The sequence below is a fragment of the Hydra vulgaris genome, chromosome 11 (genome assembly GCF_038396675.1).
Source record: "Hydra vulgaris chromosome 11, alternate assembly HydraT2T_AEP".
NCBI classification, from domain to species: domain Eukaryota; kingdom Metazoa; phylum Cnidaria; class Hydrozoa; order Anthoathecata; family Hydridae; genus Hydra; species Hydra vulgaris.
Window position 1 is genome coordinate 28,446,386 of NC_088930.1, and position 72,089 is coordinate 28,518,474.

The 72,089-nt window shown below is 27.9% G+C and overlaps 4 protein-coding genes and 1 long non-coding RNA gene across 8 annotated transcripts in view; 3 read left to right on the forward strand and 2 right to left on the reverse strand.

Moving 5' to 3' along the window:
• Positions 1–1,667, reverse strand: part of LOC100214951 (sperm-associated antigen 6) — a 62,783-nt gene extending 61,116 nt beyond the window's left edge. The window contains exon 1 of the mRNA XM_065810679.1: positions 1,486–1,667. Within this exon, the coding sequence (XP_065666751.1) occupies positions 1,486–1,513 (28 nt within the window). The 5' untranslated portion in view covers positions 1,514–1,667. The remainder of the gene's footprint in view (positions 1–1,485) is intronic.
• A 21,131-nt stretch (positions 1,668–22,798) lies between these two features.
• Positions 22,799–37,921, forward strand: LOC136087228 (uncharacterized). Its single transcript, XR_010641647.1, has 3 exons — positions 22,799–23,054; positions 37,302–37,370; positions 37,663–37,921. It is a non-coding gene; the product is annotated as an uncharacterized LOC136087228 (long non-coding RNA).
• Positions 37,922–38,119: 198 nt separating this feature from the next.
• Positions 38,120–41,171, forward strand: LOC136087563 (uncharacterized). Of its 2 annotated transcripts, none has more exons than XM_065810680.1 (3): positions 38,120–38,298; positions 38,394–38,929; positions 39,826–41,171. In XM_065810680.1, the coding sequence occupies exons 1-3, from the start codon at positions 38,165–38,167 to the stop codon at positions 40,308–40,310; spliced, it is 1,155 nt and encodes a 384-aa protein (XP_065666752.1). In that variant the 5' UTR covers positions 38,120–38,164; the 3' UTR covers positions 40,311–41,171. The 2 variants fall into 2 exon arrangements, with proteins under 2 accessions (XP_065666752.1, XP_065666753.1); XM_065810681.1 differs by having other exon boundaries at positions 38,121–38,298; positions 38,394–38,875.
• A 3,316-nt stretch (positions 41,172–44,487) lies between these two features.
• Positions 44,488–47,066, reverse strand: LOC136087229 (uncharacterized). Its single transcript, XM_065809702.1, has 2 exons — positions 46,880–47,066; positions 44,488–46,239 (listed from the first exon to the last, which is right to left on the reverse strand). Exons 1-2 carry the CDS (start codon positions 47,008–47,010, stop codon positions 44,562–44,564), a joined length of 1,809 nt encoding a protein of 602 aa, XP_065665774.1. The 5' UTR covers positions 47,011–47,066; the 3' UTR covers positions 44,488–44,561.
• A 4,706-nt stretch (positions 47,067–51,772) lies between these two features.
• The window catches only part of LOC100210270 (thiamin pyrophosphokinase 1), a 21,641-nt gene continuing 1,324 nt past the window's right edge, over positions 51,773–72,089 (forward strand). The window contains exons 1-7 of one of the 3 annotated variants that reach the window (XM_065810683.1): positions 51,773–51,880; positions 52,179–52,253; positions 55,157–55,235; positions 67,070–67,142; positions 67,219–67,314; positions 68,426–68,566; positions 71,530–71,641. In XM_065810683.1, the coding sequence (XP_065666755.1) occupies positions 52,223–52,253; positions 55,157–55,235; positions 67,070–67,142; positions 67,219–67,314; positions 68,426–68,566; positions 71,530–71,641 (532 nt within the window). In that variant the 5' untranslated portion in view covers positions 51,773–51,880; positions 52,179–52,222. Of the gene's footprint in view, positions 51,881–51,903; positions 52,101–52,178; positions 52,254–55,001; positions 55,084–55,156; positions 55,236–67,069; positions 67,143–67,218; positions 67,315–68,425; positions 68,567–71,529; positions 71,642–72,089 lie in introns of those variants that run through there. The other 2 variants (XM_065810682.1, XM_065810684.1) reach the window with 2 other exon arrangements.

A 72,089-nucleotide genomic window follows, 5' to 3' on the forward strand; every position in this document is an offset into this window, starting at 1 on the left:
AATTAGTCATCTAACCAAATAAAAGTTTCAGCTCATAATAAAAGTTATTAAGTATACAAAAAGTAAATTTTATCGAAATCTTTTTGTCAAGCACAATCTTGATAAATTTTTGTTAAATTAATTATGCTATTGTTATTACAAAATAAATCTATTTAATTTCATAAATTTTACTTCTATTCTGATTATTTTATTTACTTAATTAGTATTATTATATTAAATTATTAGTATAACTAGTAAATATTTTCTTGCTGGTTAGAGAAAACTTTTTAAAATATGGTTGCTCTTTTAAAAATTTTACAAATCTTATTATATTACTAGACAAATTATTAGTATTAAAATATTATAAAGTACTAAATTTTCAAATGTTTATGTTTATTTGTGTTAAAATGCTAAAACTTTTAGTACTGTTATATTCTTAAAGTTATCTTAAAAAAATTTTAGTTTTGACTTTAAATTCATCCAGGTTTATAAGATATTATGTCTGATAAAATTTTAACAAAAAAACATATATGAGAAAGTTAATGTATTTTAAATTTATAAAATATAATTTTCCCAGAAAACTTTCTTCGCATTTCTTGATAAGAGGATAACAATTATAATAAGCAAAAAATGCAATCACACATTAAAAAAAAAAAGATAAATACCACAATTATATAGTAAGAACCTTGAAAAGAAAGTTGAAAAAGCATAAAAGCATCTTAAATGAGTTATAAATATTCTATTTATGCACATATTATTATGCAATTTCTTTATAAATAACATTTTTGCTTTATTTATTTTACTGAATTTCCTCAATAAAATGCTATAAAATAAATCACTATTACAATCTTTTAAAGTTTTTACATTGCTCAAAGGTTTTGTACTGGTTTTTAATTTAAAGTTTTTAAGTGTAGTTAAATTAGTTTTTTTTTTCAAGCGTAGTAAACATTTATTTTATATTACCCAGTCTATTAATTTTAAATCATTAAATTAATCTTAAACTGCATAAACCAACCTTCATCAAACAAATTGCATTTGATGTTTAACATCACTTTTTAAACAAAGAATTATTGTGAATGAGTTTTAAAAATTGCATTTACATTGTTATACAATGTATATACGATTTTTTTAATGTTGTATTTTTTATATATTGTAATTAAATATTTATAAAAGCTACCTTCTACTAATACAATTTTGTAACTGTATTAACAAGTACAGTTTCATTATACTTTACAACAATATTGTAAAATATAATGAAGCTGTATATTGTGGTTGTAAATTACAACAACTGTAATAGCTATATTAGCATGACTGCGATTCATTTGAGTAAGTAATTTTAAGAATCACCTTAAAGTCACAAAAAACCTATCAATTTTCATTAGCATGTAAACAAAAACCTTGCTTCAACTCGGTTATTGGTCATCCTTAACAGTTTCAGTAGAAACTTTTGTTTTTTTTAATTTTGGAAAAACTTACTTTGTAAAACAAACAGGTGTAAAAATATACCTTGAAGCACTTGTCTGGTTGTACTCATTATTCCAACAATTGTTATAGTGGCAGTCTTTTTATTTTAACTGTTTGCATGAATATTGTAAAGCAAGCTATGCTATCTATTTTTAATTTTATAAATCTATAAATAATAAATCCTGCATAGCAACCGGCAAAAACAAAGACGCTATTAGGAAAGTAAATAATGAAGGTTAAACAAAGTTATTACACATGGCGGTTTTTATTTATATTAAAATATGCAACTAAATTAAGTTACCCTGTAAATAAATATAATTAGTGAATGTTTGAAAATAGAAAAATTTAATATTAAAAAAATTAATATTCTAAAATAAATTATGCATTATAAATTATTTTGACGGTTGTATAATCTATTTTTTAAATCAAAGTAGACCCCGATCCTAATTTTTAAATTTCTCAATCCAGCATTCTGGATCAATCTAAAAGATATACACAATTATTTACACTATTATTTTTTCCCAATAATGGAGTTGTAGTTAGAAACCTTGCACTCTTAAATTGGGAGTGCGTGGTCATCTTAAATTGGGATTGGGTCATCTTGTTAAGGACACTATTCAAAATTTGGCAGCATTTTATTTATTTATCAGGGCTGACGACACGGGTTTCGAAGGGGAGGGGCATAATAGTCAATTTCTAAATAAAAGTTCTCTATATCTAGAAATTTCTACTTAAAAAAAAAAAAGGTTCTTAAGAAAAAAAGTGGGGAAAGCCCGCGCCCCCCTGGCTCTATATATAATTTATTAACTGAGATACAATTTTTTAAGTTTGTTGGGGTCCCGAAATGCAGATTTTGGAAAGGGTCCCAAACTTTCCTATAAGAAAATGTAAATGTTTCACATGTGCCTGGAAAGAAGAGAGTGCCCAGGACTTTTGTGTTCAAGATAAGTAACAAAAAGACTTATGCATACTCAAATTTTTATTAGGTTAAATTTTGTGTTAAAAATGAGAATTAGATTGAATTAAATTGATTTTTTAAGGAAACCACAGCCCGAACTGAATAGGCCTTATAAAATTATTATTAAAAAAATATTTCTGTAATAAACGAGATCAAAATACATCGAGATCAAAATACATCAAGATCAAAAAACGAGATCAAAATACATTGACAAGTATAAAATTTTATCAAAAATTAACTTTTTGTTTAAAAAGGTTTATTATTACGTCAGTTTTAAACTTACTCCTTACAATAACTTTAAATAGTCGTATCTTTATAAATATTTAAAATCAATACATAGGTTTTGATGATTTTATGATTTTAAGGTGGCCATACACTATAATTCTCAAAATAACTACATTTTTTCTTTAGTCTACCAAATCTTTTACAATATGTTTTAGACAATGAAATTTATAGAGATGATTTAAAAATATTTGAACTACAATTATTTAAAAAAAAAAAAAAAACTTAAAATGGAACCAGGGGGTCGCTTGAAAAAATAAAGGCTCAAAATATAGTGCAGAATATTGGTTAAAATTGGCAATGATTATCTTCAAAATAATTGTATACAGCAATCAATAATGTGGTTATAAATGGGAAATTATAAAAGGAATAGAACACAGTTTAAACAAAAATGTTTAAACTGTGTTCTATTTTTAAAAACTTTCAAAAACATCTTTTCCCCACTGAAACTTAAATGAAATTTTGACGGAATACTAATTGATACATGCTTGATTAAAAAAGCAATCAAGAACATAATATATATGATTAACTGCTCAAAAATATAGAGTTTGGCATACACCAAACTATATATTTTTGTAAATTAATTCAAATATTATATGCAATAGCATATAATATATGAATTAGTTTCTTTTTTAATTTCTACATAAAAAAAAGTATATTGAAATATAGATGTTTATATGTTATATAGAAGATATGTATATTACTGATTTCTTTTTATCAAGTATTATTTTTTGTTGTTGTAATTTTAATCCAAATACTATCTTGTTGCCAGACAGCAGTAGCCATATTTCTGGTATAAATTGGTAATCCAATAGATTTTAAAAGTTCTAATCTTGACTTTGCACCAGCATTAAACTGCTACATTGTTTCTGAAACTGCAATTTCAACTTTGATTGGTCCGCAAAACTTATTTTTAGAACATTTCTACCAAAAAACCCATTCACAGATTCATTTTGATTTTGTGTCAGACCTAGCAAACAGCGATTAAGAAGCTCACTGATTTTAAGATTTGTAAACAGTGGTCTTAAAAGGTCAACAAATGAATTTTGAAGTTGTTTAATACTACATGGAAGTTGTTTAATACTACAAAACTGTGGTTTGTTTCTCCAATATGTACACCAAGTATCAATATGCTTAGAACAGAGAGAATGTTGTTCATCTAAAGATTTTGAATTGTCTTGAATCATATGTTTAAAAATAGCCTACACAGCTTTTTGTATTAAATCCAGATTCCCACTGTTGTTACGGATAGCTTCCCCATAATAATTTTGCATTTTATCAATCATCTTATCTGTAAGCCTAACACGACCTCCAACTGTCTTTCCATCTGACAACCTGAGGCCTTTGTTCTTCCTTTTTAATTCCCTAAAGCCAGTATCCATCCTGAACAGGTCCAACACATTCCTCCTTTTCAATTTCATATCCGTTTACGAAAACTTCATTACATCAATTTCTAACTTTTCCAAAACTGCCAGTGTCTCCGTCTCCAGCAAACCTAACATACTTAAGTGCTCCTACTTGTTGTACGGTATTTATAGGAGATGATAAATCCATACAAGCACAAAATTTTTTAAGACCAGCATGACCAATAGTTGAACTGGCATATACAGAGCGAACATTGACATCAAATGGTTTTTTAGATTTTGAAGGGTGCAATTTGACACGTGAACTAGTTTCAAATGAACTTTCTTTTAAACAGCTTGAGCATTTAAAAATAAGTGTTTCAGCAAGTCCATATTTGTGTGACGACTTTTCTAGAAGACTAAGAGAAGATTTATGACCAAGACTACACAGTAAAACATCTTTAAGTTTTTCATGTAACAACTTTTCGTCAATTAATTTATAACCGCTTGCAACTGAATGGAATCCTTGAGTTACAGGAGATAAACCAAGATGGATAGCAGAGTTTCCTGTAACAGGACTATTACTAATTAAATTTGGATTGGGATTTATTTTATCAGCACTTTTATTTGTCAATGTTTTATAAACTTTGATCGGAGCAACAGGTAAGTTTATTTTTTGAGAATAGAAATTAGAAGATTCAAAAAAACACTATTTCACTACTAGACCGATTAAAACAAGCTGTTTTTGTAAACTGAGTGAAACTGGCTATAAAACTGATAAACTAAACAAATATTGGTTAGAGTCATTGGCTTTTGATATGTTTTTGATATCGAAGTTGAGTAGATCTTTTTCATGTTATTCTTTTAAACAAACCTTATAAATATACTTTAAATACAATAAGAAAGAAATAAGACGCGACAATAGTATCAAAATATAGTAAAATGATATAATTTACAAAAACGATGATTGAAGGTTTAAAGTTTGTATTATTCATATGATATGATCATACAAAATTATATTTTGGCCTGTTTTTAAACATCTTTATGATAAATATGATATTGATAGTGATTTCTGCTCATTAAATTATTAAAAATTCAACTTTTCAAACTAAACTTTTATAGAATTACTTTTAAACTACTAAGAAATCTACTTAACTGTATGTTGTACACTGTTTCGATTAAGAGGTTTTAAGTTGACCTAAAAGGTACTCAAGATGTTTCAAAAGATAACAATACTTTGGGTGTGCATGAGATGTTTTCCATCGAAAACAAAATAAAAAGCGTTTCTTTTTCGGATTTATACGCTTTTTTAAATAATCACTTTGCAGAAGAAATTTTGACTCCGTGGCAGATCCAGCCTTTATTGGTGTTTTAAATACTAACTTTCAAACATAGAGTAAACTCGAAACATATGTTTATACTTGTGTCAAAATAAGGAAGTTTTGTAAAAATATTGGAATGATTGGAGCCTGGGAACAAAAAAGTCCTTTAAATTTTTCCGCCTGCTCTTAAAAGTGAGAGCAACAAGTTCGTAAATTTTTTTTTTGATAATCTCAACTAAATTCATATTAATTTAAAAATTTCAAATTTTAATGTAAAAATCTTTCCGTGTTCAAGAATTATGGCAATATTAAATTTGTAACCCCCTCAAATTGAGGGAAGTTAAAACTTCAAATGGTCGTCATTTTTTAACGCCAAGAAATCATTGCACAAAATTTGAAATTTCTCATTTAAAATGATCATAGTTAAAAATACTTAAAAAAATAATTTATTAACTTGTTGCTCTGACGTTTATGGGCAGAGGAGGAAATTTTTTTGTTTTTTTTGTTTCCAGGCTCCAATCATCCCAATATTTTGCAAAACATCTTTATTTGACATAAACATATAAATGTTTGGAGTTTACCTCATGTCTGAGAGTTTGCTTTCTCAAACACCAAAAATGCAGAATCCGAATCTGTCTTAAGTATATAAATAGTATAAAAAATAAAGTATAAAAATATGCCTTTGTTGTTCTTTTAAGCGTTATTTTGGACCTGATAAGTTCTCTGCATTAAGGCTGTTTAAAAATTTACTTTACATTTAGGTATTAAAATTTAAATAGTTTGCTAAAGATTCATCAAATAACTCCCAGTATTGGGTCAAAATGAGCTTTACAAGACAAAGGTTTCATTAAGAAAACAGGAATATTGTTTGTTTTTGCTGTCTTGATAAAGATGTAAAATGTCATAAATTAGAGAATAACCCAGCTCTACAAAAACTCATTATTCTATATGTGGATGCAGGGTTTATCCTTTAATCTACAAACTATGTAGACTAAAGGATACTGGTCTATGCATACACATAGACCAGTACTAATGCAGCAAATGGGACATACGTCCCATTTGCTGTATTGCATAAGAGAAAAGGAGTCATCAAAAAATCAATTAAATTCTGAGTTTATTGAGGATTTTGATAAAGAGCCTAAGTCCTCAGATGTGAATAATGCATCTTTTTGCACAGATTGCTTCCAAAGGGTAAGTAAAGGTATCAGTCACCCTTGCACAAAATCTGCAATATCTAGTGCAAAATCTACATGAGCTCATTCTTTCTCAAGACTCAAAAACCTCCCAACAAGTTATTTCCTATGTACTAAAGATATATATAAAACATCTGACAATAAAGAATTAAGTGTAGCAACTGGTAATTGTGTATTCATATTTTTCTATCTATCTATATTTATTATTAGTTTTATAATAATAAATATGGATACGTATATATCGAAGTCAAACATTAGTGAATAGAACATTGTCTTAGTAAATATATCTTTTGTAGGTGGCAAAGCTCTTCATGTTACTCTCTACTCTGAAGATGTGTATAAACCTATTTTAGATATATCTTCAGATACATTGTTTACTATAAAAATAAGAAAATGGATCTTCCCATGTCAGCAATGGATTGCATAATGACGGAGATACGTAAAGATCAAACCTAATGCCTCAAAAAGTATTAAGGACAAATCTTTCCAGTTAAATCAATTTTATGAAGTAGTTTCATGCAGTTTTCAACAAACACATAACAATGGAAACTGCAAGGTTTTAGGTACAATTCAGAAAGATGCTGTATTTGTTCCTGAACCGTGGGAACTAATAAAAGAAATTTGTGAACACAGAAAACTTAATCCCTACAATTGCTTTATAAGAATTGATATTGATGAGGGTCAAGGTTCACTGAAAGTCATAATGAACATCTTCAACCCAGAAGAGCTACAAATAGAGAAAAGAAGCATGAAAAATACAGGGGTTAATGCAGTTCTTATTTTGGGTCTTGTACATGGAGTACAAGAAAGTAATTATAATTTAGGGAGGCTTATTAAACTACTTAAGCAGAATGAGCTAAATTACACAGTAGCAGCTGACCTGAAGCTTGTTAATTGTTTCCTGGGCATTTCTGTAAGTTAAACATTATTATACTTTGTGTAATTGTATGCTAATTTATAAAAAGTGATTGCTTTTTATTATTTTATCAGTATTAAACTTAATATTTTAATAAAGTCTTTTTTAATACTAACACTTATAGACAAACGGGGGAAAGTATGCTTGCTGTTATTGTGAAGGAGAAAAAAATGACAGAAATGGAAAGTTGAGGACTTTTCAAAGTTTGACTAATTGGCATCAGAAATTTATTGAGGATAGTGAACTTTATAAGGACGCGAAAAACTATAAAAATGTTGTTCGACCATGCCTAATGGAGCAGTCCGGAGAAACTTTTGTTATTGATATAGTTCCGCCTCCTGAATTACATTTGTTTGAGCAAATTACATTGTTACACAAATAACAGATGTTCTGATGGCTCAACTAAGAGGTTCTTATTCAGTAAAACTGTAACAAGGCACAGTTACAATGGAGGAGGATTTGATGGACCTAATTGTCAAAAGGTACTTCTTGCTTGGATCAACTTATAACTATCGCTCCTCTGTTGATTATACCTTGTATTGAGACTTTAAGGAAATTCAAAAAGGGTACGTAATTAGTTAATTCTTTTTCACCTATAGTTTATACTATATTTATTAGTTTTTGTAAACATATTTCTTTTAAACTTGTTCATTTTAGTGACAGAAGGATGTTTTGGAATGAAGCTTTCCCTTGAATTCAGCAGAGATAGTCATGAATTTGTCTCAGAAATGTGCAACTTGCATCAGTATCTGATAGAGTACACGACACACAAGATTAGTCTATGTTGAAAATTTCACATCTTACAGTCACATCTCATCATGTTTCTAGAAAGAAAAAGCAAACCCTTGGGAATTTACAGTGAGCAAAGCTGTGAAGCTGTTGACAAGAATATTAACAAGACAGTGAAAAGATTTGCAGCTTCGGAGCTGAACAATTGCTATTTAGAAAAGCTTCGTAAAATGGCCGTAACCTACTCTAGAATGAGGATGTGAATAATTTATTATATCCAAATTTATTAGTCTGAGTTCGATCCCCACCACGTCCCTGGTGGTAGCGCGCTTAACTTGTTTCTCCGCGCAGCGACCTTGTTTATCAAAGTTCGTGATTCGGAGTTATAGAGTTGAAGAGAGTTATAACCACAGTTAAGTAGCCTCCTCGCCTGTAGTGGCCTTCTCGGCCTTGGGGAGGTGAATTAACATTAAAAAATATTTATGTAGTAAAAAATATTGCACGGTTGTAAATATAAGAAGAAATCATGAATAAAAAATGTTTGCAAAAATTATTACTTTGTATCAGTGGCGGATCAAGGGGGGCTATAGCCGTGAGCCCCACAATTTTAGGGGGCCCGATTCAAAGTAAATAATTTTTTATTAACTCTGAAAATTAAATCTTTTATTAACTTAAAAGAGCCAAAGTTAAATTTACTAAATTGTCTGAAAACAAAAGCACAAAAATAAAATAACTGTCAACAAAAACGCTGCATTATATATTTTTCCGGTGTTTGACAACGAAGGAGCGCAACTACTTCTACAAAAAAAAAATTACGAGATTGGTAGCAGCGCCTTTTAGCAATAATTGAATGTAACATTTGTTCTAATTGCTACAAAAACAATTCCCTTCGGAAAATTATTAATGACTTGAATAATTATATTGTTATTGAAAATGCATTAACGATTGCAATTCTACAATTCTTTTGTACTTCCGCACAAAAGAGTTCTTGTATGAATGCATTTAATAGCTGAAGCGCTAAATTCGTGAAAGAGAAAAAAAGAACAGTTTAACACTTTTCAGATTATACAGTTATAATTATAATGCTAAAAAAATATGAAAGTGGAGCTTCTAAAAGAAGATTGAAGAAAGAGAGAGAGGAAATGGTAGCTAAACTTCCGATAATGACAAATTTTTTTTCATCAAACCAAACTAATATGCAATTTCCACAAACTGTAGATAATAATAAAAACAATGAAAGAAAAGATGAAAACAATAACACGGAAAATGAGATAGCCTGCCAAGGTCCTTTAAATCATAGTTATAAGAAAGATATAGTTTGGAAGCGAACAATAGCGCATTGTTTTAACTCTTTCATACTGTTTTTTCTCGTTTCCGGACTTCCGAACCTGCACAAAAAGATTGTTGTTGTTAGCGGTTGCCTGTTATTTTTTAAAGTTGTCTTTCTATTTTTATTGAAATTGATTTTTTTTGATATGCCTGGTGAAAATTGTGCAATATTTGGTTGTTCAACTTCAAGAAGACACAAAGGTATCAGCATTTTCAAAGTTCCTACTCCAACTAATGATGCAAATAAGAAATGGAGTAATGAGCTTATTAACGTAATTACTAGAGACAGACTCATCGATGATTCTTTGAAAAAACGAATTGATTCCTTCAACATTTATATTTGCGAGCTTCACTTTACTGAAGATCAATTTTGGGTTTACTCATCTCGAAAAATTTTAAAGGATGGAGCATTGCCAACTCTAAATCTCCCTAAGAAAAGTAATCAATCACAGCGAAGTTCAATATCCATTACAAAACGTGAGGAGTTTTTAGTGACGCAAGAGTTAATTTCTCGAACTACAACGTCATGTTACAAATCTTTTGATGATTTTACAAAACGTATTTTAAAGCTCTCTCTTGATGATTGTTGGAAAATTTCTTTGGATGATAGATTTATAGTAATTACTTGTAATTCTCCAGAACATATTTTACCAAAGTATGAAATTTATGTCGACGAGTTGCTAGACTATTGTGTAAGAATTTTTGGTTGGATGTTACCAATAGATCATCTTTTGTACCTTCAATATAAAGGATCTTTTTTAAATGTTTCTTTATCAAAATTTATAAGTCATATTGAAACTCTTGTTCTTTGTCCTGGTGTTGAAGTAAAAAGTTTAGACTTAATCAATCAAAACTTTAAATTTGAAAAGCATGTTATAACTAAAAAATTTAACTACTTGCTTTTTAAGCAACTTCCTCTTAAACCTAGATTAAATCAAGATGAGTTTTATCGTTCACTTAATTGTAATATTTTAATAAAATCCCAGAGTTGTTGTTATTCATGCCATTCTTTGCAACTTAAAACTAATTATGAAGTAAATAATAAAAATAAAACTTTAAACCAACCTGCAAAGCTGAATGCTCCTCTTAAATTTACCTCCACCGAACGAATTAAATTAAGTTTGCAACAACATCGTTTAAAATGCAAACAGTTGGAAAATCAGATTGAACATATGAAAACAGTTTTGAATATGGAAAGTGAAAAAGTTAATTTAGAACTTGATCAAGACCTTAAAACATTGTACTCTGGTTTTAATCAAAAAAATATTCCAGACTTCATGAAACTATTTTGGAATGAGCAGCAAAAGTAACTGGAGTAACATCGACACAACTTATGCCAATATTTTGGAAAGCAGTGCGTTATCTGGAGAGTATAAATTTGAAAGTCATAGCTGCAACTGCAGATGGTGCATCTCCAAATAGGAAGTTTTTCAAAATGCATAAGAAATTAGATGGTGGCTCAGGGAAAAAAATTATATATCGCACTAAAAACTTATTTAGTAATGATAATAGATTCATCTTTTTCTTTGCAGATGTACCTCATCTAATCAAAACTTCTCGAAACTGTCTAAGTAATTCTGGTTCTGGATGTAAATCACGCTACATGTGGAATAGTGGATTTTTTCTTCTTTGGAATCATATTTCAACATTTTATAATTCTGATTTAGAAAGAGGTTTAAAACTTGTTCCTAAACTAACAAGCGATCATGTAAACTTAACACCATATTCTGTGATGAGGGTACGTCTTGCATCCCAAGTATTGAGCGAAACGGTAGGAAATGTTTTAAAGCAGTTTGGACCACCAGAAGCTGCTGGAACTGCAGAATTTTGTTTAATGATGGATATGTTTTTTGATTGTTTGAATGTAAAGAACAGTGTTGAGCATATAACAAAAAGAAAGCCATTTTTAAAACCTTATGAATCAGTAGATGATTCAAGATTTGCTTGGTTAGATAACTTCCTCTTATACTTTAAATTGTGGAAAGAATCTATAGATCAACGAGAAGGAAGTTTTGATGAGAGCTCAAAATCAAAAATGTTTATTTCTTCTCAAACTTATGAAGGTTTGCAAATTACAGTGCATTCATTTAAAGAAGTTGTTAAATTTTTACTTGAAAATGGTGTTCGATTTGTATTTTCTGAAAGATTCTGCCAAGATGACCTTGAAAACTATTTTGGAAGACAACGTGCAATTGGTCGCAGAAAAGATAATCCATCTATCAAAGATTTTGGCTACAATGACAATACAATCAAGTCACAATTTTCAGTTCGTCCAATTACTGGTAACATTCAATCTACTAACAATAATATCATGGATATTGAAAATAATCCTTTACCGAAAAGAAAAAAAAATAGTTCAAAGTTAATTCAAATTACAAACCAACATTAAGTTCTGCTTTTTCACATTTATTAATTGAAATAAAAAGGTTATTTTCATAACCACAAAGTTTTAAAAGCATTATTTGTCATTATATTTATAATGGTAAGAGTATCTATAAATGAATTAGTATAAAGGCATTGTGTTTTTCTTCAAAAAAATATTTCTAAACAAAATACGATTGGCATATTTTATTAAAATAAATTGGCGGGCTTCCATCAAGTTCAAGTAAGTTAAACTACTGATTTTGGACCCCTTCCTGAGGGTTATTTAAAAGAAAAATTATTTTTTTGAATATTTTAGGGGGCGCGGTTTGACTGTTGTAGGGGACATGGGGGTCAGCTTGCCCCCCACGTCTTTGACTAATTCTGCCATAGGTATAGTAAACATTTAAAATAAACAAGATCAATACTTATAATTTTAATTCACTTGGAATAACATTTGCTTGTTTTCTATTTGCTTGCATAATTATTTATAAGTAAATAAAGGACTGGGACTGGGGACTGTGACCGACGATCGCAGGTGTGATCAAAGTTTGCTTTGAAAAAATATATGTTAAATGAAAGCGATGAAGTACTTCATCACTTGTGTGACTATGTAGTGATGAAATACTTTGTCACTACAGTCATAAGAATATCTTTAACGTAACTAAAATTAATTCATTTCAATAAAATTTTATTTTATTGGCTCAGCCAGTACCGTAGCAACTGAAAATTGCCCCATGCGAGTAAGGTTATTGAGGTGCAAAAAGAAACATTTTTTTTATATAAATAGCTCTTTTTAATTATTAAAAAAATATTTTTATTCTTCCTTATGAAAATCTTTTTAGAAAGATATTGCTATTAAATGTCACAAAATTATTAATAATTTTGATCTTAATAATTTTTGGTTTAAAAAAAATTGATTTTTTTCAATTATTTCTAAAATTTGTATAAAATTCTGGTTCTTTTGAGACCCAGGTTGATATACTTTTTGAGAAAAAAAAAAACTTTTATTAGGGAATTAAGGTATAATCAAGGTTCATGGGGTGTGTAACCTCTTTCAACGAAAACAATGACATTTTATTTTATATATATATATATATATATATATATATATATATATATATATATATATATATATATATATATATATATATACTTACTCTTGCCAACTATAGTGAGCAAAACATGATAAAATATGTTACCTTTCTTTAAGTGTGTTTTTTTTTAGAAAATTTTAGTTTATTTAGTAGTGTTTTTTTAGAAAAAGGAAAAATAATGAAAAAAAGCTGATCCCTGCCCTAACCCAAACCTTTCAATGTGCTAACAACTTACTTGCAGGTTCTCCCTAAATCAGTCTATGCATGTACCCTCGTCTATCCCTTAATCAGTGTAATGTCAGTGTGATATATATATATATATATATATATATATATATATATATATATATATATATATATATATATATATACACACACACACACATATATATATATATATTAAATGATCAGGGTTATGATCAATTACGTATATATATATATATATATATATATATATATATATATATATATATATATATATATATATATATATATATATATATATATATATATATATAAATACGCAATTGATCATAACCCTGAATTTACTATGAGATTTACAACAAAAAGCTAACAAAAAGTTTATTGAAGTACTATTTTAATAAATTAAGTAAATATTAAGTAAAATTTTAAACAGAATTAAAGTAGTTTTATGCCATTAATGTTTTAAAAAGATATGTGGCTATGAAAATAGCCTTTTATGTTCAATATTTATGTCAATTTCCTTCACTTGCTTTCTTTATTTCGCATCGCAATGAACGAGTTTTACAGGTTTTCTTTCTCATCTTATGTTTTTCAATAATATCTTTGGCATAAGAAAATGAACGAACTCTTACAAATAATGTAATTAAGTGCTCTAGCAAATTCTTACTAACTTCAGTTGATTCTGGATCATTGCAAACTTGTTTATAAAGGGATAAAACAATATAATTTGTAGACATGGACTCGATTAGAACTTCAGGATCTAGTTTTAAAAAAACTTGTGTTGTTTTTTTACGAAAAATATTCTCACATGTCAGAAAAAGATCTTGAATTATATTGTTTACTTTCCACAAACCCCCTCTATCTCTAATATTTACAAGTGTCTGAGTATCATCTTCCATAACCCTACAGCGCAGTAAAATTGAAACACACTGTTGGCTATACTTACATACATTTTTACTACTTTTAAATTTAGTATACACTCTCTGAAAAATATATCCAATAAGATATTGTAAACTCTTTCTCTCTATATCAGTTATTTCCTGAGTTGTATTTACAGATTCAATAGTATTTGGTTTTATATCAGAAAGATTGTTTAATATAAGAGAAGACATTTCAGTGAGTAGTGTATTACTCAAAGCTAGATCGCTGAAGTGTGAAGCTAGTAGATTTTCGCTCAACAATCCATAATATTCTTGATAAAATAAATCACTATTGCCTTTAAATTGTTCTATTATTGGTTTTAACTTTTGCCAAAGATTTTCAGCATCATCTAATGAATAACTAAATTTCTCGCATGAGAACTGTTTTCTTATATCAAATGGCAGACACATGTCCATTTGCAATAAACTTGCACATTCTTCAACTATGCTTTTCAGCTTTAGTGGTGACAATGTATTAGACGAGTTCTCCGTATTATACATTTTGGAAGAATCTATTTCAAAACTCTCTAAAATATGCTTCGATGCAATGTGTCTCTTTAAACCTCTAATTGTCTTGTAAACTTTGGGACACTGAATGCATGCATGCTATTCGACATTATCTCTATAAATATCAATATCAGAAACAATAGAATCTATATCTGTAATTAAGTTAATGTCATTGTTCAAAAATCCTCCTTCAACCACGTCAAACAAACGTTCCAAATCACTATTTATCTCGAAATCGCTGTTAAATAATGCCATTTTTTAAACTTGTGCAGGTTTGCCGGGTCGTTGTGCAGTTTTCAAGTTAAAATCGAAAAACAATGGAAACGGTCCGTGTTTCCAGACTATGTATTCTTATGACTATGTTTAAATGAAATTCAAGAAGTTGAAAGTGTTGAATCTACAATGCATAATAATGAGCTTGACTCAGGTACTCCAATTTTTACTATCTTTAATGACACCTCTAACATCTGCTAAACAAACAATTTACTTTTTAGGCAGGTAATATTTTTATTCTATAAATTGTCACTTATTATTTTTTTCTTAGGCTTATTTATCATGATTTTGTTTCATAGATTCCATTCTACGCGAAGACCCTGCTTTATGGCCATAACAATTAAAGGGAAATGAACGTATGAAGTATTTAAACAAGGTGTATGCTTTTTTTCAAAATAAAGACTCTAATTTCGAATCTTCGAAGCGGATGTTCAAAAACCAGTACAGATATTATTCGGTTAAATATTTTCAAAAAGTGATGAATAATGGCGAAAAGTGTGACCGAAAATGGTTAATGTTTTCTGAATCCACTGGATGTGCATTTTGTTATGTTTGCAAGTTGTTTTTAACTGATTACGACAACGTATTTGTCAAAAGTGGCTTTTACAATTAGAAAATAGCTAAACAGATTATTTTCAGCCACGAAAACAGCAAGGAACATATTCAATGTATGATTAAGTGGATAGAATTCATAAAACAAAATACTCATGTCGATGAATATATGGTAAGCCAGATTAAAAGGGAATTTAATTATAGGTCTGCAATCTTAAATAGAATAATAGCGGTTATTCGTTTTTTAGCCGGAAGAGGTTTAGCATTTCGAGGCTATAATGAAGTTATAGGATCGTCAAATAACGGAAATTACTTAGGCATGTTAGAACTGTTGACTCAATTTGATCCAGTTTTAAAGCAACACATTGCCACTATTTGTGAAGAGCTAATTGATCAAAAGGTTTTAACGCACGTTATTACCGAAATAAAAAAAGCAAAATACTGGGGAATTATCGTAGATTCGACTCCTGATATTTCTCACGTGGATCAATTTTCTGTGATATTTTGTTATTATCTAAATGGCCACGTGTATGAACGATTTTTTTTTTTTCTACAAATTAAAAGCCACGACGGTAAATCTTTGATTACTGACATTTTAGATCTACTGGAAAGATATGATATTGATATAACCAATTGTCGTGGACAGGCATACGATAATGCAAGCAATATGTCTGGTAAATTGGTTTACAAGCACGTTTAAAAGAGCGGAGTGAATTAGCTTTTTATATCCCCTGCGCTGGACATTCTTTAAATTTAGTAGGGCAGTGCTGTGTCAGTGAGTGCATCAATTCTATCAACTATTTTGGCGTTCTCCAGAGTTTGTATTCATTTTTTGTAGCTTCAACACATAGATGGGATTTATTGAAAGGAAATCATGCTACACTCAAGCGCCTATCAGATACACGATGATCATGTAGGCATGTAGGTCAGATGCTTCAAATAGTTTAGTAGAAAATTTTGAGGGGATTCATGCAGCGCTATGAAATATACCTGAGAATACAGAAGAAAAATCTGATACTCGTCATGAAGCTTTGTGTTTATTAAATAAGATCACTAAGCTAGAGTTTGCATTCATGGCTGTACTTTGGCATCACATTCTTAAGAGGTTTAATGCAGTTAGCAAATTTCTTTAAAAAGTTAAATTAGATTTGCATACAGCAAGCAGTATGTTACTTTCACTAATTGACTTTGTAAAAAACTTACGAAACGACTTTACGAGATTTGAAAATGAATCAAAAAAACTTAGCTCGTTTATTGAAAAAGACTATTCGGATAAGAACAAAAGAAAGGTAATTAAAAAATTGAGCAACGGAGAAAACCAAGTTGATTCTTTAAGCGTATCCGACAAGTTTCGAGTGAATACATTTTTGTCATTATTGACAAACTTGTGACACAATCAACTATAAGAAGTGATAGTTACAACCACGTAAATAAGTTATTTGGATTTCTATCGAAGCTGTTAACTATTAGTACCATGAAATTGCAAGTTAGCGCGAAAAAAATTTTAGAAGTGTACTCATATGATTTAGAAGATAGTTTCATATTTGAAATAGAACAATTTTTAACATTATTAAAGTTGCAGCCTCCGGGTTTTTTTTCGCATAAAAAAGATAAATCTGAGACTGAAAACACATTGATTCCTCTGCATGTTTTAAATTGGATTGTTGAAACCGATATTATTGATGTATTTCCAAATGTTTATATAGCATATCGCTTGTTTCTATCTATTCCCATAACAAATTGCGAGGCTGAGAGATCATTATCTACTCTTAAAAGAGTTAAGAACATGCATCGATCAACAATGGTCCATAGTCGTTTAAGTAATATAGCAAGATTAACTATTGAGTCAAAATTATTAGAAACTTTGGATTTCAGCGATGTGATTGCAGAGTTTGCGGTGAAGAAAAGCAGAAAAAAATCACTCAACTTAATTCAATAAAATAAATATAAATAAATATCAGTGATAGCGTTAAGAGCAGGCGGAAAAATATAAAGGGTTTTTTGTTCCCAGGCTCCAATCATTCCGATATTTTTACAAAACTTCCTTATTTTGACACAAGTATAAACATATGTTTCAAGTTTACTCTATGTTTCAAAGTTAGTATCTAAAACACCAATAAAGGCTGGATCTGCCACGGAGTCAAAATTTCTTCTACAAAGTGATTATTTAAAAAAGCGTATAAATCCCAAAAAGGAACGCTTTATATTTTGTTTTCGATGGAATACATCTCATACACACCCAAAGTATTGTTATCTTTTGAAACATCTTGAGTACCTTTTAGGTCAACTTAAAACCTCTAAATCGAAGCAATGTGTATAACAAGAGTTTACGTTCTAACCTTATATAGCAAAAAGCCAATCTGTCATGAACATGATTTTACACAATATGAAAGCTTTCAGGAGAAGAAAGGAACTGTATAATACGTCAAATAAGAAAATAAATACACTTTTGTAACCAAAATAAAAAATGGTAACTAAGGAAGAAAAAAAATATATGAAAAATAGGCTCACAAAAATATTACTTGTTGTTGGAGTTTCAAAAAAAAAAATTTACATGCTTCCTCATTGAATAGTTAGACCAAAAGTTAAAGCCAAAAAAAAAAATCATTTTTCCTTTTACTTTTTATAAAAAGATTGTGCCACCTTAATATGACGGAACAAAAATTGGAAGTAGGATTTTATTTAATTATTTTATCTTATTTTATTTGAATCTTTTGCTATTATTTGCTATCCAATGCTTATATATTCAAAGATATAGTTGGGTTAGCAATAACAACAACAACAACATCTACAACAGCAACAACAACAACAATGATATATTAACCGGATATTTATTATTATCACGGATTATTATCACGTATTACATGGTCTATTTAAGAGTAATTATTTATACGTATATGTTATAATGGATGGTTCACTATCTTCTAATTTGGCTAAATCGAGGAGAGTGACCAAACATTATGTTATCCCTTCATTGCAGAAGTTTTTATTTTTAACATTTAAAACACGTCGTAAACACTGAAGGAATTGGATATGTTTTTTTTTTTTTGTTCGAAAAAATATTATTGATAAACGGGTGATTCTACGGAAGTGTGTGGGCGGTGTTATACCTGTCCTTCTTCCCCCCACCCTCCCTCTTCCCCATCAAAAAAGGCGATTTTAAAGTTGTTGTTGGATAGTCAGGCATTTGACACATTTCAGTCGGATAATTTTGAGATTTGAGGACCCTTTTTTTTAGTACTGTTAAGACTTTTAATAATAGTTAAAGACTTTTAATAAATAGTTCGATTGTCGACTTAACCGAATAATATATTTTATATTAAAATCAACTAAAACCGATTGCTATATTTTTGAGATCAACTAAGCCAATTAACAATCGATTTAGACAAAATATGGGAATAATTTTTTTTTTGAAGTATAGGTTAATAATAAAGTAATTTTTATTCGCTTATTATTTATAAACACCGTATCATATAAATATTAATGAAACAAAAAAATGCGGGTTGCTTTGATGACAGTTTATTTCCAATCTCTAATTATTTAGGGTCTTAACTACTTTCCGAATATCAAAAAGTATATGCAATCATATTTTCAATGGGATTGTATAATGAAATTTAGATTTTAGAGTTTCACCATCTAATTTTGCCCTAGGGCCCCGAGTCAGCTTGGAACGAATCACAAGCATAGAATAAACAAACAAAAAAAATAAATGAAATACATAACCGAAAGTTTAATTAGGTAAAAACATTAGATATAACTTTAAGAATGTAAACAAAAAGCTAGATACCATGTAAAAGTTGTAATGGTACATGCTATTGTTATTAATCGAACAAACAATAACTAAAAATTGAAAAAGCTATATCGATTAAACATGTTTAATAATCGACTAAAAATTGATTTAGTTAATTAATAATCTTCAAATCTTTATATCTGCAGATATAAGGATTTTAAGATTATTAATTAACTAAATCAACTTTTAGTCGATTAATAGGAAATCCATAGTCGATTTTTCAAAGTCGACTAATTTCGACTTTAAGCTAGTCGACTTTTAGCCAATTTTGTCAAAATTGATAGCAACACTACTTTCACAAAAAAAAAAAATCAGTGATATCGGTGGTAGCACCGACAATAGAACGTGCATAGACCAAGTTTAGAGAGTTTTCTGGGATGTTGATAATCAATCAGACCGACCCACTATCAGCAAAGAAGGTCAAGTGTTGCTCACCATTTAATGCATGGCAGCCGTTTTTCGGCTGGCGTTTAAACGTTGCTTTGTCATTGCTCTTTTTTATGTTACTTTCAGTTCTTTTTTTTTGTTTTTCACATTGACCAATACTTTGAAAGAATAATTTAAGGAAGCCTTAATAAAAAACATATATATATATATATATATATATATATATATATATATATATATATATATATATATATATATATATATATATATATATATATTATATATATACACATATACATATATATATATACATATATATATATATATACATATATATATATATATATATATATATATATATATATATATATATATATATATATATATATATATATATATATATATATATATATATATATATATATAATTAGTAAAAAACACTTATCTAACTTTTATCTTCGACTCGGAGTTTCACCATCGCTGGATCATCAGGAAGAGACTCTTCCTGATGATCCAGCGATGGTGAAACTCCTAGTCGAAGATAAAAGTTAGATAAGTGTTTTTTACTAATTAATTATTGCTCTGTTCTTTAAGAACATTGAGCACTCTATTTGTAAAATACACTAACATAATTTACATATATATATATATATATACATACATATACATATATATATATATATATATATATATACATATACAGTGCCGTAACTAGGCAGGTGCAACAGGTGCACTTGCACAGGGTCCGTAGATTAGGCGGCCGTGAAATGGAACTTTAAACTGACGAAAATATCTTTCAATAATATCTATTGAATATAACATTGTTAAAGATATTAATTATGACGACGTTATAAATGAATTTGCGCAAATGAAAACGAGAAAAGTGCAATTTTAATAAAGAAATTTTTAAAAATAATAAATTAAAATATATTTTTTATTTACAATTTTTCCAAAAAAAAGTTAGGCTTAGGGGGCCGAAAAATGAAATTTTGCACAGGGCACTAGAAAAGCTAGTGACGGCGCTATATATATATATATATATATATATATATATATATATATATATATATATATATATATATATATATATATATATATATATATATATATATATATATATATATATATATATATATATATATATATATATATATATATATATATATATATATATGTCGTATTAGCTTTTACATCGTTAATTTTTTTATAAAATCAGCTTTTTAAAACAACATTACTTGAAAATGGGGCAAGTTGGGGCAGCTAACTTTTTTAGTTTCTAACAGAATGATCTCTCTTTAAAAAAAGAATTGGCTTCGCGAAAAAAGTCTAAGATAAAAAGTCCTAGCACTATAAAAATCAGTTTAAACTCATAAAAATTGCATTTTTTTAAATGCATTTTTTATAAGATGTATCAATACATATTTACATTTTTTTATAAATTAAGATAAATTTATCTATTATTTTTGTATACAATGAAAATTAAAATGAAAGGTTTTGTATTTAGGGAGAAAACTAAGTTTTAATAATGATAAAATTTTAAGAATAAAAAAGAGCTACTTTTGGTCATTTTCAAACAAAAATTAACAATTAAATCTATTATTTCAGTACTTATTTTTTTATACCGTTAGAAATATAAGAAACTGTAAAAAATAATTTGCTAATAACATTGTTTAAATTTCGCTACTCGAAAAACTATATTTTGGCCAAATTTCAAGTGTTTCTAAATCACTATGCGATGATGTGATATATACACACACAGAGAAAAATGCGCATCTACTTGTAAGTTTTAAATGTGAGTTCAGTATCACGTATTAATCAAAAATACGTACAATCGTGCCAGGTTTAGTTTAAATATAAACATACAACAGAAAAATAAAAATTAGCATGAAGAGCGCATGCGTTCACTAAAATGACGAGATCAAAATTAAATTAAACAAGAAGTTACGTGAAAAGTGTGATTATTACCTCCACCTGAATTATCACCTCTCCCCATTAAAAACTCAAAAAGAGGTTGCGTTTTCGGGTTATAACTGTTAGAAGTGTACCTAAGACGTCCGTATTACCTCGAACATAAGCATAAGTAACAAAAAAGACGCCTCGTGGACAAGAATTCGAGAAATAAAGTTTACTTGGTCTCTTGTGATATTCCAACTCCGTATTTTTAAACGGTAATATAAGATGGATATATAAAAAAGATTGATTGTACTAGAAAGTATACAACTGTAAACTAATTAGCTATATATTTAAATGAAAATATGAAGTTATTACCTCCCCCTTAGACTAAGGCTCTGTAAATCGTTCGATATGAGGTTGGTGCGATAATGGTTCGTGCCATTAACGTCTTTTAAGGAAGCTTGGTGCCCTATTATCTATAAACTTAATATACACCAAGTTCTACAATTCATGTTTAAAATAAAATATGGGTCTTCTCCTATTGTATTTCAGTCTTACTTTAGTGAAATCTCGAACAAGTATCCTACTAAATTTTTAATTAACAACTTTATTGTACCATTGTACCAAAAACTAATTTAAAACTAAGTTCTTACCAAATCCAATACCGTGGACCGTTTCTATGGAAACACTTTTCAAAATTTATTCCAAAAAAAAATAATATTCAAAACATCTCTTTTGAACAATTCAGGAAAGAATCTAAGAGTCTCTTATTACAAAATGACTTTGATTTAAAATATCTCTTTTAAAATAAATACATAAATAATATAAATTATCTAAAAAATTAGTTATTGACCCTACTTCTCTTTTGTTGCAGTTTTATTTTTATTTAATTTTTTTTTGTTAAAATACTTTAATACTTTCATGTTGTTGTTAATCTTCGATATATTGCGTTATATTTCAACACTAATGTTTATATTATATTAATATTTATATTGTAACTAACCTGTGTAAAATTCTTAATATGTACTTAGCTACTTTTTTGTATATAAACTGACAATTTTTTCAATGTAAATGGCGATGATAAGACAGTTTATGTCTTCTGCTTGCTCCAGCTCTTTTATTTATTAACACGATTTATTTCATTGTAAATTTTAATATACGGCAAATAATAAAAGTAATAAAAAAAAAATTAAAAATATGGTATTGTGTGTTACCCAGTGAAAAATAAAACCGCGTCCCACATGGGTTCCGCGTGGGTTCCGTGTGGGATTGATGGGATTTATGTGGGACGGATTTTCCCATGTGGTATCCGTATGGAAATTTGTCATCTTAAACCCATGTGGGTAATCCCACATGGGTTACATGGGTTACATGTGGGAACCATATGGTATTTACACACATGGGAAATCCCACGTGGGTTTCCTGTGGGATTTGCATGGGAATTAATTTAAAAGCTGGAAACTAAAAAAAAAATTTTTAAATCGACATTGCATTGCGTTACGTTTATATTGTGTGAAAATATTTTATATTAATAAAGAGAATGGCAAGCAAGTATGTAAGTACCACGAATAATTTTTATCTTTCTTTATAGAAATAAGATTAAGATTTGTGCAAATAGACGTATTATTAGGATAATATAATAGTTATTTGAATATAGATCTTGAGTAAATTATTTGCAAACAATTAACTGATGCAAGTTGAAATGTTGTCAAAAACCAATCTTGCATGCATGGGACACTGCAGTGTCCCACAAAGAAATGCAGGTTTGAAAGTCAAAGAATTCCCAATTTTCTTTATTAAAAAAAGAAAAAAATAGGATGGAGATGGGTTTCTGTAACTTTTTATGCTCCAAAACTTTTAACTTTAGATATAATAAGGTCCTTAAGACTTGAGGGACTTACGAACTACATTGAGGAACAAAAACAGGATATTTACAGAAACTTTTCAATTTTTAATCTGGAGTACCACAGTGTTATTGAGAATAAAGCCTCTGGATCCAGTTTTTAAAGTAATATGATCTAAGTGATGTTTAAATAAAATAATATGCCTTAAAATGCATATAGTTATACATATAACTCCTGATAGTTAACTATATGTATAACTAGTTATACATATAACTTGTTATAAAAACTTATTTTTTAAGGTTATGCTTGAACAAATTAGTACCAATTAATTCAAATTCAAGATTTAGTTAGCGATTCCACGGCTTAACAAAAAACATTTGACGTTTGACAAAAAACACGTAATTTTCATAAACTTTGCTCTGTTATATCTTTTTGTATGGTTAAGCCAGCGCCTTGAGGTTTTTTGCATCAGTTAGTGTTACTCAATATCTTTGCAACCGTATATAGAAAGTATTAAGCTTTGTATGGCTTCATTTATATATTACCCATATCTTGAGACCACTTTTCATAAAAAAACTTGCCGCGGGAACGTTTTTTTAAAAAGAAGCTTTTGAAGGTAAGGATTCCTAAGATCTTAAACACATCTAATTTTTATGAAACTTTCCATATTTATTAAGAAAAGGACGGGGAATCTAATGGAATCTGGACGTTTTTTAACATTTATACAAAAAATTTTAGTTCTCAGCGTTTAAAAACTTCAAGGTTGATTTATATTAAAAAAAAAGTGTTTTTGAAAAACGTCCAGGTGGAAATTGCAAGTTTAGCCTTTCCTCTATTTAAAACAAGTATTTACTTAAGTTTACCTAAAGAATTGGTACTTAGGATTTGCATATATAAATTATGTGTATATATATATGCTTTTGTTCGCGTATTTAATGACGTTATCTGTTTTGATTTTTGCGTTTGTTTTGGTTAGATTATGAAAATTAAATTGAAAGTGAAAGTATAATTCTTAAAATTTTAATCAAATGAAAATACATCTTTTCCTTTTTCCCAGGTAAAAGGTCTGCATTCTTCAAGAAAGTTAAAATCTTGATTTTTACTATTTTAACTACAGGTTGCTCTTATTTAAACTGTTTTTTCAAAACAAAAACCTGAAAATAGTATTCAACAAAAGCTTATGAAAATGGAGTTGTGTAAGAAATTCTTTATATCTTTTTATATTTATTTGCCTCTATTTGTGTGTTGATTAAATACTATGAACTCTTGAAATAATTATTTTAATTCCTTTTTTTTAGGTGTTGACATTAACAATAGTCTCACCAAAATGGTTGCTCCATCTATAATTCAAGAAAGTAAGTCAAAATTATAAATTAGGAATACTGTAGTACAAATTTTTTTCATTTTATTAATTCAATTTATTAAAACCAAAATAATCCACCCCTAATTTTTCTTTGTCACTTAAATTAAGTTTAATTTTAATTTTAGTATCTGACACTGTTATGGATTATCTTAACATTAATGGAGGCATTGTATCCCTCAAAAATCCAGATTTGGTTTTAACCAATCGCCATTCTTTACAAATTTGTAAAAAAAAAGAAAAGAATAAATTTAACTTGACATGGCCAAAGTTCTTCATTTTTTATCCTTGTTTAAATACCCTATATCTAGAGTTATGCTGATCAAGTGCCTTCAAAAGTCAAAAGATTTTATTGCAAAAGTAAATCGTGCCAAAAATTTTGATTTAAGAAAGTATTTTTTAAGCTCTGCTTTATCTTTTATTGGTGCTTTTCCGGATGTTGTTGGTTTGTCACCTTCTGATGCTTGTTCTACCCCAACTTCTATCCACAATAGTGAAATTGTTCCAAATCAAATTACTATTTCTGTATCTTCTGATTTGAACTTGCAAATTGCTAATGATGATTTTTTGTGTTCTGTTACCCCAAACTCTATTGTATACACCCCTTTAGGAAATGATTCTGAAAATTTTCTTCTTGAAGTGCAAGTTAATGAAGTGAATCTGCCAGTTTCCAATTCAGATAAAAAACTACCTATATTATCAGGTGATTTGGCCTATCAAATAAAAAAATACAAACAGAGAATTAATTATCTTAAATTACAAAACAGACAAATTAATAAAAGATGCAATGAATATAAAAGAAAATATCAAGCAATCTTGTCAAAATATAATGTCAGAAATGTCAACAAAAGAGAAGTTAGAAAGGATTGTAGGATTAACCAATTGTTGCAAAAAAATTTTAGATTAGAAAAAGAAATTGATTTGGCTAGAAAGCGTTCACAATCAGATAGACAAAAGGCATGGTATTTTAAGAAAAAAATTGAAAACACTGTTTTGAAAACATCTGATGAAGCGAATGATTCAATCTTAAAGGAGAGTTTAAATTACTTTGAAAATCTTTCAGAAGAGCTGAAGGAAAGAGTTAACTTTTTTGAAAAAAATGTAATTGATGTTTTTGAAGGAGGTAGATATAATGATGAAATTCGCTCTGTATATTATGACCTTTTAAGTAAAAATGTTTCTGTTAACAATGTTGAATCAGTTATCAGAACTGTACTACAAAAAATGGCTGGAATTTCATGTGGCACACTTCCAAAAAAATCTTTGGCTGCTGAATTTTTTAGTGAAATGAACCTTTTATCAAAAGCACAGGTTAGAGAGGCTATATTGGATAGTACACACAATGTTCTTCATACAGATGGCACAAAGTATAATTTTAGAGAGATTGGTAGTTTTCAAGTCACAACGTCATCTGGAAGCTACACGTTTGGGATAGAAGATATGTTTTCAGGCAAGGCACAATCTTATTTTGGAGAGTTAAAAAATTTACTTACTGATATGTCTCTCAAATATTCTCCTGAAAAAGAAAACTATGAGGATGATCTTCGGAAGCTTATTTTTTCGTTCAAATCTTTGATGACAGATTGCACCATTGTTAATTCAAGTTTTTTTATCCAATTTAAACATTGGAGAGAAGCAATTTTGCCTTTTGTTGTTGAAAACTATGAACTACTTCCTTTAAATGAAAAATGAAAAATTTCTCAAATGCATCATGTTTTTTGTGGCTTACATGTTATCCATAATTTAGGAATATATGCAGAAAAAGCAATCATAGAATGGGAAAAAGTGGTTGAGCAGGAAGGTAGTGTTCATGGTGGTTTTATAAATTCTCAAAACTCACGTACCTTTGATATTTTGTATGAACTTTCAAAACTTACAAGCTATAGACATGGCGATCAACGGAACGGGAAAGCTGATGAATGGAGGGCATTTTTGCGTAAAAAGTTTTCAAAAAATTTTATGGTTTCATTTCTGCATCATCGGTTTAACATTATATTTTTACTTGGTGGAGCAACGTATTTTCATAAAGATCATCTTAAAGAATTTGTTTTTAATCTTGATGGTTCAAATTTCCTTCATGAATCAATTAGGCATGATATTCAGCACATAATTTTTCATGCTTCAACCAGAGCTCTGGGAATTTTTAATAAACTGATATCAGGACCTCTTTTTCGTATTATTGAAGAGGAAGGTCATATTTTTTCTTTTTAATACTGTTTGGTCGCAAATGTTTAATTATTTTGTTTGTTGTTCTTCTGATGCATCAATAATGTTAAGTGGTTCTACATTTTTTGATGTCGAATATCTCACTAATGATGAATTGTTTGATTGTTTGTTTTTTAACTGTAATGACCCACTTTTGGATGCCTTAACACAAGAATGTCTTGAAGTTATATGTTGTTCGTGTTCAGTTATGATCCAGAGTCAGTTAAGAGACCAATTGCCTGGAGGGGAATATTGCAATCCAGATGTTAATGTCCTTGAGGAAACTCAAAACTGTCTGTGTACTAACATTGTGCTTGAACGTGACTTTGCTTCTTATGACCGCAGGTTAAAAATGAAACCTAACACTACAACAGTAGCTGCAGCTGGTGTCATCATGTTTAACAACAAAACAGCTGATTGGATATATGGGAAATCCCAGGAAGAATTGGCAAGGCTAGTTTTACTAGCAAGGCGAGGTAGCTAAACAACACCTAGAAAGTACAGAGAAAAAAAAGCAAATATATTGCAGTACAAAATCGATGAGATGGACAAGCGCAACTTAGAAAAGGAAATAAAGGAGCAAAAGGCAAGCGAAGAAAAAGAGTTTTTGACAACAGAAATTTTGAAACAAAAAAAGGATGGTGGTTTAATTTTGTGTAAAGAGGATTTTGAGCAAATCTTAGGTACTGAAACTGAAATTGTAATGAAGTTGCAAAGACAAATTAAATTTCGAAAAAAAGTACTACAGCAAAAATTTCCAGAAAAGTGGCTACAGTTAGGAGAAAAGGTAAAAGGTGAAAATTACAAAAAATTTGGTATAGAGGCGTTAAAAACAAACCTGCTATCAATTTTTAAGTTTTTAAAAGATGCTCCAGAACAACGAGCAAATACAATAAAATGTTCAGTCATCAGACAGAATATTGAAAGACAAGAAATGTTGTTAACATTAAAAAAAAAGGTCAGATTAGAGGGTGACACTAGATTATTAATAGAAACTAGAAAAATAATAAGAGCAGGCGCATCAAAGGGAGGGGTTCCAAAGTTTTTAGGAAAAAGAATTAAACATAAAATGGTAGATGAAGGTGGAAAGGATGTATGGTATTCAGGGCTCGTAGTAAGTGTTTTAGACGACAATGAATTCGATGATGAATGCGAGTTTGAGATACTATATGACGGATTTGAGGATAAATACGATATTGAGTTAGTCAAAGAGTGGAGGATGAAATGTGTTGTGATAGAGGGAAAGGCTGATGGTTATGTGGAGGGCGAAATTCGAAAAAAACAAAAATGTTGTTAATATTGTTTTTGACGCAATGCTAATTCAACTTCAATTTATTGCATTTATATTTGCTATTATTATTATTCAATTTAATGTCTTTATGTTTGTAATCTGTTTGGTCATCTGGAGCAGTGTTTGCGCACCCACAATTCTTTATATGTATATTTGATTTCTGTTCATCCTTCCCAACCACTACAACATACTGGTAAGTTATGCTTTCTGTTTTTGCGCTGATGTACCATTAATATATCTATCCTTGTGTTTAGGTATTTGTGAGTCATTATATGTATATTTTTGTAGGTGCATCTACAAGTCATAATATGAATACCTGTCTTCTGTTCACCTCTACAGCTGTGTTGAATCAACCTATTAGTAATTATTTGTATGTTTGTGTTTACGCACCCGTAAGTCATTATATGTATGTTTGTGTTTATGTACCCGTCAGTCATTATATGTATGTTTGTGTTTATGTACCCGTCAGTAATTTTGTGTATGTTTGTGTTCTGTTGGACCTCTGGAGCGGTGTTGACGCACCCGTAAGTCACTATATGTATGTTTGTGTTTATGTACCGGTTAGTCATTATGTGTATGTTTGTGTTCTGTTGGACCTCTGGAGCGGTGTTGACGCACCCGTAAGTCAATATATGTATGTTTGTGTTTATGTACCCGTCAGTCATTTTGTATATGTTTGTGTTCTGTTGGACCTCTGGAGCGGTGTTACGCACCCGTAAGTCACTATATGTATGTTTGTGTTTATGTACCGGTTTGTCATTATGTGTATGTTTGTGTTCTGTTGGACCTCTGGAGCGGTGTTGACGCACCCGTAAGTCAATATATGTATGTTTGTGTTTATGTACCCATCAGTCATTATGCGTATGTTTGTGTTCTGTTGGACCTCTGGAGCGGTGTTGACGCACCCGTAAGTCACTATATGTATGTATGTGTTTATGTACCCGTCAGTCATTATGTGTATGTTGGTGCTCTGTTGGACCTCTGGAGCGGTGTTGACGCACCCGTAAGTCACTATATGTATGTATGTGTTTATGTACTGGTTAGTCATTATGTGTATGTTTGTGTTCTGTTGGACCTCTGGAGCGGTGTTGACGCACCCGTAAGTCAATATATGTAAGTTTCTGTTTATGTACCTGTAAGTCATTATATGTATGTCTATGTTCTGTTGGAATTGTATGTATGTCTGTGTTCTCTGGTACAGCATTCATGCACGCGTAAGTCATTATATGTATATTTATGTTTTGTTAAAGAAAAAAAAAGTTTTTAGACCATGAAGGAACATATACAGTAAAATGATGCTGAATGATTACTCACACAAATAAGAATTTTTGTAGCACTTAGGGACAGTCACAGTAAAAGGATGAGACCTAATTGAATGATAAGTAATAAAAGAATGAATTTTAGCAGATGGCATAAGAGACACTAGCTCCTTAAAACATCACCCTTTATAGTATTTGTAGAAAAGAGTAAGAGAAGCAACACTATGACAGTGCGACAATGGTTGGCTACAGCGGCAGGTCTTGGTATTCTATAATTATTTTTATTTTTAATTTTTGTTAATAAACTTGTGTCACCCTCTAATCTGAGGTTTTGTTAACAACATTTCTCTTTTCTTTTTGATTTTTTTTCTAATATATTTGTCTTTGCAACTTTATTACAATTTCAGTCACAATAAAAGGATAAGACTTAATTGAATGACGAGTATCATGAGAATGAATTTCAGTAGATGGCACAAGAGACGCTAGCTCTTTAGAGCAGTGCCCATTATAGTATTTGTAGAAAAGAGGAAAAAGAGAAAGAGAAGCAACATTACGACGATGTGATAATGGTTGGAGGTTGGCTGCAAGAGCAGGTCCAACTATGTTTACAATGCATTTTTGAACCTTGACTAAAAGAGAAAGGGCATTATTGGAAGCTGCCAGAGATGGGGCAACAGTATTCCATACTAGGAAGGATTTGAGATTTATAGAGATAAAGAATAAAATCCGGAGTAAGAAAGTGTTGAGCTCGATAAAGAGATGCAACCTTAGCAGATGCTAATTTTCCAATGGATTTGATATACAGTTTCCAAGAAAGATAGGAAGTAAGAGCTAATCCTAGAAGACGAAGGGTAGATGACTCATGGAGTACATTACTGTTAATAAATATAGGAAGATCTAGATTATGGAGATAACGATTAGCTGAAAAAAATTATGTTTTCTTTGAGTTAAAGTTCACCAGCCACTGTGAGCCTAATGCTGTAGCAGAAGTGAGATCCTTTTTAAGCTCAAATGCCCTCTTCAAGCAATCAGAGAGTGTTGCGTTCTTATCAAGGCAGGAATAAATGGTAGTATCAGCTGTAAAATGAGGCGATTGAAATCCATAGTGATGATCAGAAAGTAAGTTATTAGATTGACAAAAGAGGAGAGCATAAGTGTTTGTTAATTAAAGACTCAAAACCCTTGCTTATAATTAGACCATTAGATTTATCTACCTTCTTCAAAAACGTCAATTACATGTTACAAATTAAAATGTCTTTATTTGATAGGTGAAATCACCAGGTAATATAGGTAATATCCAAATTAGAAACTAGAAGATTCTCTTGATTAAATTGCGTTTTAATAAGAAAGTTTTTAGAACCATTTCCTAAAGGGATGTATGCAATAGAAGTTGGGGTAACAGCATGAAAAGTCATCATTAGCAATTTTCAAAATTAAATCAGAAGGTACAAAAACAGTAATTTGATTGGGAACAATTTTACTATTGTGGATAGAAGTAGGGGTAGAGCAAGCATCAGAAGGTAACTACTTTTAAAGTTGGAAGTTACTGGAAGAGCCTAGATGAAGTTTATATATACATATTTTTTTTTTTTTTTTTTTTTTGTTATTCACCTCCTCAAGGCCAAGAAGGCCACTACAAATGAGGAGGCTACTTAATAGTGGTTATAACCATCTCTCAACTCTATAACTCCGAAACACGAACCTCGATGAACAAGGCCGCTGCTCGGAGAAACTAGTTGAGCGTGGTACTACCAGGGACGTGGTAGGGATCGAACTCGGAACCTCTCGCTTATGAAGCGAGCGTTTTACCACAACACCACTACTGCATATATAGCTAGATAACAATTAACAGACAACTTAAAAAATTGCAAAAAGATGGGTAAGTCCATCATGCCAGACTTTATCGAAAGCCTTTGAGATCCAGAGCAGTAGAATTTGCCTAACCACCTCTATGTAATGCTATGTAGTACCATTCTGTAACAACAGTTAGCAAGTCAGTTCTTAAACAAGATGATTGAAATCCATTTGTTTCTTATGTCATCTGCAAATAGAGCCACCTTTAAGCTTTTCAGGATGATCATTAGTTTCGGTTAAAAGTTAACCCATTACTTAGTGACACAAGTGTGACTTAGGAGCGTTTAGTGCCACAGGGTCTGTGTGTTTTGTGATTGTGATGTTATTGTTGTGATGTTTTGTGTTGATAGACAACTTGGCTTACCTTCTCGATGGTGTCTATTGTTAAAAATGATTATTAGTTTGTTTCGTTACTGAAACTTGCTACTTCCAATCATTCACTAAAAGCCAAGAAATAAGTTTTAGAATAAAAACATTTTTCTATGTTATTTTCATTTTTTTTTATCTTAGGCGTTTTCATAGGTTCACATAAGCAATCTTAAAGAGTAAGTTTCTTATTTTATACTTATTTAGTTTTAAATGTTTTAAATTTATATATTTTTAAAATGAATTAACAAAATATTTTTAACACGTTATTGTGTATCTGTGTTTCTAATAATAATATTTTTACATTTTTAGATAAAATTTCTGCTGTTATACCTGCCTATTGCAGTTGTAAGTACTCCAAATTTCAGAAAGTTCGTTTGGTGTAAGTTATTTTCATTAAAAATTAAATTTTAACTTTATTGAAGAAACTTCTGTTTATTAAATAGGTTATTCTTAATAATTTCGACAGATTTTAATGCCCTTTTGTAGTAATTTACTGACCGATCTGTAAATTATACAATAATTTCAAAATGATGTATGATTTGGATTCCATGATTCCTTTATGCATATTTGTATGGTGTAATTATAATAAAACCCCAAATTTTATTTTCCAAAACTAAGTAAATAAGTGAAAACCATCAGTCTGTAAAATAGATGAGCTAAATGTTGAACGTGATTTTATTAGTAACTTAATTTTATTTTCAACATATTTTGACAACACCTTTTATATTTTAAATGATGACAGCTTTACTTTTCTATTGATGTTAAATTTATTATGTTTCAATAACTCAGATTGAATCTTAACTGAATTATTGTAAGCTTTGTAGGGGTTTGTTGTATATCAAATGGTGTTGTAAATAAAGTAAAAATAATATATATATATATATATATATATATATATATATATATATATATATATATATATATATATATATATATATATATATACACTATATATATATAATATATATATATATATATATATATATATATATATATATATATATATATATATATATATATACACACACATATATATATATATATATATATATATATATATATTATATATATATATATATACACACACACATATATATATATATATATATATATATATATATATATATATATATATATATATATATATATATATGTATACATATATATATATGTATATATATATATATATATATATATATATATATATATATATATATATATATATATATATAAATATAACATTAAAACAATAAAATTGATACAAAATTTCACTTTAAAACGAATACCATTAACATTGTGATGATAATAGCATTAGGAAACTAGTATTTATGTATTATTATTATACTATAAATAAATAGTTTTTTAATTCATTTTATAAAATGGAGACTGACAACTGATAATTAATGGAAATAAATACAAATTATAAAAATCATGTAAACTACATTTATTATTACTAAATACTATAATAATGTTAGTCAACAAAGTTAAAATCAATTTAGAGCATTGTTATTAGTTCTTTTGCGATTCGCACTTCCACTTCTGTCTCTCAAATTTATAAAATAGGTGGTCAAAGCTTGCTCAATAGGTAGGTTCTCAGCATAACAATGCTTTTTTCTTACACTTTCTAAAGAGAAATATAGCAAATTGATTACTTATCTTACCTAAATCGTAGGGTCATCTATGCATAATGATGTCAGATGATGACCCGGTTTATTGAACAACTTCACCCTTTATCAAACTCAGTCAATTTTTTGCCATATCCCATTGAAAATGATGTCAGTTTTTGTTATCGTATTATGATGGTATATCTGAATTGTTAATATAATATAAAAAATGCATATACCATCAATTTTTTTCAGTACTAAAAGTAAAAAAAACAAACATAAATTGTTCTTTCAGATAAGCAAGCTAATTTCTGAATTTAAATTGTTTTTCCTATGATCCTCTACAGTTTTAAGCAACAAAAGCAAGAAGTTTTTAGACCACATTGTTGGTGTAAATACCTCTAAAACCTGCTCATAGCTAGCATAAATTGTTTTACTTTTTTTTTAAATAAAATATTTTGCTTTTTTTTTAATTCAATTTTTTAATTGACATTATTTTGGTCTCAACATCCCCTCCCCATTGTCAATTATTGTTAAACTCACACTGCCCCTCTATCTACTGGCATCATTTATGGATGATCCCATTAGCCTAAATACTATATATATATATATATATATATATATATATATATATATATATATATATATATATATATATATATATATATGTAAATTATGTTAGTGTATTTTACAAATAGAGTGCTCAATGTTCTTAAAGAACAGAGCAATAATTAATTAGTAAAAAACACTTATCTAACTTTTATCTTCGACTTGGAGTTTCACCATTGCTGGATCATCAGGAAGAGTTACTAAATCTCAAAAAAAAATTCAATTTATAGAAAAAAATATTTTACAGGAAGTTATAAATTATTATAAAAAAATTTTAATTACTATATTTTTTTGTTAACGGGAAGTTACAGAAAGTAATTATGAAATAATTTTCTTTGGAATGGGGATAGTTTAATTTGGTCATTTGTTTTTATAATTTTTTAAGAGGTATTTATTTTCGTGCCTACATTTAGAAATTAATTCAGATTTTTTATTTAATAAATTTTCTTGATTCAAATGAGTAATTATTTCAAATTTTTCAAATTTTTTCAAATTCAAAATTTCAAAATTTCAAATTCATTATTTCAAATATATATATATATATATATAAAATACACTAACATAATTTACATATATATATATATATATATTTACATATATTTATATATATATATATATATATATTATTTTTACTTTATTTACAACACCATTTGAGATACAACAAACCCTTACAAAGCTTACAATAATTCAGTTAAAATTCAATCTGAGTTATTGAAACGTAATAAATTTAACATCAATAGAAAAGTAAAGCTGTCATCATTTAAAATGTAAAGGGTGTTGTCAAAATATGTTGATAGTAAAATTAAGTTACTAATAAAATCACGTTCAACAATGATAAATATTCTTACTGTAGTAAGAATTAGTACTAGTTAACAAATTTGAACAAATAAATATAAAATAGTGAAAAAACAATGAACAAATAACTTGAACTTGAACTAAATCTTGAATTTGAATTAATTGATTCTAATTTGTTCAAGCATAACCTTAAAAAATAAGTTTATATAATAAATTTTATGTATAACTAATTATACATATAGTTAACTATCAGGAGTTATATGTATAACTGCATGCATTTTAAAGCGTTTTATTTAATTTATATATTACTTTAGATCATATTACTTTAAATACTGGACCCAGAGACTTTATTCCCAATTACACTGTGGTACTCCAGATTAAAAATTGAAAAGTTTCTGTAAATATCCTGTTTTTGTTCCTCAATGTACTTCGTAAGTCCCTTAAGTTTTATGAACCTTATTATATATAAAGTTAAAAGTTTTGAAGCCTAAAAAAAGTTACAGAAACCTCCCTATCTCCCCCCTATTTTAATTTTTTTTTTTAATAAAGAAAATTTGACTTTAAAACCTGCATTTCTTTGTGGGACACTGCAGTGTCCCATGCATGCATGCTTGGTTTTTGACAACATTAGATCAATTGTTTGCAGATAATATACTCAAGAACTATATTCAAATATCATATGAACATGTTAGAGAATGTTCATATGATATTTGAACATCACAAATTTAATAATATTGTTGTGATATGTTATATAAATAATTCCATAATAGATTATGATATGAAAATAAGATAGGATATGAAGGCAATGATCAAAGATCAAATTTACTTATAGAAATTTAGATGTTTGTTTATTAGTTTCAGAATATTATATTATGTGTGACCGCGGCCTTCTATAATAACAGGCCTTGACATCGCGCAACAACGTTGTAAAACTGAAGGCCAATTCCTAATACTGTGTTTACATTTTCATCTTTTAACATTAGACGAAAGTTTGTGTTCACGCTTTTTTAATAAATCTTTAAAATGTGATTGGTTTATAAATTAGATAGCCCAACATCAAGACGATAACGTTTTAAGGTTCAAGGCGTTAACATTGTAAGGTAATAATATTGTCAAACTAACGATAAGTTTTTTTAATAATTAAAATGCCTTGAAAATGCCTTTAAAATGCTGTGTATCTCTTTGCAAGTCGAACTATTTCAACTACAACAAAAATATCAATTTATACAACTACAACTACAATATCAATTACAACTACAACAAAAATATCAATACTCAACTACGACAAAAATATCAATTTATAAATTCCCGAAGAATCTAGAGGAGAGAAAAAGATGTAGTGAAGCTATCCCAAGAACTGGTTTTATTGTTACAGACTATACAGCATTATGTCAACTGCATTGGCCAAATGAAGCACCTTTTGAAAGCAAATATGGGAAGCAACGACCTTTAAACCCACCATCTGTTTTTAAAATATTCCACCTAGTTGTTTAGCCACACCAGCAAGTAAAGTTAGAAAAAATGTAACTTCAAGCAGTTTTCGAAGCATTTTACCAGATGAGTTAAATGATTTTCTAAAAGAGGATGAACTTATATTTGACAATATTCAATCTTTGTTAAGTGATAATAACGATGTTATTGTTTTCCAGCTTAAGTTTGCACATACAATCAAAAATGTACAAACTTGGTGTTCCATTATTTATTTTAGTAATTTTCAATGATTATTCATTTGTAGCTAACCATAATGGCACAACTTGTAATATTTCATATTTAGCTGTAAACAAATTAAAGTTAATAAAAACAAAATCAGCTTTATTTGAAGCAGTTAGATTTTTAAAAAATAAAGAAAGTTCGCCTCAGTCAAATATTCTATTCGAACACCTTAATGCTATGAGAAAAGTTAATGTTGGTGAAGTTTTATATACTTCAGATATTATATGTAGAGCATATGAGTATTTTGCTATGCGACGAAGTTTATATGATTGTTTGTGTATTGACTACAAGTTGCCAAGTATAAGGACTTTAACCCTGTTGTGATATATTGATAAAATTTTTTTTTGCTTGAATCAACTTTTGTTGGTGTTTTTTATTGTTGGTGATTTTTATTGTTACCATATTTAGCAAAAAAAAATTAAAAATTCAGAAAATTATCTATCTAAAAAAAAAATTATCTATCTAATATATAGACATATACTTTGCTATGGTTCTGCTTGTTATTGATACTATTTAATATTACATAAATATTCTTAATGAAATTTGAAATACGAAAAGCATGATTATCTTTTAACAATTTTTTGGTTTTCTTTTTATATTTCCGTTTTTACTAGAGATTATTATTAGAAAACATAGACTGCCATTACACCCTACCTAATATAAAAATATATCAATATAAGTAAAAGTGAAAGTTTAATCGGCCTTCAGTTTTTACGGCATTTTGCGCGATGTCAAGGCCTGTTATTATGGAAGGCTGTGTGTGTGACGAAAAAGTAAAGATACTTTTGCATCCAGTGGCTATTGCACCCAACGTCTACATCATTGAAAAAGTAGGTTTTCACATTTTTGTTTTTGTTTTTTTGTTTAACTACTTATCCTAATTGATCACTTTTTTTCAGGATTCTCCTCATGGGTTCAAGCTCATTACGCATAATATGTGTTCAATTACGCATAATACGTTAGTCATTGTAAGTAATAAATTAGAAAATAATTATTTGTGAAATATTGGAGTCATTAATGACTTCAAACTGGCTAATAATTAAAATTGCTCGACTAATAAGGTTCCTTATTAAAATTGCCCTTTCTCTCTCTCTCTCTCTCTCTCTCTCTCTCTCTCTCTCTCTCTCTATATATATATATATATATATATATATATATATATATATATATATATATTATATATATATATATATATATATATATATATATATATATATATATTTATATTTATATACATTTGTATTTATATTTTTTTTTTAGAAAATGTTTGAAGAAAGTTAGAAGATACTAAAAACCTTGGTATTATACAAGCCGAAGCGATTTAATTAATTCAATACACCTTTTCGCAAACTCTGAGTTTGCCGAACAACTTTACGGAATATATTTTTTCGAGCAAGCGGAAAATAATTTAATAAATATCAGGGGGCTAAATACACTTTTAAATAGAATAAACGTTATAGCAAAAGTTGATTTTTAACCTCCTGAAATTATTTACATGGCGTACAACAACACCATATTTTTCTTTATATCTTAAAAACTACAAATTAATCTGTTATTTCAATAAATTCATAAAAACAACGTATAATAATTTAGTGTATAAAATATAAGTACAGTTATCTTCACTGACAACAGATTTGTTTTTATTTAATTAGTTTCTGAGACAACCCCCGTTTTTTGTATAAATCTTAAAAGCTTCAAAAAAAATATTCTATAAAGCTTGTAGCGCAATACTTAATATTAGTTGCGATTTAGGTTGATTGTCATGGCGACGCCAAAATTAACTTTAGAATTTTTAACTATCAATGATTTTAAGCTTTACAGTACTTTAGCTCTGAAAAGTTTTCTAAAGATTAGAAATAAAGCTACTACAGGTTCATTTGAAACTTTAGTTGCAAGGTAAAGTTCTTTTTATATGTCTTATTTTCTATTTTGTTAATGTAAATAAGTTAAACAATCATATATTTTATGTGAATAAAACATTTAATTTTTAGAGCGTTTAGTGCATACGAAGAGGGTTGCGAGGTTAATGTTGATTGTGAGCACTCAGAGCGATTACTGCTAGATATTTATACTGAAAAGTTTTTGTCCTGCAATCTTCCGGATCCTCTTTCATTAAAAAGTGGTTGGTGTGGCGAAGAAGAAGGCATGAGATCTTGGCCTAGTCTTTATTTCATGGACATTGAAAGATATTTTTTAAAAATAAGTAGGCAAGAAAACTTATGCAGAAAATTAGAAAGTGAGTACAAGGGAGGAAAGTCTTATAGATATTATTCTAATAATTTTATTGGGGAAGTTTTTATTCACAATATTAACACAGACTCTTTATTTTGTCTGTTTAAAACAAAATGTGTTCCCTCCCAGAGAGTTAATACAAAATCTTATGATATTTGGGCTATCATAGAGAAAGATGTCAGTGTTCAACCTGGGGGAACTATTGTTGCAAGCTATTGTACATGTGTTGCTGGGTTATTAGGTATATTATTCTATTGTGTTTATGGATATTGCTCTTGTGTCAAAGCTTTTTATGGTTAGTTTATTGTTGTTTTTTGTCATTTAAATATTCTTTAATCTATCAAATAATAATAATAATAATTGTATATGTATATATATAAATATATATATATATATATATATATATATATATATATATATATATATATATATATATATATATATATATATATATATATATATATATATATATATGAGTGTGTGTGTATTTTTTTTGTTGTTGTAATTTTTACATCTACTTTTCCACACTTGTGTGGTTTTGATGGTTCTTCATAATGACGTATAAATGCCATTATGAAAGAGTTGAAGCAATGTTTTACAACCAGATGCCCTTCCTGACATTAACATGAAGCAGGTTGTACTGGATTACATGTTACCAGTAGCAAGACAACCTGACTTGACGTAAGGATAACCTGATCTGACGGACTATATATATATATATATATATATATATATATATATATATATATATATATATATATATATATATATATCAATCAATCAATCAAATCAATCAATCAAAATTTATTGAAAGGCTCAAGGCCCAATATAATAAATATACAATGGGTAAAATAAAGTGGATTAGAATAAAACAAAGACTAACGCACTTGAATATATAAACAAAACCCAAGAAAAAAAATAAATAAATAAATAAATAAAATAAAGATAAGAAATTAAAGTGTTATAAATATAACTCAGCTCTCCATTTAAACATCAGCAGAGACAGCAAGAACCTGTCAGAGTTAACAAAAGCTTTTATGACGATATATATATATATATATATATATATATATATATATATATATATATATATATATATATATATATATATATTATACATAGTATTAGTGTTTTGTGTGTTTAATTTAATAATACTTATCTTATTATTTTTGAATTGATTTTATGTTACAGGCAGTTGTAGTCATGTAGCTGGTATGCTATTTCGTATAGAAGCTGCAGTATTATCAGGTTTTACACAGCGAACATGCACTGAACAACTTGCAAAGTGGAACGTTCCTTCTAAAAAGAAAAAAATAGAACCAGGAAAACTTACTAATTTTGTTGTTAGTACAGACCATTACAGAAAAAAGGTTTTAAAAAAAAATATCACTCAACTCAAATTTTGTGCCCAAAAGCGCCTTGATTATGTTCCATTTTGTGAAGAAAATAAAGTCTACCTGAATGACAAAGAGAAAACAAGAAAAACTCTTTTCAATGAAATAAAGGATCTTATACCTCAAAGTTGTTTTGCAGAAGTAATGATCGGAAAAAAACTTTCTTCTGGAATAAATGAAAATAGTGTAGTTGTTGATTCAATTAAACAAGCTGTTATGAAATTTAAAAAAGTCCAGCATTTTCAGCTAAAGAAAACATTAACTTGGTTGTCGAAAAATTAGTAAATTACCTTTATTTAAGTGATGAACAAATTGATAATGTTTACAAGAAAACTATGTTGCAATCTAAGTCTAAAGATTGGATACTTTATCGAAAGTGCAGGATGACATCTTCAAACTTTAAGCAATTTTACACACATACAAAATCTTATTTAAAAAATCCGACAATTTGTACTGCTTCCATATCAAATATCATATTAGGTGAGTCAGAAAATGTGCAAACATTTTCACTGAAGTATGGCATTGCTCAAGAAGTTCATGCAAAAATTAAATATAAACATTTAATGAAAAAAGTTCACGAAAATGCTACTTTTGCTGATCCTGGAATGACTATTTTTAATACTCATCCATTTATTAGTGCTTCACCAGATATGGAAGTATTTTGTACATGTCACGGTGCAGGATTAGTTGAGATAAAATGCCCATCAAGTTTAATTTTTGAAATTCCATCCAACAAAACCTATTCTACCCATTTAGAGGAAATTGATGGCATAGTAAAACTTAAAGTTAATAGTAGCTACTATTTTCAGATACAGGGACCATTGGGCATCACAAAAAAACTATATTGTGACTTTTTTATTTTTTCTGAGTCTGGTTTTCATCTGGAACGAATAAAATTTAATGAGATTTTTTGGTTGGATGTGTTATATCACTTAAATTTGTTTTGGCGAAAAGTTATAGCACCCATCCTCCTTGATAATAATAATGAGGATGAGCCTGATTTAGTTATAATTAAGAAGCCTTTTAGTGGATTTATATTTGAAGAACAATTGCAAGGATCATTATTTAATTGATTTTAACATTGATATACCTTTAGAGAATAACATTTAATTTTGCAAACCTTCTAAATATATATTTTTTAAAGTTTGTTTTATTTTTTTAAACAACTATATCATTGAATAATTTTCGGCTCAAAACTTCTTATTGTATAGAAAAATCATGGAAAGGTTCCACTTGTAAAAAAATCCTATATTTCTTGCTAGGTTCATATGATGCATAAAGAATAGCTATCTCCTCCTACAAACAGGTTTGGGTTATTACAAAATAATAGATTTGTAATAATAGGTTTAACAAACCATTAGTATTCATTCTAGTACTAAAAGTTTATTTAATCTACTTATTACTTAACTACCGCCAATCTAGTACTAAAAGTTTCTTAGAGTTTTTTTTTAAGTTTCTTATTATCAAAAGTAAAGCCGCTCAGAAAAGCAAACTTAAATCAGTTAAATCGCATTTATTTTTGATTATTTTATATAAAATAAGTCTCTTTTCAAAAAGTAACGTAGTACTATTAGTATCTTAAGATTTGGGGGGGGGGGGGTCTAAGTTCATGTTTTTGAAACTATAACCACTTGAAAAAGAAAACGTTTAGTATAGAGATCCTAGGGATTGCCTCTGTAACGATTCAACGGCCCTCTTGATTACTTTTCATTTATATTGAAAGAATCTAACTTTAAAGTAAATAGATTACTTTTTTTATTTGCTTAATTTTTGAAATGAAATACTGACATGATTTGAAAGAAAAAAAGGACAAAAACATTGTTTTGATTTGATGTATTGTTTTATTTTAGGGTCCCAAAGAATTCCTAGAAACGGGGTCTTCCGCGGTGCTCTTTGACACAGTTTTATCAGAGTGCACCGCGAACGGTTATTTAACAGCAGGGATTATCTTTTTCCGGATATTTTTCTGAACTTTTAGTTTTTCCGGATATCCAAAATGTTTTCCATACATACATGTTTAAGTATATATTTGTGTAATATATTTGATTTTTAAGCTTTTTAGTCATCACTCATACAAAAATAAAGAATAGTTTCCGAAAAATTGAGAAACAATCTAGCTGAAAGCAAAGTTAAGAGGAAATAAAGAGAAAAAATATTCCGGATATTTTACGCAAACAATTTTCCGGATTTTTCAAATATGAGCTGGATAATCTCAATCTATGTAACTAAAAGTTCACGTATCCATCCTAACCGATGTTGCAATACTTTATTTTGAGTGATGGTTTTCAAAATACAATATTTTGAAAACCATCACTTGTTTCCAACGGATCACTTGTTTTGGCGGTAAGCGCGCTACCGCAGCTGTTCAATATGCAATATGAACATACAATTACGATCGATTCCAATTTTCCATTAAAAATGTCTAGAGGCTTATTTAGAGCGAGTCTCTTGTGACAAATACAAGAAGGGGACATTTAATAACATTTAGAAAATATTTCCAGATCGATAATAAGTTTTCGCCCTATCGTTTATTATTTTCTCTAGTTTTCAACAAAGAATTTAACCAAGTAATAAAAAAATTCAAAAAATAATGTTAAGTTAATAATGAAAAGAGTTAATAATGAAAGTATTTAGAGGAAAGTTGGGTAGCACCGGACACTTAAGAAAAAAATAAAAACTTTACACATGTACTAACAGAAAATAAATTTTCATGAGACTTTATTGAAAGTCACAAACATAAAATAAAAAAATGTAGGAATAGGGCAAAATTTGAATTTTCCATAACTTAACCATAATTTCAACTCTTAATTTAACCGTTAGGCAAAATCATACCATATATTTATTTAGTTTCAGAGTGTGCTATCACAGTGGCGTATATTTCTATGTTTCAGACATGAAACTTTTAGACGTTGTAAAAACTAAAATTTTAAGTAAGTCATGCTGATGTCAAATAACCTTTTGCAATCGCGATAGTTAAAGATTGGGAACAAAAAAAATACCACCAAAAAGTATACTAAGTTTAAATTCTTTGACAAGTTTTCAATTTATTCAAATAATCTTTTAGTGTTCTCAACTTTACATTTTGATAAAAAATAAGCACATAGTTGAGCCTTACGTTGTTTCGTATATATACATATACATATACATACATACATATATATATATATATATATATATATATATATATATATATATATATATATATATATATATATATATATATATATATATATATATATATATATATATATACATATATATATATATATATATAATATATATATATATATATATACTTTATGTAATTATAAATACAACTAAATAGCGGGACTTATATATACATACATATATATATATATGTATATATATATATATATATATACATTTTATATATATATATATATATATATATATATATATATATATATATATATATATATATATATATATATATATATATACGGGACTTATATATATATATATATATATATATATATATATATATATATATATATATATATATATATATATATATATATATATATATATATATATATATATATATATATATATATATATATATATACTTTATGTAACAAAAAAAACAACTAAATAGCGGGACTTAAAGTTTCATGTCCGAAGGCAATCATCAGCCGTGAATACAAACAAAAAACGTTGACATTTTTTGTTTGTATTCACGGCTGATGATTGCCTTCGGGCATGAAACTTTAAGTCCCGCTATTTATTTGTTTTTATTCATTTAATTACTTAAAGTATAAATTGCTCTATTATTTGATAATATTGAGCACTGTCATACGAACAAGAGTTTTTGTATTACACCGCAATACTAACCTCACTTATATATATATATATATATATATATATATATATATATATATATATATATATATATATATATATATATATGTATATATGTTTATGTATAAGAATATATTTATATATATATATATATATATATATATACAAATATATATATATATATATATATATATATATATATATATATATATATATATATATATATATATATATATATATATATATATATATACAGTGGCGTAGGAAAGTTTTTAAATGTTTGAAATAACCAACTTTTGAACACAAAAAAAATTTCAAATTTTTTTACATTCGTATGTATGACGAAAAGATTCTTCTAAAAAAAATTTGTGATAGGAAAATGGGAACAAAAAACCCTAAAATCTTAGCCCTATCCCAAACTTGAGGGCAATGAGTTAAATTATTCTTTTTTTCATACATATGAATGTAAAAAAATTCGAAATATTCTTTGTGTTTAAAAGTTGGTTATTTCAAATAAATAAATAAATAAATATATATATATATTTATATATATATATATATATATATATATATATATATATATATATATATATATATATATTTTAAACCATTATGTTTTAAAAAGCTTTTGTATTAACAATAATTCTTAAGAATTTCCAAAAAAAAATTTGAAACAGTTGTAAATCCTTTTCTAATCTTTTGAAACGCAGTTTTTCAATAATCAATCATTATAGGTACTTTCATATTTGATAATGCTGCACACACGATTAAAATATTGTTTAAATGTGGTAACATGGTTATCGGAAACTCATTGGATAGAATTCTGTGTGTTTTAATCCTGCGGATAACTTGTTCTACAACTATCCTTAATTTAGCCACTTCAGTTGTCTTTATCAACTCAGCAGGTGGCATTTGTGAAATACCTCGTCTACCAGGAGGAACTGTAAAGTAAATACTACTACTTGAACATTCATTTCCAATAGAAAATCCTTTATCTGCCATTATTCTGGAATGCGATGGAACTGTTTTTAAAAAGTCTGAATCATTTGTAATAAATTTGTCTGAACATCGTCCAGTGTATGCTTCAGAAATAAATGTTATAAAACCATTTGGCCCTACTGAAAGTAAAAACTTCATAGTGTTGTGGTGTTTATAATCTGACCAGGTAGCAGCTTGCAGCTCTAAATTTCTAGGTGTTTCAATAAATATTTCAGAACAATCAATCACTCCTATTGTATCTGAATATTTTCCAAACCTTACAGGAGTAATAGCACGCATGATTTCTTGATCAGGAGTAAAAATAACACAAGATAATGATTTAGCCATTGCTCTTATCCATGATTGAAAAATTTCAGAACAAGTTGAAACTGCAACATTAAACCTAACAGCCAAATCTTGATACAAGCTTCCTAATCTCAACTTCATTAAAACAAGCAAGAATTCATCTTTAGAACATAGTTTTCTTGCTCTTCCTATTTGTTTATGGTGTTTTTGTAAGGTTCTTTTTGCATTAGAAACTAAAGTAGACTTAAACCTTCTTTTTACAAATGGTAGCAAGAAGTCATGAAGCTTGTGGAATAGTTTTATGGAAGATATATTAGTATAGAAATTACATAACTTATCATTTCTTATTATTACTTCATAAGTTTTTTTTTCTTTTATTGTCTTGATAATTTGTTTAGAAGGAGTTTTATGAGGTTTAACTTGGTACTGTCTAGTATCATTCTTTTTTTCAACTTCGAGAATTCGTATTTGAGCTTTTAAATTAGATATGAGTACTGAAAGTTCTCTAATTATTGCTAATAATCCAATTGAAAAAATAAGCATATGGAGAAATTTATTTTCTTTTTTAATTAGTTGATTATCATTAAAGCAATTTATGTTTGTTTTATCTGAACTACTTACTGATGGAAATGATGAAAAAGTAGAAGTATGACTATTAGGTATAGTATCATATAGGTTTCCAAGTGAAGTGGATATAAAAGTAGACGGTGGAGTCATACCCTCAGTAAAACTATTTTCTGGTTTTTTAATTCTGATAATAGGTTTATTTAAGAGATTAAATGGATTTTCCTGGTTATAACAACTCTTTAAACTGAATTGATCAATTCTCGAAGAGCCGGATGATGTCATATTACTTGCTATATTAGTTTTTCGTATCTTAGATGGTGGAGATAGTATCAATGCCCTGCGTTTTGTATCGCAGCCCATTTTTAGCGTAGGATAGGGATTACAATCAGTTGGCATACCATCTACAAAATGAAGTGAACAAATACGAGAATCTTTAGAAGGACTGAAAAGTTTATTGCTATCTTTGTCTATTCTATTTAATAACTTTTTCCAAGAATCTCTTTTTCCATGATTTTTCTTTGAGGTTGGAAACGGATAAAGTCTAAACAATCAATTATTTCAATTTTAAAATTATCTTTTTTTAATTATATATTAAAAATTTAATAAATTTTATTGCACTTTATATTAATTTGTATAATTTACATTATAAATTTATAATTGATTTAAGCTTTATTGAAAAAAAAAATATATAAAATTGCAAATATCGCAATAAAAAAAAAAAATGATGCTAATGACGTTATCAGTAAATGTACAAGTAAATATATAAATTTATAAACATAAATTACTTTATGAAATAAATAAAATTACTTGTACAGCAGTGAAATTTACAGCGAGCATTTGTTTTAGCCTAAAACGATTAACCCTAAAATTTAGGGTTATTCAAATTTAATTTAGGTTAAAATTTAGGTTAAAGAGCTTATTACAAGCCCTATATCCACATGAAATTAAATAAGATTTTGGTAAAAGAGTCTACCTTTCACTTAATGAATTTAAGTGAAAAAAAAAAACTATGCCTAATATAGCTGTTTTATTTTTTGTATAGGTTTTATTATTATTTTATTATTAAAAGTTGAAAAACTTATAATATATTAATAGCTAAAGTTTAGCTAATAAATTTTCCTTTAGCCTAAAGGAAAACTGTTTTTAATGTTTACACTTAAACGTAAACATTAAGTACTTACCGAAATGGTTTTGAACAAGAACACTCGTTAGCTTGCCTTTTGCACATATGTTGATCACAATATGCTTGCAACCATTTTTTTAACACTCTCGAGCTATTTGAGCATCCTTGGACAGCACAACACATTGACATTTCTTATTTTTTTAATAATCCTTTTTTGTTTATATTTCAAAAAACAAACAGTTGCTCGAAATTTTTATGTACTTTTATATCGCACCAAATTTGACATATTTTGCCGAACGCGAGATAGAGTTTGCGAAAAGGTGAATTGACAAAAAACGGCGCGTAAATCCCAAAAGAAAAAATAATATTTTTTATATTCGTTTTGGATGTATTGATTAATAGCATTTATTTTTAAATAAATTCATTTTGCAACACGTTTTTTAATTTTATAAAATTTCGTCATAATAGTTTAAGGTAAATCCCACATAGGTTATAGGTGGAAAACATCACATCTAAAAGATCAAAAATGCTACACGTTTTAAATACCAAATGGGATAAAGTAGTAAATACCAGATTAAGTTAAGCCTCTCTGAAAGCTTCGATGATTAATTTTAAATTACTATTTAAGTAATTTTTAAATTAAAAGAATTTTAAAAATTATCATAGAAGCATTCGGACTTTCATTTGTCTAGTATTGACTACTTTTATACCATTTGGATTAAAATATGTGGCATTTAAGATCTATAACATGTAGTATTTTCCACCTATATCCCATGTAGGATTTACCACATAAAACCCATGTGGGATTTACCATATGAAACCCACATGGGACAAAATAATAATCCCCATATGGGTTACATATGGTAAAAACCCACGCGTATCCCATATGGGATTTACCATATGGAATCCATGTGGGATTTACCATATGAAACCCACATGGGACAAAATAATAATCCCCACATGGGTTACATGTGGAAAAAATCCACACGTATCCCATGTGCGCTTTTTCACTGGGTAACGATAGAAATTATGCATCTGTGAATTAATTACCATTTTTTTACTTGAAAATGCTGCCAAAAATTTTTTATATCTGTCTGAACTATCACCTCCTCCTAGTAAATCACCTCATATGATATGGTGCGATAATAGTATTCCGTGATAATGATCGAAATTATGCATTTTTAAATTGTTTAGGCATTTATTTACTTGTGTACTAAAATGTACATTTACTACTAAAGTGTACATTTATTTACTTGTGTACTAAAAATGTACTAAGAATTTCTTCATATCTGTCTGAATTATCACCTCCCCCCTCGTAAAATCATTAAAAATGCGCCTGAATTATTACCTCCCCTTAGTAAATCAATTATTTAGTAATAAAATATATACAACTTTAAATAACTAGTAAATCACAAAAATTACGTCTGAATTGTTATATCCCACCTTGTAAATCACTAATTTGCAGTTGAATTTTTATATTCCCTTTAGTAAATCCCTAAAATTCCGTCTGAATTATCAATATTAACAAAAGAAATAGCTCTTACAAAAAATCCACAGACTATTCTTTTATGTGCTTTCGTTTAGCACCATTTCACTATATCGCCTTTCTCTTTGTTCTATATTGTTCTTTTTCATCTCTAGACTGCACTTTTTTTGATGTTATTTCTGATCAAGTTGACCAAGTCCTTTCTCTTAATCGTTCAGCCAATATCGTTATTATTTGTGGCTTTAATGCTCGTCACACTGAATAGCTTGGCTCTAGTGTCAGTGACTCTACAGTCGTTAAGGCCCACAACTTTTGCTTTTCTCAATCTCTAACACAAAAAGTCAACTTTCCAACTCGCTTTCCAGACAATCCGAATCATTTACCTTTTCTACTCGACTTATGTCTTGTTTCTGATCCTAGTCCTCATCATCAGAATCCTCTTACCATTTTACGCTTTACAACTACTTTAAGCTGGCTACCCACTATTTAAATAAAATCTTTAAATGAAATCTTTTATCCCCCCTTATTTAAACATTTCAGTTGCATTAGAATCAAATAAGATAAAAAATTTATACTTTTAATATTACGTCATTAATTATGCGCATAATTAACTCAAAATAGCATATTTTCTAACAAGGATAACTAGTTGCAGAGTTTTCCAAATCAAGTGAAACTTTTCAAAAACCTTGCTTATTATATGAACTGTGTGCTGAGTCAATAATAAAACTGATATTTTTAATTCACTGAAATTTACAGTTTAGTATAAATCCCTAAAAAATGACCCGAATTACCCAAATTTTTCAGACTCAGCACATTCATCTAACTAAGTTTTATCTTTGTAAAAAATTTCAAAGAAAAATATTGAAAAAAACCAAAGATATCTTTGTTAGAATGTAGAAAATCTTTAAATGGAGAAAAACATATTGGAAAAAAAAAATTAAAAAATAAAAAGCTACGAATTCAAATATTAATATAATATAATATAAGTCTGTCTTTAGTACTTTTAACTAATGTCATTTAGCTCGGGAATAACTTAACAGTGTAGATAAGAACTTGATTAAGGTACACTAAAAATATGGAGAAAAAGTGCATACGCTAAGGCCGTTGCTAAGAAACTTTTGGGTGTTTACCCCTTTTTAATGAACAAAATTAAGGCATACTTATAAATTTTTCTTCCATTGTTATATATTTTTATTGTTTATAAAGGTTAAAACTTCGCAAAAATAGAAAGAACATTTTTTTTTTTAGACTTTTAATAGTGGGTAGTCACCTTAAAGCTGACTGGGATTCTTTCCGTGATTTTCTTTGTGATGACCCTTGGGTAGAAATCTTTCGTCTTCCTGCTGAGAAATGTGCTTCTTACGTAACTTCTTGGATTCAGGCATGCATGGAATCCTTTAGTCCCTCTCAACAATTCCAAGTCAAGCCTCACTCTTCTCCATAGTTTTCCTTTCATAGTGCTGCTGCAATTTCCAATTGTAACCATTACTTTCATATCTATCAAAAAAACAGCTCTCCAGAAAACAGACTTCTGTTTACTACTGCTAGAAAGCATTGTAAAAAGGTTTCGTCTAACACCAAAGCCTGCTATTCTCAGATCACAAAAAAATAGCCTAACTTTTGAGATGAAGTACAAGATTTCGTGATCTGAGAATAGCAGGCTTTGGTGTTAGACGAAATCTTTTTACAATGCTTTCTAGCAGTAGTAAACAGAAGTCTGTTTTCTGGAGAACTTTGTGACTTCTGGAGAATCTTTAATGGTATCTATTTTTTCATACTCTGTATCTTAGGTGACATTTTTCGCTGATGATACTATCATTTATTCTTATCTAGATAAGAAGCCAACGCTCTCTTATTGCTTGAAGCGGGAATTTGAACTTGAAAAGATCTCACTTCTGCTTCAGCATAGGGCTCTCAGTGGCTGGTGAACTTTAAATCAGATAAAACTCAAGTTTTCTCATTTCATCGTTATTGCAGTAATCTAGATCTTCTTATATTTATAAACGGTCATATACTCAATGAGTCATCCACTTTTTATCTTCTAGGATTAACTCTTACTTTCGATCTTTTTTGGAAACCATATATCAAATCGATTGCAAAATTATCATTACTAAGGTTGCATCTCTTTATTGTGCTTGCCACTTTCTTACTCCGGATTCTATTCTTTTTCTCTTTAAATCTCAAAACCGTCCTTGAATGGAATGCTGATGCCATATCTGGGGCGGATCTTCCTTTCTTTTTTTTTGTAGTTATTTTAGGTGCTCCCAGAAGTCCATACGGTGTTGCACAGAGCACCGCGGGAGAGCATTTAACAGAAAGTTCACACCTTCTTTCGTACCAATGTCGCTTGTTGGGCTAGAGCTAGCGTCGAACCTCAGATCTCTGGGTTCTGAGCTAGAACTCTAACCATTGCGCCACTGCTGCTATTTCTTTTTTAAACAAGGTGCAAAAACGCATTGTAAACATAGTTTAACCTGCCTTTGCAGCCAACCTCCAACCATTATCCCATCGTCGTAATGTTGCTTTTTTTTCTCTTTCCTATAAATATTATATGAGCACTGCTTCTAAAGACCTTGCGTCTCTTGTGCCATTTACTAAAATTTATTATCGTGTTACTCCTCATTCAATAATGTTTTTTTTTTACGTTTAATACATTTTTCAACTTTTTTTTTTTTTTAATAATTTTGATACAACTTTAAAAATATTTTGCCATCAGATTTTAAATTTTTTATAACACTTTGCTTTACCAAACCAAAAAAAAAAAAAAGAATTAATGCGTTGGTAAAACCTAAAAAATAGCTTATTTCCTATTTTTTAATTATTGAATTTGTTTGACGTCAGTATATCTTGAATTCTCCCATTCCCCCATGACAACGATTGACATACTTTGTCAAACCCCTTCCCTTCACTAATTTTGTTGAGATAATTAATGGATGTCCCCAAACGTATATATGACATTAATGATTGAATTGATTTTACTAAAAAGATATAGGGGAGACCGGTGCTAGTTGGCTCGGTTTTTACTCTATGAGCACTGTAGCCCTAATAGCACATTTTTTTGAAAATACTAAAGTGTAGTCTCAAAGAGTATGAATTTGGGTAACTTATAAAATTTGCATTCAGTTACAAAAAATTCTTAGTGTCTTCCCGGGTCCTCAAAAAAAAAAAATTGCTAAAAAAGTTGCTAAAAAATTTTTTTTTGTAAGAATAAATTTTTTCAATATCGTTAAAAATTAAAATCAAAAATATGCAAAAGATAGACGCAGTTAGTCAACTCACCCCTGCGGCCAACTAGCCCCGGTCTCCCCAAATCAATTTCAGTTGCAATCTTTCATTTAATGCAAATCTTTCATTTAATGGCATACAAGTTGCATGAATACCATATCCTAAAATCATTAAAAATTATTATGAAAAAAAAGTTTTTTCATGATTTCAAAAATGTTATCAGTCCAGTTTTTTGTAATTGCAGGAGCGGATTTTTCTTCCACTGAAAAACTAGTAGGGGAGAGGTAGAATTTGAAGTTAGCCACGGCTACCTTTGGGAAGAATTTAATAATGTAATAACTACAAAGCGTAAGTTTATTACTTATTATTATTCAGCATATTAAATTTATTTGTGTGTGCTTTGTCACAACGGGTTTGTTTAAAGCTGTTCAAATGAAACTTAATGCAAACTTAAGTGTAAACAAACGGAAAAATCACGTTTTAAAAAGATTATTTTCGATTTTGCGAGTGAATTCCTATTATATAAAAATGAATGAATACAAAATTTTTGATTTTTTAAAAAGTTCAGGTAAAATTTTCATCGTTTTCTTTTTATTAGTTTATTATTAAATTGTGAAGTATTGTTTTTTTTTTATTGTTATTAAAGATCAATCTCGAATACTGTTGATAATTCTAAACCAAAAGTTAAACATGGAAATTTTATCAAATTTATGGAATAAAGGTGATCGTTTAAAATTATTTTCTTCATTTAAAAAGAAACATTTATACACAATTAAATATTTATAAACAATTATCATATTGTTTTTAAGATTCATTAATTTTTTTTTTCCAAAATGTCTTGGTCGACTTGTCTGTTTTAATTTTAAGTAATCACGAACATGCTTAATTTTTCCGCATCGTAGTTTATTTTATGGTAAATAATACAGGAAATGATGTAAACTATTAAAAGTTTTATTATAAATTTTTTTTTTTTTTTTTTAACAATTACGGAGTTCCTGGGTATACTTTGTACTATTATTTAAAATCATCCTCTTTGTATGATTTTAATGATTATACAAGATGTTAAATTGTTATAGTCAACAAATATTGAAACAAATAAAAATAAATAACATTATTTTTAAATTTTTTTGACATGTTTAATCAATCACAATTAACATCATCAAATCTAATGACAAAATATTTTATAATTTTATTATGCATAAAAGTTTTTATTTGGTCACATTAAAATTACTAAAAAATGTTGCTAATATAGTAACATTTCTAGAGTAATTAAATTTTAATTTGACCAAATAAAAGCTTTTGTAGTAACTATAATAACATGAAATAGAATAAATAATTACAGGATATAAAAAAACATAAATATATAGAGTTGTGAAATATATAAGTTATATCAAGGGACTAAAAGTAAAACACTTAGTAAAATTCTTGCAACATTAACATTACAAACATATGCCTGTTACAAGTATTAAACCAAATTTTGTATTAAATAAGCAATTTTTTTAATAAATAAACAGATTGCTTGTCCAAAAAACAAAAGCTGATGTCAAAAAAATAAAAAAAAAATTAAAAATTTCAAAAGTCATTAGGATAGAGCATCTTAATCTCAAGATAAAGATAATCTTAAGATAAACCATCTTTTAATCTTGTTAAAGAAGAAAAAATTTGGTATTTCTAAGCCTGTGATAAAATGTAAGCTTGTTAGGTTAAAAAATTGACTAAAGAGTTTGTCAGTCCTGGAGGAATTGTTTTGACTCTCTGCATTGTTTACAATTCTGTCAACTCATCACCAGTATTTATGTCTATATCAAAATATATACCAACTGATGCTTTCATGCTTTTTATAAAGCACCATATTAGTTTTCTGTTGATCTCTCAGATGCTTTGGTTAATTTAAAAGTAGTTTTCTCAAGCTTTTTTTTTATTTCTTTGATTTAGTAAAAGTTCATACTCAAGTAAATAATTGGAATGCCAGAAAAGCTTAATTATTTTTTTGAGAAGCTTAATTATTAAAAGTTCTCGGAAATTGTAATTGAATAAAAAAATAATGCTGCATAAATTCTTTAACAGTCAGAAGTTTGTCAAAAGTTAATTATTTTAATTAATTGGACAAGTCTGTAATTTATTTTGGTTTTAAAAATTTAAATTTATAAATTTAATCTGTAAAACATATAAAGTTTGTAGATGTAGTTTGTGTAAATTAGCAAATTTTGTCAATTAAACTTTTACCATTAATTGTCAAAAGCTAAACTAGATAACAAAAGAAGGCTACAATGAAAAAATGTTTTGTCTCTCTTCTACTTCCTAATACTTTACATCTACCTTATATATAGTCAATTACAATGAAGGTAAATGTTTTTCTTAAAAGTCATTCCATATGAAATCATTCATACCATGTCACCCTTACATCTTAGAAATTGTTATTTTTTTACTTTATTTGCAGTTCATAATAAGTAAATAAGAATTGTAAAATTTTTGATTAAAAATACAGATTCGTTCTTGTAATATTGTCATTTGAATTTAAAGTGTCTGAGTAAGTGTCTGAGTATCTTGTTTAAATTTCAATAAAAGTTGAGCAAGAGCAATGGATTCTATCATTGCTAGAAAAAATGTTTAAAACTCATTTTAGCAGGCATTAATGAAAATAATTATCAAAGTGATGAGTTTTCAAGAATGTTTTTAGAGGTTAAATAAATGTGATCTTTTTGTAAAGCAAAGAATTAGTACCTGTTTGAAGTTATTTTAGGAGAAAATTGACGAAACTCAAGCATAATTTAAAAAAATATATTTAGGTAGTACAACAGTCCCTGGCACAAAAATATATCATTGTTTTATTTCATTTTTTTGAAAACAGTAATTTATAAAAACACTTGCTTTGATACACTGAAATATTTGACATTTTTCTGAAGATAAAAAAAATTAGAAATAAAGAATATTTTGTTGCATATTTATAAAATGAATTATATCGTATATTTTTGTAATGGATTTTGTGATGCCCAAAAAAATATGAGTGCTGGGTGTTCAATTTCAAAGTTATATCCCTAATTTTTATATCCATAAGAATATCATATTGTATGTATTTTTAGAATTAAAAGTAGTTAAAAATGCCTATAGAAATTTTTTCGTTACTTTTTTTGTTTTTATTTTTTCAAGTCTGTGGTAGAGGTTAGGACTTCTCTCCTTCCATTCCACCCCCACCCATCCTCATTATGCCCATGACTATATAATTCCTAAACCAGTCAATAAGTATTTCTGTAAAGAAGTTTTTTTAAAGTTTTTTGAAGTAGTGCAACTTATCTAAAAGATTGAAAACTCTGTTATAAAACCCCTAATTTAAGTATGGTAATTGTAATTCTTGGATGGTAATCATCCTAGTGTTAGTATCACAGTAGAAAAACTCAGTCTTGATGTGCAAACATAGAATTTTGCTATGAAGCATTTTTTTTTTTTTTAATTTTAAACTCTTTCATAATGTTATATTTAGATGGAATATTTAAATAAAGTTTAAACAGTATGGATAACAAGCAAATTACAAAAGTTTATTAGATTAATGAGTAAGATATTTACAAATCAAGTTGAGATCTGAAACAAATTAGTCTTTCTTTACTTAAAAAAAATTTTTTCTAGCTGTTTTTAAAGTGTCTTGTGATGGTGCTTCAAATTATTTATACGATTCACAATCACTAGAAGGCTTCAAGGAGTGTTTGTAAGTAAAATATTTTTATGACAGCAAATGTATTTTATTAAAGTTATGTATTCTATTATTTGTGACTGTGTCTTTCAATAATCTCATAATTGAGATCTATTTAAATTTAAGTAAGAGTAGGAGGAAATATTTATTGAATTATTAAAAGAAAGAGAGTTTTGGTTTATATCTTTTTTTTTTGGTTACATAATTTTTATTTGTTCTCAAAATAGCACCTTCCCCTTTAACTTTAGCAAACATATTTTGACTTTTAAGTCAAAATATGTTTGCTACATGGTTTTATTATTAACTGTTCAGATTATTCTTTTGATAGGTTACACAGTATTTATTTTGTAGACCTTGATCAATATTAGAAGTTTTTCTGTCTAAACTTTTGAATATCATTAGAGTTAAGAATTTATAACAAATAAAACTTAAGAAATTGAGCTCAAAACGTATATCATGACCCTATCATTTTTCTAGACCATGTAAAGACTAAAAGTTTGCTAGGGGCTATTCTAGACTCTTTTCGACAGCATTAAGCGTATTAGGGCGAGTAAAAAAAGTATAGCTCATTACTTTTTAGCTACCCCAATATCAGGCTTTGACAATAATGATGCGCGACATCCTGTCAAAGCCAGATATTGAAAAATGTTTTATTTAAATTTTTTCTGTAGAAATATATTTTTTATAATAAATTTAAACATTTGATCTATTTTTTCATCTTTTTCTAAAAATCTTTTAAAAGATTTTTTTTTTTAGTTACTTTAAACTAGTATCACGGTACTAAAATTTCAGTATTCGGTACCAATACCTATCAAAATACTTGGTACCATATTCGGTACCTAAATGAAGGAAGAATTATACTGACAACAAACTAAATTGTGAGCGTTCATTGTGCACAACATCATAGATTTGCATTTTAGCAAAAACTTGTATTTTTTGTATTTTTAGTTTGTTTTTTTTTAAACTTTCTGAATAAAGTATATAAAGATATTTTCTGATGTAAATATTTTCGATTAATAGACTCTTTAATTTTTTAAAATTCTTTTAAAATTTTTTAAGTTTATTTTTTTTTTGTTGTATGTAAATTGCATTACAAAATTTTTGTTATTTTACACAAAAAAAAAAGAAATATTGCAAAAAACAATTTTTAGTAAATGACTTAAGTAAATCTCCTATCTATCAGAGCTAGGAATTTCCAAAAACTCCCAAAGTTAAGCTGTACATCAAGTGTCCAGAGTTATCTGCCATCCGGAGCTACAATATATTGTTATATAATATATTGTTTACCACCAGAAGAGCGATGTATCAACTAATGTTTATGTTAATTCATATTAATATATGAATCAAATATGATTATTTGATTCATATATTGATATACCTAGTTTTTATGTAAACTAAAAACTTTTTATTAATTAGATTCATTTCTTTTATAATATTTATTAAAAAAAAAGCTTTGTTTCATACTTTAATTCACTGGTTTTAAAACTAGTATTTGTGAATGAGGTATTATTGGATGGTATCGGTTACATGTTTTGAGGGTGGTTCCAGACAACTTAATTCATTTATATATTAAAAATGACCAACTTTTTAAATGTAAATGTTAATACATTTAATGTAATACACAAAGCAATAATAGTAAATCATTTAATTCCAATAAAAAGACCTAATATTTGACAAAACTGTTTTTAAAGTAATACCGCCAAAAAGTGTTTTTAAATAGTACCGCCAAAAAAAAGGCAACCCTGGATCACAAGCAAGTTAATGAAGCTAATTAGACTAAAAAAGAGCTCTGGTACAAAAATGCAAACTCAATGTGGAAAAATGCAGCACACATCATGGAGTATACAAATGTCAAAAAGTAGGTTAAGAAAAACAGCAAACAAGGATTACATGTCTATGAGTCAGAGCTAGCTAACGACAAGCACAATCCAAAAAGACTATTTGCATATATTAATAGTAAACGGATAGTAAGCAATCCATTTTATCAGCCTTAACCTCAGATTCAAATAAAATGAGCAGTGATGGAATAATGAAAGCAAACATTCTCAACAACTAATTTCAATCAGTTTTTTCAAAGGAACCACTGACTTAGCCACTAAAACCTTTTGCATCTAAAACAAATGTTTTAACTTCGGATATAACAATTGACCAACACATTGTTCTCAAACACCTAAATATGCTTGGTGGAAATAAATCGATGTGCAATAATAACATAAGTCCGTTTGTTTTAAAAGCATGTGCCACATCAATGGCAGTTCCGCTAACTTTGATTTTTCAACTTTCAATAAAATCTGGAAAGGTTCCATTATCTTGGCTCAGAGCTAATGTTACACCTATTTATAAAAAAGGTAGCAGAACAGATCTAGCCAATTTCAGGCCAATATCGCTCGCTTCTGTTCCATGCGAACTTATGGAAAAAATAGTTAGACAAGTCATAATTGATCATTTGGTAAATAACAAATTGCTTTCCAAAACTCAACATGGTTTTGTTTCAAAAAAGACTTGCATCACAAATCTTTTAGAAACAATGGACTTTTTGACTCATGGCAAATCAAAGAAAAAACCAGTTGACTTAATTTTTCTTGACTTTGCAAAGACATTCGATAAAGTTTCGCATGTAAGGTTGCTGGAAAAGCTTGAAATGTATAGTATAAATGGCAATCTTCTTAACAAACTGCAAGCAGTGTTATACTTGGAGATTCAAAATCTGACTGGATTGATGTAACTAGCGGGGCTCCCCAAGGTTCTGTGTTAGGACCATTGTCTCTTTGTCATTGTCATAGGCTCTTTGTCATATTTGTTAGTGACCTGCCAATTCATGTCAAATCAGCCATTTGCAAAATGTATGCAGATGACACAAAGCTCATGAAAGTTGTTGAAAATGATGAAGACCGAACAAGTTTACAATCCAATCTAGACAAGATTGTTAAATGAACGCAAACCTGGCTAATGGAGTTAAATGTAAAAAAATGTAAAGTTATGCATGTAAACTCTGGAACAGTAAAGTTTGATTATATAATGGATGAAATCAAAAATGATGGTACAACCAATAGTCACAAATTCCGAAAAAGATCTCGGAATTCTAATCTCCGAGAATTTTAAAGCACCCAGAGCTCAACATCGAATCAGATTTCATTGTGAGATTATCAGGAATTGCAAAATCGGACAAGTTTTTTAACAACCATCTAGTCAATGATTGGAATGCTTTGCCAGATAATGTCATCGAGGCAACATCAGTTGATAAATTTAAACAACTACTAGACAGTTTTCAGTCATCGTAGTTACTATAGCTCATCATTTACCGTTAATGCCACACAAAAGTGGCCAACATACGAGTTGGGTATAGATGCGTATACTCAGCTGATGATGAGTTTGACAAGGCTGTGGCTTTGTGTAACTTAATTAACTAACTAAAGTGTTTATTTTCATTAGTAAAAAGCTAATGTTTATATTTGTAAATGATGACATTTTTATTCCCATTCCTAGTACATTCATTAGTACATGTGTACAATCTATTTTCCCCTTAAGTGACTTTGAAAAACGTCAGCATCTTATTGAAGAATGTCAATCCTAAAAAAAATTTCTAAATTGGGTAAATTTCATTTTAATAACAGTAATAATAACAATGATAATTTTAACATAAAAAAAAAGCTAATATAAATTTTTGTAAAACAAATAATTCTAAAATAAACACATCTTGAACTTTTTCGTTAAAATCAGGATACCTATTTTTTAAATGTTTTAGGGTAATTCCACATAAAAGTGGGACAGTCATTTCAGTCACTCTTTGGATTTTCTTTAAATTTTAACCAGTGGTATGAATTAATGAAACATGAAAAATTGTAAAATATGGGCTCCCAAATCAAAATGGTTTAAAAGTTATGACGTTTTGAAATTTAGCCTAAAATGTTCCTTTTTTTACCAAATCCGCCATTATGGATTTTGTAGTATTACTTTTTAATGAATAATTTAAGATCTAGTGGAAGAATGCGGCTAAAAAATGGTACCTGACCATTTTTGAGGGTGCTGAATTCAAAAATATTGAGAAAATATTGAAATTTAAATTTTTTGATAGTTATTTTCTGATTTTAAAATAGTCAGTCAAATTTTTTGTTCTGTTACCATGGGTTGCGCTTTGATTAACTCCCAGAGTTGCTCAAGTCTTATGGATTCAATTTATTTTTCAAATAAAGTGTTAGATTTTTTGCTATCATTATAAAAAAGATGGTTTTGATTATTTGAAGCATAATAAAGAAATGTCATTTTGAAATTTAGACAAAAAAAATTATAGTGATACTTTTTGTGTGAATAATTTAAGTTCTAGAGAAAGAATATGACTGAAAATTGGTACCTGACCATTTTTAAAGGTGTTAAATACAAAGATGAAGAGAAAATAATCCAATTCTTAATATTTGAGAATAATTTTTTAATTTTCAAATATCAATAGTAAAGTTTTTGTTTCGTAACAATGGTTTACATTTCACTTATTTCTGGAGTTGCCTTACTCTAAATGTGAAATAAGAGGTCTTAGAAAAGTATAGGGCTCTTAAAGAAAATAAAAAAATTATATTGCTTTGCATAACTTGTCTATTTATAACTAATATTTTCAAAAGTATACATAGAAATATAATTTGCAATACATCACAGTGAAAGTATAATTTTGTTATTTATTAGTTATAATAATTTAACTTAACATAATTACTTAATGTCTAATAATTAAGTATTGTTTCAAAATATTGGTTGCTTGCTCAAATTTAAGGTTGCATGCTCAATTGTTGTGTTAAAAAAGGAGAAACTAAAACGCCAATTTTTTTGAAAAATAGTAAAAATCCTGCTTTATTGAAAAAAGTTCAAAAGTAGAATTAAAAAGGAATAATCCAATATTACTAAAATTTTGATATCATTTAAATAATGAAAGTAAAATATTTTTAAAAATAAAAAGTTGATATCATTTAAATAATGAAAGTAAAATATTTTCACTTTCACTCTTTCACGGACAAGATAAAAGCTGTTCAAATAGAGTTTCATCTTCTTTTGAGATGTGGTACTGATGCCCAGAAGATGTTAACTGTGTTTTAATAAGGGAAATGACATTCATTCTTGGCACCCAACAATTATTATCCCGCTTTGGCCAGTAGTACGACCGACTTCTATAATGTGGATGCATAAACTTTACCATAAAATCATCATTTTCTTTATCAACTTCAGCAATCATACCAAGCCAGTAAAATTTGTTGTATTTGCAAAATAGGTACTGTGACATAACATAGTCAATTTTGATAGTTTCATATTTTTGTCTATTGAGGAAGTCAAATGTAGAGCAAAATCATTATCATCTGATACCCTTTTCATTTTTATAATTGAATGAGAAGAAGGTATAAGTTGATGGAAACTTCTTGTCCCAGGAATAGTGGTTACTATTAAAAGTCTAACAGTAAGTTTGTTTCTAAGTAGCTCCATTTCTTCAGCATTGACGTACACAAACATAATCCCACTGACTTTTGCTTAAGAAGACAGTATTCCACCTGTGGTTGTACTCTGCAAACTAGTAGTTGAAACAAGCCTTTTAACAGTGCCACCTATTCCATCGCAAGGAGATATGCCATGGCTTGTTGCAAAGAAATTCCAAATGCAATGAACAGAAAAATCTTGAGCATGGTGACATAAATTGTAAAAATGTTTGCAATTTTTATACTGCACTGCACAGCCATCCAAAAAATAATAAATTTTTGTAATTGTGGGACAAAGATGAGTTTTAATATGATTAATAGTTTTGTGTATAACTTTATTGATAAATTCAACATCATGATTCAAATCATCTGAAATGACACAAAAAGAAGATATTTCCAATTTCACTTTCTCTTTGTAGATGACAACTGGATAAAGAGAACATTGACTCTTGCTCCAATGGTAACTTTGTATCTCATCTTGTACTACAAAAGTGTGATTCGCTGCAAAATCTGCCAGTCCAATAGCCTCATCAATACTAATTGTTTCTTTGAGATGTTTCAGATAGCTAGATTGTGATTTTGCTATAAATGAATGAGAAGTAATTTTATCAAATTTTTCACACAGGAGCTCTATGAATTCATTTAATGGAAGTTTTATTGTTAGTAGTTCAGTTCTATCTGTTGTTGTCCACTGTTTAAAATTCACTGACTATTTATTTTTATCACGGTCATATTGCTCTTTTGGATCATCATTTTGTATGAAATACTGCTGGAAATAATTTTGGGCAGCTTGTATGCCAGGAGAACTATTGCATTGGTGAATCATGCACTCTTTCGATTTTCTGCTGCAAACAATCTTTTCAATGATTTTATGGTAAGATGTTTCAAGGCTTACAACACTCAACATTAATTTAACATTTTGGTGTATTGTTGTTTCGTGTAACTAAATCAGTTTCAGTGACATCCAGAGTAATTGCAAGTTTCTTAATAACTGCTTTTTCAACTTGCCTTATATTTCTCGTTCCAAGGGAAGGCTTGTTAGAAGTTTGGGTAAATGAACTTTTAGAGGAGACACTTCAAGTTCACACAAAGTACTGTTAAGCAATAATCTTGCTGATTCTAGTATAATTTCTTTTTCTATATTGTCTTTAAGTAATTTTATCTCCAACTTCAGGTAATTTTATCTCCAACATCTGATCTTTCTTGGAAACCAAATATCAAATCGATTGCAAAATTAGCATCTGCGAAGGTTGCATCTCTTTATCGAGCTTGACACTTTCTAACTCTGGATTCTATTCTCTATCTTTATAAATCTCAAATCCGGCCTTGTATGGAATACTGTTGCCATATCTGGGGCGGATCTTCTAATGATGCACTTTCTCTTTTAGACAAGGTGCAAAAATGCATTGTAAACATTGTTGGACCTGCTCTTGCAGCCAACCTCCAACCATTATCAGATTGTCGTAATGTTGATTCTTTTTCTCTTTTCTACAGATTATAATGGACACTTTTCTACAGACTATAATGGACACTGCTCATAAGAGCTAGCGTCTCTTGTGCCATCTACTAAAATTCATTCTCTTGTTTCAATTAAGTCTCATTCTTTTCCTGTGACTGTTCCTAAGTGCTCGAAAAACTCTTACTCCTCTAGTTTTTTTCCTCGAACATCAGCTCTTTGGAATTCGCTTCCTTCATCTTGCTTTCCTGATTCATATAATTTGCAATCCTTTAAGTCGTCTGTCAATCGTTATCCTGCTCTACAATCTTCATCTTTTCTCTTCCAGTAATTTCTAACTCTAATTAGTTGTTGCTTGCAGCCTTGTTGGAAGCGAAGATATTTTAAAAAAAAACACTTTTTCTTCTGATTCTTCACTTGATGCTAATTAATGTCTGCATTGTAGACAAAGCTTTTCACCTGGTACTACAAATTTGCCTTTACTGCATAGGTACTTTGCTGTATCCAAGTTGATTTCACGAAGACTGCTTAAAAAAAAGTAAGAACTCTTTTAATATGGATAAAAATGTTAATAAAACCATTTAAAGTTTGAAGTTGTATGGCATTTAATAGTGCACTTTCAGAAGTCAGCTAAAAGCAAAGTTAAATATAGCTAAAATAGAATTTTGCCGAGAATTTTATTATTGTAACTCACAACACTTTCACAAATAGTTGTAATTACTATAAATACCTTTTATAACTTTTTTATGAGTATTAAATGGATTGCAGCACCGTGTTAATTTAGTTGCATAATACTTTAAATAAATATGTTTATGATGGAGACAAGCTGTTGATTTGAAATTGATTATTGATAGCCCAGTCCTTCACATTAATATTTCTCTTTCTTATTCAGGGATATCTTCAAAAGATTTGATTCCAAGCAATCATGTATATGTTGTAAGATGACATTCGCTTTCTAGCTTGATTCCAATGGAGCACTGTTGACTGTTTGCCACTGAATTACCAAATAAGACTCAATAATTATTTAATCTAAAATTAAAATTCAAAACTATATTTGTATGACATACCTGGCATTAAAAAACTATATTTATACATCACAGCAGATGTCACAAAGCTATATTTTTACATGACATATCACTTCACAAAACTTTATTTATGTATCAAAACCAACCTTAATAAACTGTTTTTACACATCACAACTGAATCCATAAGAGTCAGGAAACTCCAGGAGTTAGAGAAAATGTTGTTTTATGGTAAAGTAATTATTGACCATTTTGAATTAAAAAGTAGAAATCAAACATTTTGAATTAGGTCATTTTCTTTTCTACTTTAGATTCAGCATCTTCAAAAAAAGTCAGGTACCAATTTTCAGTCAGTTTCTTCCATGAAAACTTAAATTATTTACACATAAATTTTTGCTAAAAAATCTTTGATAGAGAATTTGAGTTCAAATAAGGAATTTTTTATATGAGCTTAAAAATGACATATCTAATTTATTCTTCAAGAAACCAAAACCATCTTTTTTATAGAGATAGCCTAGGATCACCTACTTCATTGGGAAAAAAATTGAATCCATGAGACTTGGGCAACTCTGAGATTTAATGAAAGCGCAACCCATAATAACAGAACAAAAAGTTTGACTGACCATTTTAAAATCAAAAAATAATCATCAAAAAATTTTAATTTCATTATTTTCTCTACATTTTTGAATTCAGCACATTCAAAGATGATCAGGTATCAATTTTTAACCACATTTTTCCACTAGATCTTAAATTATTCATTAAAAAGTACTACTACAAAGTCCATAATGGCAGATGTGGAAAAAAATAAGGCATTTTAGGCTGAATTTTTAAATGTCATAACATTTGAACCGTTTGGATTCGGGAGCTCAAACTTTACATTTTTTCATGTTAAATTGATAGGTACCACTGGTTGAAATTTGAAAGAAATCTGAGAGGGTGACTGAAAAATTTCAACTTTTTGTCCCACTTTTACATGGAAATACCCTTTATGAGATTAGAATTATTTCAACTTTTTGTAATAGAGACTCTCCTATATCGTTTGCATGCTGGCATATTTTTGTCAGCAAACAAGAAATACTTCCATAAATTGCTTTTGACACGCTTTCTTTTTTATATGTTATTCTTCAAGTTTCCATTTTTAATTATGTTTTTAGTTTTTACTTAAACGCTTTGTAAACTCCATTCTCCATTTAGATTTTTGACAATTTTTGTGCGGAAGGTACTTTAACTGCAAGTCATCTTTATTTTATACACTATTAAATCTTTATTTTATGTTAATAACGCTTTACTTATAGACAATAATTCTTAAAATTATCTGAATCACAATATTTACTCATGTAAAAGTAAAAATTAGCTCATTAAAAATGCACTCAGAGTATTATTATTTTCAGCCTGCATTAATATTACCGCAGAGTATTACCGCATTACAGCCATTTTCAAGTCACCTTTCAAATAACTAAACATAAACAATGTGGTCTATTTTTTTCTGTATATCTTTACAATTATTATATTTAACTAATAGTTTTAATTGTGTTAAAATAAGTCATTATTTAATACTCATACAACGGTTTTAAAATAAGTCATTCTTTATTACTCATTTTATCAGTTAAAGTTTTTTTTATTTATTCTTGCAAAATTTGCAGAAACATATAGAATTAGCAAATTTATCATTTTATTTTGCAAAGAAATACATGCAATGAATGTATAAGAAAAAATGCTTTGAATAAATAATTTTTTTTCATCCTTAAGGAACATCTTTAAAATAGTTGTCTATATATATATATATATATATATATATATATATATATATATATATATATATATATATATATATATATATACATTTAAACAACTTTAAAATGTATTCTACAAAATAGAGTTCTCAATGTTCTTAAAAGAACAGAGCAATTGTAAATTAGTAGAAAATCACTTAACAAAATTTTTTTTCATTTAACACTGTGTTTTAGCAATAAAGACTCATCAGAAATGAATGATCAAATTATATATATATATATATATATATATATATATATATATATATATATATATATATATATATATATATATATATATATATATATATATAAAAGAGTGTCCCAAAAAACAACATTTTTGAAAAATATGCGCAGAGACCCCCTTAATGTGTTCTATCTAATACAAAAATGCTAGATTTAAAATTTTTTTGAATAAAAAATATTTTAAGGGGTCCCTCAAGACCCTCGAAAATGAGTCCCTAATATTTTCAAAAAAAAGTTTTTTAAAAGTATGTCAACCTGGTACTCAAATGAAGCAAAATTATATAAAAATTTCAAAAATAATATTTAATTTGGAAAAATTTTAACTTATCAAAATTGTCATAAAAATACATAAAAAATACATTTTTTTTTTTTTTGTTAAAAAACGTAATTTTTCATGTAATAAAACCAAAAACAACAATTCTATATTTGAAATCTATATTATTTTTGAAATTTTATATAATTTTTTATATAATTTAATTAAATTTTTATATAATTTCAATATATATATATATATATATATATATATATATATATATATATATATATATATATATATATATATATAGTGTAATTATATATAGTTTTACATTATAATTAATTGAAAATAACTAAAAAGTATATATAAATATACTTTATTTATAAATATAAAGAATGAAAAATATACTTATTTTTTATTCTTTAAAAGTTGTTTTACATATTTTTCATAGTACTTTGTATAAAATGTAAACATAGTAAACCTTTGTTAAAAATTTTAAAAGAAAGAATAAAATCAGAAACGAAAGCCAGGCTTTAATGTCTTCGTAACTTCACTTAAAATTTTAATGAAAATTATAAGAAAACAATTTTATAAAATTCACAAAAAAAACTACTCTATTACAGTTATGTGAGTAAATGTGATTCATTACTTTCCACCTCTGGAAATCAAAACAGCTAGCAAATATGGGCAATTTTTTCAAAGCAAAAATCTTTTTTAAATTTAGAATTATAGCTTTCATTGTGCTATTTCCAGAAAGAAACTCGAGTTGTTTGCCAGAGGTGGATCTAATAAACAGAAAGGGGGGGGGGGGGGTAATCAAAGGGAAAGGGGAGGGGTTAATTAAAGGGAAATAGGAGGGGTTCTGGTATTTTAGATATAAATTAGTTGATTTCCATTAACCAGTTAGGTGTTTGCATTCATTTAGTCAATTCAAGAAAATACAGAATAGATATTTTAAGGTAGGCAGATTTTAATAGAATTGGGTTATCAGGACTTCGTGATCCAGATTTTGGTTTGCTTAATTGAGTGGAAATATTATTGTAACTAAAGATTTGAGGTTTGCAGGTTATGATTGCAAATCTTAATCTGCAAAGATTGCAGATTGATCTACATATACACTAGTTTGAGAAATTGTGTATATTTCTTTCTATTCAAACATGGAAATGTTTTGTTTTTTAATAAGTTTTCAGAAATTGATTTAAAGATTTTTCACATTGTTCTGCTTAGTCCTAAAAATTGTTGTCTAATGAGTAATGTTTGTCATAATGGGTTTTTCTTTTGATGATTTATCCTGTATGCTTCCGTATGACAACCAACCTTTTTAATTTTTGATGTTTATTCCTTCATATTAAATATAGGGTGTCACATGGTTTGTCATAGTGTCATGGTTTAGAGTTACTAAGAGATTAAAGTATTCAGAGGTTGGCACACATCTTAAGCGCATAATAGCGCATAAAAATTATAATACATGCAGATTAGATACAGCTTAAGTAAGTTTTTAAGGTCAGGTAAGCATAATCAGACATTTATATGCATATAAATATTTTCTTTTTTATGATGTTCAAATATACTGAGTGAATATATTAATGGATGCTTTTGATGAAATTTTTTTGTTCTTTTAAGCTTATTTTTTTAATTTTTTATTAGTCTTAACCCAGATGTACTATGTGGCGATTTTGATTCTATTAGAGATTGTGTAAAAGATTATTTCCAAAGGAAGGTTGTTCATTTTTTTAAATTTTAAACTGCTGAAGTGAAATGTTTAGATTATGTATTAATAGATATTTTTTATTTAGAATTGCATTGTGAAATCTTTAGATGACCAAAATGACACAGATTTTACAAAAGGAACATTGTTTGGAATTCAATGTTGCCATGAAAAAAATATTCAGGTTCTTAAAATTTTTGATAAATTAATAGTATTGAATGCAAATGACGTTCTAAATCTTTATTAAATAAGTAGTCTTGCAATAAAAAACAAGTAAAAACAAACTCAAGAAATTCATTTTTTGTCATTCTGATTAATCTATTTCTATGTAACATTTTAATACAAATATTTGGGGAAAAAATAGATATACGAAAGTTCAAAATAAAAGTTATAAAATGGTTGTGATTTTATTATTTATATATATATATATATATATATATATATATATATATATATATATATATATATATATATATATATATATATATATATATATATATGTACAATCCTCGGAATCAGCAAAAATGAGGTCCTCAAACTATTAGAGGTCGACATCAGGTCGGCAAAAAAAAAATTTATGCAAAGGGGTTACCATAAAACATTAAAACAAGGTCTGCAATTTTTGCCGACTTCAAACATGTATATATATGTATGTGTAAATAATATATATATATATATATATATATATATATGTATATATATATATATATATATATATATATATATATATATATATATATATATATATATATATATATATATATATATATATATATATATATAGCAGTCTTCTCCGTTTAGCCAGCGCTTTCGTGCTTAAGTCTTTTTGCACTCGCCCACACGCCCGCAAAAACTTTGGCATAAGTGCTTGCCAAAAATATATTTTGTTCATTAAATAATTTTTTGACAAATTGTGAAAACACTTTTTTGTATGAATTATTTTGTTTAGAATTTAAATAAAACATTTGTTGAGCAGTTTTTAATGTTACTATTTTATTTAGTAAAATGTAATAATTTTCTTTCTTTGCCTGTTTCTTTTAATTATTTCTTTTAATTATTTATCTAGAGTTGAAATAAAACATTAGTCTTAACGTTTTTATTTTATTATTTTTTGTTTAATATTTATAAAAAACTTTTTTTTTTTAATTTTTCGCCGTTTTTATTTTGTTACTTTATCTAAAATTTAAATAAAATTTAAAATGTTCGTTGTTTTTTTTTATTCTTTTATTTATATTTTTTTTATTTAGAATCTAAATAAAACGTTTTTTCTCTAACTATTTCTCTAATTATTTCAGTACGATTTGATTGTTGCATATCCAGCTATTGGAGGGCGTTCTGATCATACTTTTTCTAGCATTAATACCCTATATTTGGTTGATGATAAGAAGACTTTGTATATAATGTCAGATACAGACATAATGTGTCTATTAAAGCCTGTATGTATTTCTTGTATTTTATTATTTCTTGTGATATAAAAAATTGTTTTTACCATAGATGAGTTTTTTCCAGTAATTCCCGGAATTCCATAAATTCACTTAAAACTCTTTTAAGTTTCCGGAAATTTCCATAAAATTATATAAAATTTTAAATATGACTATGTTTGCATTTTAAGCAACTTTCTATAACTGAAATTTTCACAAGATCAATTATCGCCATAACTTTATTTTGTAAAAAAAAATTTGTAAGGAATTTTAATTCATTCAAATTAACTATTAAAATATTAGAAAATCATTTTTGTAAGAAGTATATTGATGTAAATTCCGTTTTAAAAGTTTACAAAAGTTTTTGTTGTCAATAATTTTTATAAAGAAGAAAACGTCGAGTATATGTAAAAAGTTCTTGTTATTGCGAAAACTATAAAATGCAAGTTCAAAGTTTATCTGACATTGATGAGATCGACAAAAATATTTAACAAGTTTTGCCAGAATTGGCTTCATGAGAAAGATTATAATGAAAAGAATAAAAGATAGAAAAAGCTGGAGCAGTAAGTTTATTTCCTAACTGAATACTAAAATTTATAAGTGTATCATAATTATATATTATTTGATTTGATGTTTTAGATATGATGTACAATATGTAGTTAATACTTTTATTATGAAAGTAAAAAATCTTAACTCAGCCACTTAAAATCTAAAATACATTGTCAAATCAACGCAATATTTAAGTCAAACAAAGCTATACCGTTGCCATTTTTTACTAATTTAAAAAAAACAGATACATATTTATTGCCATACGGAACTCCAGATAAATGCATTTTGGCAGTAATTACACAAATAGATTAAAACCTACCATTTAAACTATTGTAAGTTTTAATGACTTGACATCAAATGTAGAAGCTCTGGTACTTGCATTTATTTGTAAATACTATCTTCCATTAACTTTACCATCCCATATGATTGAATACGAAGAGGAAATGTCTAAAGTTTCTTATAGCATATTTTTGCGACAAAGCTAAAATGTTGTATTAAAACACTATGCGTCATTATTGCTTGTTACGATAAATGCCGAAAGTCTTTTTAATGCTGTTATTCATTTATTTATAAAAGACACAACTCAATAAAGTAATCTAGATTTCAATTTATCAGATTCTACCAATTTTAACAAATGTTTTTAACGACCGTTTTTAACAGTTGTTTTACTATAATTTCAATAGGATTTAATATGCTTATATAGGTTTTATACTATGGTGAGAAATAAATGAAAACCTAAATTTTACAAATCTAAATTTACAAGATATTTTAGATGCCAACAATTTTTAAAGTCTTATTACACTGAAAGTTTTTATTCTTATCAGTGACTAATTTTTTTTTTTCTGATTTTTCACATACAACACTCCAAAGCAAAGGGTTTTCACATTGGTGGCTGTCTGTTTTAGATTGCACTCTTCTTATGCTTGAGATGATGCCTGCTTTCACCTAAATTTATTTTTCCCTGTTATCAAAATAGGACCTCTCTCTGTATAAAATGATAATAAAAAATTTTTATAGAGGCTACCAAATGAAAGTAAAAAGCTACTAGAAAAAATAAAATGTAAAATGCAGCAGAAAAAGCTAACAAAACAAGTTGCAGGAAAAAAAAGCTAGAATTATTAGTTTCATGACGTCGGAAAAAAAAAAAAATTTTCTATTCAATGAAACATTACTTTATATTAATTTGTACTTTAAAAGTAAATAAATTATCACGCTTTGCAGGTTTGTGATGGGATGTTTTCAGATGGTTTATTTGATTTCAGAGAATTTTAGACAAACATAATTATTCAGTTTTTAACTATTTTTTTATCCCTTTACCAACTTTCCAGAATTTACCCGCATACCTTCGCCAATTTGTTGATCTAAAATTTTACCGGGATTTTCATGAAAAAAAATTAACGGGATTTTCATAAAGTTAAAAACTCAACGCGGTTAATGCATGTACTGGAAAATACACGAATTTTGCGTTTTTATAATAAGGTTATGTTTCGCTGCATTTTTTTAACCCGAATAATTTTTAGAAAAAAAAGTTTTTTTTTCTCCTAGCGCTTTAGTTTGTCTAAAATCAAATAAAGTTAAATTTTTTTTTAATTACTCAAGTTTAGATATAAAATTTTGCTTTATAGTTGATGGACCATATCTTGGTATAAAATAGTGCTGCTCTCAATGAAGATAAAACATTAAACTGAGAAAACAACTTTTTCAAACAAGTTTTAAGTTATATGTTTAATTTCTAACCAGTCATATGTCTGCAAACATATTAAAGGTCGAAAAAAATTAGTTATTTCTAGTTTAAAATCTGTTTTTTCCGTTTTATATGAAAGTTTTTATTAGTATGAGTGTGAAGAACACACAAATTGACTTACGACTAGTTAGACTTTTAAAGTTAAACCTCTTAAGGTTTATTTAAAAGTCTAAGCTCAAAATTCAAACATTACTGTGATATGAGCCATCCCTATTTTATAATGCCATAAAACTATTCAACTAAAATTCCGGTCTTTAAATTATCATAGATTAATATATATTTTTTATTTGAATATACATATTTTTTATTTTTTTGTAGAAAATATATATACACATTTTCATACTCCATTGCAAAAGATATGTTAAGTTTTAAACAATATATATAGATATTGTTTAAACTTAACATATCTTTTAAAACTTAAAATATCATATTGTTTAAAAACAAATGTTGCAGACCGGAAAAAAAATATGTTTGTTATCACCGAGAACAAACAAGACAAAAAAGTTTGAGAACTTGCATTAACGGCGTTAAGTATGTTATTCACATTACTTTTTATTTAATAGGTTTTATAAAAATATAAAATATAGATTTAATAGGTTTTATAAAAATATAAAATATAGATTTAATAGGTTTTATAACTAAAGTAAATTAATTTTTATAACATTCATTTTCAAATCTTTTACAGGGAAAAAATTTAATTAAAAAACACAGTGACCATCAAAAAGCAATGTGTGGTCTTATACCAATAGGATGTCCAATTTCTCATGTTACATCAACTGGCTTAAAATACAATATTAGTAAGTTTTTTTTTATTTCTTGTTTAATTATTTCAAAATACAGGGTTTCCCACCTCATTTCGACATTGTATCATTCAATTTTGACACTGTTGCGTCACATTTCGACAATTTACATATTATTTTGAACAAAAATTTTCATATTTTAAGATGAAAATTTTTGTTAAATATTAATGTGTTGTATTTAATTAGACTAATAAAATTATTAATGTGGCTATTTTTTTTAATTCTAAAATAATTCAAGTGGATACTGAACTTATGAATGCGGTTTTAAAAATAGTTTTTTGGATATACATAAACTATATATGTAAAGTATATCATGTGAATATTAATCATTTCAAGTTACCAAAATGATTGTTTTTAATTGCCATATTAATTATTTTTTTAATATTTGTCTCTTTATTGCAAATATACAATCAGTGTTCATCGTAAAAATTTAAACATCTTTTTC

Coding starts and splice junctions, on each gene's coding strand:
- LOC136087563 (XM_065810680.1), top strand. CDS start 38,165: ATGGCGACGCCAAAATTAACTTTAGAATTTTTAACTATCAATGATTTT. Junction 38,299..38,393: donor TTTGAAACTTTAGTTGCAAG/GTAAAGTTCTTT, acceptor TTTAATTTTTAG/AGCGTTTAGTGCATACGAAG. Junction 38,930..39,825: donor TTGTGTCAAAGCTTTTTATG/GTTAGTTTATTG, acceptor TTTATGTTACAG/GCAGTTGTAGTCATGTAGCT.
- LOC136087229 (XM_065809702.1), bottom strand. CDS start 47,010: ATGTCAATGTGTTGTGCTGTCCAAGGATGCTCAAATAGCTCGAGAGTG. Junction 46,240..46,879: donor TCTTGTTCAAAACCATTTCG/GTAAGTACTTAA, acceptor TTGATTGTTTAG/ACTTTATCCGTTTCCAACCT.